Source organism: Mustela nigripes, chromosome 14 (genome assembly GCF_022355385.1).
Source record: "Mustela nigripes isolate SB6536 chromosome 14, MUSNIG.SB6536, whole genome shotgun sequence".
Lineage (NCBI taxonomy): Eukaryota > Metazoa > Chordata > Mammalia > Carnivora > Mustelidae > Mustela > Mustela nigripes.
In genome coordinates this window covers 80,163,354-80,235,442 of record NC_081570.1, presented here as the reverse complement: position 1 = coordinate 80,235,442, position 72,089 = coordinate 80,163,354, and the positions used below count along the sequence as shown (strand labels likewise).

Here is a 72,089-nt window from a genome sequence, read left to right as displayed (position 1 = left end):
CAAAGGTGCCCTGCTGGGCACTGACTGCGCTGTACACACACATGACTGCCATGTGCAAGGCCATGTCACATAGTTTGAAATTTACTCAGATTGGGTTCCTGGAGCAGTGGCTGGAGTAAGAGGTGGGGTCAGGAAGACTTGAAATGGTGCATGAGGTATGGGCTCATCTGACAGAAACGAGAACAGCAGAGCTAGACCTTAGACATTAGTTATCTATTTTTCCCCCCAACGGTCAAAACCCTTGAAATAGACAGCTTATTGTGCCTGTCTCCATTTTCCCTAACCTGGCATTTCTTTAACAGGGGGAAAAGGCTGGCAATGTCCTTGGCTGGGGTGGTTATTTAAAATTACACTCCTAGGGGTGCCTAGGTGGCTCATCATTTAAGTGGTGGACTTGATTTTGGCTCAGGTCATGGTCTCAAGGCTCTTGGGATTGAGCCCCAGGTGGGGCTCCCCACTCAGCAGGGAGTCTGTTCTCCCTCTCCCTCTCTGTCTGCACCTCCCCCCACCCATCCATCCCCCCCCAAAATAAATAAATAAACCTTAAAAAAAATTTTTTTTAATTAAAGAATAAAATACTCCTAATTCAGGAGTACTTTTCAAAATGATTTTAAGACAATTAAATACACATGTACAAGTTTCCATGGCAATAAGAATTAATGGATCTGAACATCTGGTGCTCTACACACATACTATTGAAACAAAGGTTTCAGAAAGCAATAGTTTAAGGCAACAATGTTTATCTTTGCTATGTATAATGGGCTCTGATAATTTCTATTTTCTTCTTTTTAATTCTTTAAAAAGATTTTTTATTTATGAGAGAGAGAGAGGGAGAGCACAAGCAGGGGAAGCTGTATAGGGAGAAGGAGAGAGAATCCTCAAGCAGACTCCCTGCTGAGCATGGAGCCTGATGCCAGGATCCTAAGATCATGACCTGAGCCCAAATCAAGAGCCACACCTTTAACTGACTGGGGCACCCAGATGCTCTTTTATTTTTAATTCAGTTATGGAAGTATACTAGAATATACGTTTAGGGCACCTGGGTGGCTTAGTCAGTTAAGCATCTGCCTTTGGCTCAGGTCATGATTCTAAGTTCCTGGGATCAAACCCCACATCTGACTCCCTGCTCAGTGGGGAGCCTGCTTCTCTCTCTGCCTGCCACTACCCCTGCTTGTGCTTTTTCTCTCTCTGTCAAATAAATAAAGTGTTAAAAAAATAGAATATATGTTGAATGTAATAAATTCAAACAAGGCAGAGGTAGTTCTAGTAAAAGCTAAAATACCTGCCATCTTTCCAAATTGAATTTCCCAACTTACAGGAGTACTGGGAATTAACAATTTGATGTGTATCCTTTGAAATTGTTTTCTGTGCATTTACATATGTACACACACACGCACATACACACAATTGTCTGTTTTGATATTTTTTATAAATGTGAGCATACCTTCTGTATTGCCCTAAAATTTGATTTTTTTGGACTCTGTTGGAAGGTATTTTCAAGTCAATACATTATAATACACCTCAGTTTTTTGGAAGGTTTGTAGTTTTCATATTGCATCAACATACTATGATTTATTTAAAGTATTCCTTTACAGTAGAAGAGATCATCTCCATTTTTTTATTGTTTCAAGGAACACTACAATGAACATCTTTGTGCATATGTGAATACTTTTAAAGAAGAAAATCTTGAAATGGGTAGGAACATTTTGGTAGGTATTACCAGATTGACTACCTTAAAGCTAGGTCAGTGAGAACACTGAGTGACAGTTTGTCAAAATTTTTTGTTGCTTATTTCTTGCTTTTGAATCTTGCTTTGTGAGGCCTTTCCCATTATAAAAATTATAAACACTCTTCCATATGTCTGCTTACTACTTTTATAATTTTTCTTTGTATTTAACATATAGCTTTTAAAATCTACCCATTTTTTTTTAATTGGTGAGAAGTGGAGATAAAACTTTATCTTTTCCAAATGGATAGCCAATTTTTCCAACAACATCTGTTAACTATTCTATCCTTTCCCTGTGTTTTGAAATGCTACCTTTATCTTATCTTATATTCTTATATGAGGTCTCTGGCTTCTGCCATTGGTGTATTATCTATTTCAGCAAGTCCACATGATTCAATTACAAAAGATTTCTAGTTTGTTTGATAACTGGGAGGGCCAGATTGTTCCTGTCATTTTTGTTTTTCTCATTTTCTCGCCTATCCTTCTGTATTTACTTTTTGGACAACTTTTATAACCACTTCATGTTTCCTAACAAAAGCCTTTCATGGTTTTGGTCATGATTTGCTTGTGGTTTCTGTAATGAAATCTTATCCAAAGCCATCCTCTTTCACTAAGGCATAGAGAAGTAGATCAGATGTGTGAGGAGAGTGAAGTGTGAAATAATTGTTATGGATAGCAAGGAACTAGCTTTCTAGATTGTCCTGCAGGTGAAGAAGAAGCCAAGAATTTATAATAGCACCTATGTCCAGTATGGGTGATGCTTTTCATTGGTGCTCAGCAGCTTAGGAGCAGGCAGGAGAATGATCTAGTTGTGCTCATGCTAGGATTGGGTGTGGCCAAGATAAGCCTAATGGAGGGAGGGACAAAATAAATTAAGAGATATAGATCTAGATATAGATCTCTTAATTTATTTAAAAGATTTATTTATTTGAGAGAGAGAGAGAGAGAGAGTAAACATAAGGAGGGAGGAGGGGCAGAGAGAGAGGGAGAAGCAGAACCCCCCACCCTACTGAGCAGGAAGCCTCATGATCGGCTTGATCCCAGGTTCTTGGGATCATGACCTGAGCTGAAGGCAGAGGCTTAACCAACTGAGCCACCAGGCACCCCCAGACTGAGATATTTTTATTCCTTTGTCTTGTTTCCAGTAAAGATAGAATAGAAATATGTGTTAACAAAAATGTTGACTTGTGGGCAAGAAGTCTAAATTATACTGCTCTCTGTATCGTACAAATAGTTTATACAATTAATACAGATATAATTAATAAAAAATAATTTATCACATATATGATCATGTTAAACTTGAGATTCATTTCATGTATTGATTGGAGAGCACTTTTAGTGTGAACCCTGTTTTTTGAGTGTGTATATATTTCCCTAACATTTTCTTCAGTACTAAGCATTCTCAAATGTGCTCCCAGGGGGATCTAGAAATGTTGGTGCATATCCATGTGGCTGTTTAGGGATTTGTTGGAGTGTGGGAAAATTCTGAGGCATTTTCAGGTTATGACATCTGAATATTTCTTTGCAGGTCCAAAGAACAGTTTATTTTTAAAACTGTAAAGATACTATAGTCATGGTCTTCATCGAGGGGAGAAATTGCTGCTATTTTGAAGAAATATCACTCAAAATAAAATCTTGAGTTATAAAGTTGAAGATCCAAGATCAAGATGAAATAAATGTAAAAGTCTACTCATTTTTCAGATTGTGGTTTACTATATTTTCCTTTACTTAGACAAGCAAAATTAAAGGCTTATTTAAGAAGACAGTCATAAGGAATATGACGATGGATAACACTGACAACGCATATTCATAAAATCAATTTTCTTCTATTTTCTCTCCCTGCAAACCCAGGTGATTTTCTGCTCCATCTTGGGGATATAACTCAGAGTCTCTCCTCTTGGGCTTCCCAGACTTGTGGGTTGCACCCCATTCCCATCCTGACTGCCTCGTATGTGGGGAAAGACCCAAAGTAGCTGTAACAATCCCAGCAACACCCAGGGCTCAACTCCTGTGAAACAGAAATGATGCCCTGTGGGATGGTGTGGAGATGGCCTCATCCAAAGGCATCTGGCTACTGTTTTCATAATTGACATCAGCCTTCAGAACCTTCTCCATATCTCCTTCAGCAATGCCAAAGTGAACTCATGCAATATTAAAAAAGTTATTCCTGTGTAGACTCACTGCACCAAAATGTGGTCAAATCAGGTGACCGCAGGCTTCAAGAGTTGCCAGCAGCCTCACACTCAACTGTTCTGCTCGTGTATTTTGTATGATCAACCACAACTTATGTCCTGAACTTTAAGGTAAGAAAGGGAAAACAAACATGAAACTTCCATGTATTCTTGGCACATACCCCCAATTAGAAAATCCACATTTCAGATTCTGACTCCACTTGACACTTTTCCCCCCAATTACTTCCATCCAATCATAAATCTAGTCAATTTTGCCTAAAAATTATACATTATACATTTTACATCTGCATATCACTGCCAAGTTCTTGGTTCAAGACTTTATCATCTCTCACTCAATACATTATAAAATCCTATCAACTGGTATTGCTCACCTTTTGAAAATGTACTCAGTACTGATTTTCTCTTTAACAGTTTTCCATGGATTGTCAGCCCATGTGGTTGATTTGAATTCCTTCAAGTTCTGGTTCTTACCTATGTTGCCTTCCTCATCTGTCATTCTCCCTGTGGTGCTCTGTGCTCCTACCAAATAGAACTACCTGCTCTTCCAGTGCTGGTCCCTTTACCCAGGGATGAGGTTCAAAAAAGTTAAAGAATGGGAAGCAGACAATCAGAACAAACCTCATAACCACTCGAAACTACTGCGCTAGGGCTTTCTGCTGAATATCAGCCCTGGCACTGTTTCTAGAACCTTGACCTTGATTCTTTTCCTGGGGAGCTTATGCAGATCATTTACATAGTTCACAGAGGACTAGCATTTGAGTAGGGGCGGAAGGACAGTGTCATTTAGAAACGTTTATGGGCTTGAAGATACTATGATAGCATTTCCAGTACCTATAGAGAGACTGTGGTATTTGCACAGTACACACTATTTGCAGAACCTGCAATGACCTTTTAAATTTTTTAAGATGTGCTAAAAAAAAAAAAAATGAAACAAAACAACACTGCTTTGTTGCTAGTTGCTTTGTAAATGGTTTTGCTTGCTTATGTTTCTTAGAATTTATTTATTTATTTATTTATTTATTTTTAGATTTTTTTCTTTATCTGACAGAGATCACAAGTAGGCAGAGAGGCAGGCAGAGAGAGAGGAGGAAGCAGGCTACCCGCAGAGCAGAAAGCCCGATGTGGGGCTCGATCCCAGGACCCTGGGATCATGACCTGAGCCAAAGGCAGAGGCTTAACCCACTGAGCCACCCAGGTGCCCCTGTTTCTTAGAATTTAATCAGCAAGAGACATCTACCTCTCACACAGGCCTACCAGCAGATGAACTTTTTGACCAGACTCAATCTTTTTATTTCCAAACTGAGTAGGAATCATTATGTTTTGAACTAGCCTAAAAGTACAGGGAAAAGTTCCAGTACCTTCTCTACCAAGAAAGGGTATAATACATGTTTTTCCTCAGTACAAATCATGGTTGTGTGAATTAGTCATCATTAATCATATTTCCTGCATCAGCATCATTAAGAAAATGTTACTAAGTGCTAGTACAAAACACTAAGCTAGCATTGAAGGAAATGTAAAGAAAAACCAACACAGTCCGTGCTTTCCATGAGCAGAGAGCCTGCTGTGGAAATAAGACATGAAAAGCTGAAATAAGAATTTCACTGAAATCACTACATTATGTATCGCTGTCAAATAATAAATGCTGAGGCAGGTAAGGGGAAGGAGTGACAATGTCTTTCTTTCATTTAGGTAAGGCTTTCTGGAGGTGTTGGGTCTTGACCTGAGCATGGAAAGGCGGGTAGAGTTTCACCATCGTCCCAGCAAGAGAACTAGTATATGCTATGGACATAGATAACACAGGGCAGGGTAGAGCCCGGCCTTGATCTTGAGGTGAAGCTAGAAAAATAACTGTAGTCAGACTGCAAGGAGTGCACCCAAAGAAGCATTTGGGCTTTAGATCTTTAGATCTTTAGATCTTTAGATCTACTCTAAAGATCTACTCTTTAGATCAGGGGTAGATCCCTTAAGTTTTTGTTAGGCAGGGGCTTGATGTAATCAAAGCAGCATTTTAAATATTAATCAGGCAATAGTAGCTAGGAAACAGTGTGTGGGGGAGAAATGTGGTATAATGGAAAAAACAGGACTCAGGGGTCACATACTGGTTTTGAGTCTGGCTCTGCCACTTTTGAGCTGGGTAACCTTGAACTTGCTTAACCTCCAAGTCTCCATTTAGTGATTAAAAAAAAGAGATAATAATACCTCATTCTAAGGGTTATTATGGGAATTAATGTTTCACATGTATGTCTGTTGTCTCATTTACTCTTTATATCACCATTTTATTTTGTTCTGGTAAAATATACATAACAGAAATTGATCATTTTAGCTCTTTTTAAGATTCAGTGGTGTTAAGAACATTCATACTATTGAGCAATCACTGCCACCATCCATCTCAAGAACTGTTTTCATCTTCCCAAGGTGAAAGTCCATACCCATTAAAAAGTAACTCCCTATTCCCAGCCCCCAGGCCTTTGCTTTCCACTCTCTGTCTTTATGTATTCAACTATTTTAGGTACTTCGTAAAAGTAGACTCACATAGCATTTTTCCCTTTGTGCAGGCTTATTTCTCCTGGTATAATGTCTTCAAAGTTCATCAATGTTGTGGCATGGGTCAGAATTCCCTTCACTTTCAAGGCTGGATAATATTCTTTTGAATGTCTTCTATCACTATTTCATCCTGAGAAAACTGGACTTAAGTTAATCTGCCCAAAATAACATGCCTAATAAGAGGAAGAGGTAGGGTTTAGACTGAAGCCATCTGGTTCCATAGTACATCCCCATCTCCCCTGTACATTCTGCCTCATGTATGTTAAGGTCCTCCTGCTACTGGTACAGGGTTGCTTGTGCAGGAAGACATTCTATTGTTCTTGATTATTTAGCACCACTTCCTCAACTCATCCTGGTAACATAATCCGTCTTTTCCTTAAGGAACTCTTTCTGTGATTCCAGCACTTCTCCCCTAAAAGAGCCACAAGAGTAAGCATGTTACCCAAGCCAGGACAATTGGAGTCTTGCCCCTTCCCCTAAAGGGACTGATTCAGGAGTAGTCTTATGGGTGGAGACAGAGTTCTCTCTGGTGCTCTAAGGAGATCGTGAGCCGGGGGTCATAGCTGCCCATTTTAACCTAAGCAGGAAGATGGCAAGAGAGGTGGAGTTCTGAGTAATCATCTGACCCCTAGATTAGACACATTTAAAGCCAACTGCCCCAATCAAATTCCCAGATACATGATCCAATACATTCCTAGTTTTAAGCTAACTGGAGTTGAATTTCTATAACTTGCAAGAGAAAGAAACTTGACTAGTACACTGGATTGAATGGTCCTCAGTAGAACAGGAAGGTTGAAACTAACAAGAAGTATTATAAAGCTGCGTGGTATGAGGAAAAGGGAAAAGTCAAGAGTCCTTCTGAGGTTTGGATACCTGGTAACCAAGAAAACCCTTCTGTTACTGAAAAAGTGGAAGAAGTTGCCAGGCCGGGTATGAAAGAGAAAGTTGCTGGTACTCCCAGGAACCCCGAGTGCTAGCTAGCTTCCAGAGGTAAATGCACAACATTACTTATATCTGTTAACCACTTTGTCCTCCTTCCAGAATCTCAGACTTATGAAATGTCCAAGGTCTGACCAGGATAGAGCTTTTGGACTCTGCCTTTTATCTTCCACCTCCACTTTGTAATGTAGTATGAATTCTCCTTTCAAATATAATCCATTCTGTGATTGGCTCATTCATCCACGGAACACATACTTGCTGAGTGCCTACTCTATGTCAACTACTGTGCTAGGTGCTGAGGACAGAGTGATGAGAAAAGAGATCTGGCTCCATGTCTTTAAGGAATCTATAGTCTAGTGGAGAAGACAGACAAGCATGGCCTGTCACACAAATGAATATAATTGGAGTTGTCTTACGAACTATGAAGAAAACAGAGTTTCATAAGAAGTTTATTAGGGACCCCTAATTTAGATAGAGAAGGGTGAGGGCATTAAGGGATGGCTTCTCTGGGGAGTAACGTTAAAGCTAAGGCCAGGCCAGGAGGAGAGGTCAACACCAAAAAAAATTAGTCTCAGCCACCCGGAAGAAACAAGTGAGGAGTTAGTCTCAGCCACCCCAAAGAAACAAGTGATTCAGGCATTAGGAATGTGAGGCAGGGAGGTTTGAAAATGGTTGCTTTGAAGTGGAGCTCCTTCCCGGGGCCCTAGGTGCAAAGACTGGAGAATACATTAAGTATTGTATGACCCACTGCTTGTTGCCCAGTCACTGCTCAATGCCTGCTCATTCATTCATTCCTTTATTTACTCATCTATGAAATATTTATGGAGGACCCGCAGGTGGGGAGCATTGTGCTAAACGCTGAGCATTCAGGAGAAGGAAGATCTCTAGCCTCGTGCCCAGCTGAAGGGCAGAAGCACAGGTGGGTCCTGCCTCATAGGGCTCCAAGAGACACCCAGAGTGTTCCCTCGGGAACCCATTAGACACAGGCATATGTGTATATTTGCTAAGCCTTCTTTCTCCAGGCACTCAACCTTCCCAGACCCATATACTTTTGTTTTCTCAGAGATTTAAATCTAGTCCTTCCAGCAGAAGCCGAGCCTTACCTACACGAAGCTAAGAAAGAGATCACATGGGGCCAACATGGCAGCCTGACACAGAGCCCAGCAGAGCTGCCCAGGCCCGCCAGATAAACATAAGGAAAGGTCATCCAAACACAGGAAGACAGCCGTCCCCTTGCCTTTTCCTTTACCTCCTCCCCTTCCTCCCTCTGGCTCCCTTATCCCCAGAGGGTGGACCCAGCCTTTCCCAAAGTTTATTCTGAGAGCTCCAGGCTCCCACAGTGGAACGTGCTGTGGACATGGGAATACAGCAGCCTGGCCAACGGGGAAAACCAAAAATATAAACGGAGAGATTTAAGAGATTCTGCCCCCCTCCCAAAGTTGTAGCCAAAATATCTGCTTTTACTGTTATTGCTAACATTACTGCTTTTACCGTCTCTGATTTAAGTCAGCCCATCCTGGAAGGAGACCTTCTGAAGTTTATTGCATTTGTCAGTAAACACTTTCACAGAAAAAATTAATCTTTCTTAGGACCTCAATGCCCCTGACTTGATCCACTAAATAAATGTAAAAAAATGTTAGGAAATGAAATCCAGAAAATCTTACATCTCCAATACTGGCAGTGAGTTTAACAAGAATTAAAAAAACAAAAAACAAAAAACAAAAAAAACACAAAACAAAACTCCAGGGGAGGGGAAAAAATTATCCTTGTCTTTAAATCCACTATTGGAATTTTGTAAATAGCTAAAAGCCCTGAGCCCATAAATAGGAAGTCATTTTCTCTTTTACTGACATATTCCGAACAAAACAGTGGTGAGAGCATAGGCTTTGGTTTCTATTCTCCACTTAGGAGAAAACAAGTTAATACTACAGGATTGTGTACTTCAATGATTATAAATCAGCATTTGTGATGAAATGTTCAGGACTCATTTCAAAACAGACACAGTGTTTGAAAGCAAAGCATAATGGTGACCTTTCTCATTAGCTGTTGCTCAAACAAAGATATGTTCCAGCAATATCCGATGCTTCCTTCCTGCCAGGGCCTCCACCCAGTGCAATTTAAAACACTTGTGTTACATCCAAACCAGAACCGGGGATGTGGCAGAGCAGAGTTTCAGCAGCAGTGTTTATTATGACTTTCCAAGGTTTTTTAATGTTTTGTTTTCATAAACGTATTGTCACGAGTTGGGTTTGCAAGACTGAAGATGTGAGACCCTACAAATGAATTCATTATATGCGTATCTACTCTTCTATGCCTCCATCTACTTTTGTGGCAAATAGTATTACAAGTTCTTGACTCTGAGAACGCTTATTTTGTTGCTCTTTAGTAAATGTTTTTATTAACACATTGTAGGCCAAAACCCAAAAACAATCCTTAAGAGCTATGCTGAACTTGTTTTATGTAAAGCCAATGAATGCAAATAAACACAAGGTTGGGGAGAGAATGTGAGAAAGAAACAGAAAGAGAATGAGAGACTGCTTTAGTACACATCATCCTCATTTTCATCATGACTGGTGTTCCCAAATCAGGCGTTATAAGTGGAAAATGACCAAAGTTAAGGTGATTTGTCTAAGGAGTAACAAATAAGGAAGTCTTTTTTCTTTTTTCTGGTCAAAGATCCATGCTCAATCTTTGTAGAAATGACCATAAACTCTTAGTCCCAACTGTAAATAACTTACCATTTATGTTTTCTACAGTGGACATAGTTTTATACTAGAAAGAAAATCCATGTTATTTTAAAAGTAATTTTACTTCTTCATACTTGGGCAGTATGAAGAAAGTATATGTATATGAGTTAAAAGAACTCCTAATAAATCCTCTAATAAATACTAATAAATCCCCATGAAAGCGCAGGTAGCTGGGTGACTCTGACTCGGTTTAACCAGTCAGGGACTATCACTGGACTGAGAATGGTATCTGTCATTCTTTAACAATTTTGCAAAGAATGGGAGAGCTCCTATATCCCCAAAGAAAATCTGGGTCCTACAAAGGAAAATGCAAGGGGGAATGGATACTGAAGAGGCAACCAGGGACCGTCAAGTTCAGTATTCCGTGGAAGTTGTCATGAAGTCTAAATAGTACTGTGGGTACAAGAGTGTTTATAAAGTGCCCAGGGCACTCACGGGATGGGCTGAGATGCAAGCAAGGTAATTCTCAGTCCTTTCAGAAAAATTGGTGTATAAACACTGGAAGGGCTGTTTCCTAAAGGATCATGAGATGACAGGAGGCAAGCTTAAAGCTGCTGGTAGCCATCTTTCCATATGGAGCCTGTGTCGAATGTCTGTTGCAAGAGAGAATAAGGAATAGAAACCTGTAAGAAAACTCAGAATTGAAAAAAGAGAGTCCTAGTAGTATCCCCTAATCCCATGAATTAGGTATGTTTAGAGCCCTCTCTGCCTTTGTACCCCTCAGTTAAATGAGCGATAAATTCCTTTTTATTTTAAGCTACATTGAGTTTAGTTTCTGCTACTTATAACCGAAGAGGTGCAGACTGACACAAACTTCACCGAGTTCAAGCATCACACTCTTTTGTACAACTTGTCACCTTTCCTGCAAGTTCGTTCAAGGACGCCATTTCAGGGCACCCAGTCTTCTACCAACTCCTCCACTCTCTCCATATGCCTTAGTCCCCTCCTGCATTCGCTTTCCTTCCTTTGTAACTTAGATTTATGGTTCACTATTTCAAAAACTCCCTGGCCTCCATCTGGCAAAAATTCAATCCATGGAGTCTAACTATCTGTTTTCTCCATGACTGAATATGAGCAATTAAATATCAGTAGAGAAAAAAATCACACAAAGGAAAGGTTGATTTCACCCCAATTTCATGACTAGATGTCATATGGATTCCAGGATGGTCAGCAATTCTCTGGTTGGTTTTCTCTTATGTTCTCTAATGGTATCATCTCTTCCCCACTCAATTTCAATTGACAGCCTTTGCGTCACAGGCAAAATGGAACCCATCCTCTATTAATTCTCTTCACATAATAAAAAGAGTTATCTTTCCTATTTTAAGCCCCACTCATCTATCTGAGACTTGGATCTCATCCCCACCCATCTTGCCAAAAATCTGCACTATCAATTGGCCTTTCCCTAGCCTGTATCTCTAACCTTGCTAGGCAAGATATCTCTGTTTGCCTCTCCAGAGCCCCTTCTTATCCTTCTCTAACCTGTCTTTGCTGGGGGGGTGAAGTCTGTATGAACTCTATCAGCAGGTGATTTTGCCTTTTGTCCTCTTGAGGAGTGAGGGCTGGCCAATGGAAAGTCCCAGCAGGAGATCTGAGGGTGGGAGGAACCTGAGATAGGAGCATGTATTTTTCCGACATCTTCACCTCAAAGTCTTCTTGGGTTGGCTGTTTCTTTTGAGCAAAGTTATTGTCCTCTCAAGTTAGCTGTCTCCTTCTGGGATCTGGTAATTTCTCCCTTCCCTCATCCCTTTAAATAAATCTTAGGCCATTGTTCTGCTGCTTCTTTCCCAAGGATACCTTACAATCCCTTGCAGGTTCCCTATATTGTAACTACACCATTGTACATAGTCTCTTCCTAAAATGATCCCAAAGTATTTTATCTATTTCCTGCTGACTGACACAAGCTAAATCTCACACTCTCCCTCTCTAATGAATTTTCATCAATATATAAACATGCTCAAGCAGCCTAGCCTCACAGATCTTTCATCTTTACCTCTTATCTACTTTTTCTATCTTACACTCTTGATCACATCCCAGATCTCGTCATCAACTGGAATTGCTCCATCTCTGAAATCTTAAACTCCAGTATCTGAGCATCATCTCCTAACCTTACCAATGTGTATTTCATAATTGCATCAAAAGCACTAAAGCCCTTGACTCCTACACCCCACCACCAATCTCAGTCTCCTCTTGTCCTTGTTCCCTTCTCCAGACAGTTTGAAAACAAGGATACATTTTTCTTTCAATCTCTTTCTTGCTTAATACTCTCAATTGCATGTCTTCTTGCTCTTCTACATACCAACCTGGAGTAATTCCAATCCTGGGTCAATCCAACTATGTATCCTCAAAATTCATATGTTGAAGCCGTAATCTCCACTGTCAATCTATGAGAAAATAAATGACTGTTTAAGTCACTGAGTCTATGCTAGCTTGTTATGGTAGCCCAAGCAGTTAAGACAGTGTGCCACTTGCTGTTTCTCAAAACAAGTCATGCTCTTTCAGACGATCTTGTTTTTGTGAACTGCCTGGCCTTTTCACTGGGATTTGAATTAACTTCTTCTCTTCACCAGTACACCCCCTTCCCTTCTTCATCTTGCAAAAACTCACTCATCTGTTAAGAATCAACTCAAGGATCACTTCCTCCAGAAAGTCTTCTTTAGTTCTTCCAGGCCAATTTCATACTCTTCCTCTGTACCACAGTTTCTTGAACTTGACTTTATTACAGCTGTTATTATAATTCCCTGTTAATGAATCAGTCTCTCTTACTGCTTTGTGAGATCTTTGGGATCAGTGGCTGGTCTTCTTTTTAATCTGTATCTGCAGCAGCAAACATAACACCCAACTCATTGTTTGACACTCAACATATATTTGTAGAATGAATGACTGAAATTCATGGCTGCCTGGTTCCATTCTCGGTCTGCACTCAACAACATACTCTCTCCAACCCTCTATGCATTATCTTGTGACACAGGCGGTTATGAATGTGTGACTCTCATGAGATTATGAAAAGCTAGAAGACAATTATTTTTACCTTTTATGCTATTATAACCCATAGTATCTCATTCTGTACTTGTACATGTTAGACAGACAATACATTTTTGTTTAAAAAGTGAGTATATTTGACAAAAAACAAAGCTAACACACTCTAAGCCTTACTCATAAATGTTCAGCGCAGAAAAGTAGTGTTTGTACTCCTAATGGTTCTTATGTGGATCAGGTCACATCTGAAATTTAGCATTTGATTCTGGGCAACAGCTATGTATTCCTTCCTTCAGCACATGTTTATAGAGTGCCTACTTTGTGCCAAGCACCTGGGCTTGGAAATTAAACAGACTTAGGTTTGAATCCTAATTCTGTCATTTATTATGTAAAATGGTCAGGATAGGCTAGGTTTTGGTGCAGAAACAATCAACCCCAAAATATCAGTAGCTTATCACATCCCAGGTTTGTTTTTCATTCATGCTGCATGTCCCCCACTGACTGACTATGGCTCTACTCCAGATGGTCTTCACTCCAGGACCTGCCGGCCTCCATTCGAGGCTCCATGGAACAAGAGAAGTATGGTGAATCAGGCATTGGCTCTTAAAGCTTTTTGTCAGAAGTGATATAAGTCATTTCTGCTCACATTTTATTGGTCGAAGCTTCATATGACCACATGTGGATTCATACACAGAAGACCAAAGAGGGGTGAACAGTAATATGATCTACCATAGGATCTGTCCTAACCTGTTCAAGTCTCTGTTTTGTCATTTGTAAAATCATCATCATCATCATTATCATCTCTGCATTGAAGATAGAGGTGAGAGTATAAAATGTTTGATACATTGAAGTCTGTAAGGAAATGCTAGCTATGTTGCTTTAAAAGTTTACAGGGGCACCTGGGTGGCTCTGTCAGTTAAAGATCTGGCTTCAGCTTGGGTCGTGATCTCAGGGTCCTGGGACTGAGCTCCTCCTTGGACTTCCTCCTCAGTGGGAAGCCTGCTTCCTCCTTTCCCTCTGCTGCTCCCCCTACTTGTTCCCTCTTGTTCTCTCCCTGTCAAATAAATAAAATCTTCAAAAAAAAAGTTTACAAACCCTGATATTCAGCTTAAGAAATTACTGTAAGTGAAGCTCTTCAAGTACTTCAGAATAAAGTAAATTAATTTGCTCTTCTTTTAATTTTTTTTTTTTTTAAAGACTCTGCTTAAAGTATCTGAACTATGTTTCCAGCCCTGGCTTGATGTTTTTTCCATCAAATGATTCTTGCCAGAATCAAGATGATCTGTGGAGAAATATATTGGATAAAAATTCTGTGATTTATTATTCATTTTTTCAGGTTCAAAGTCTGTTTTCCAAACAGGATCATAAGCAACTGAGATGGGGCCATGTCTCATACCTTTTATATCACTAGAAACTAGCAGAATTCCCCATCCAGGGCATTTCTTTCTGCTGATAAAAATGTTTGCAAATGAAATTAGAACTTTATATTATCATTTCCAGTATCTACTGATTTAAATTTACAGTTACATTTTGAGATATTTATTTTTTTTATTTTTTATTAACATATAATGTATTATTAGCCCCAGGGGTACAGGTCCATGAATCACCAGGTTTACATACTTCATAGCACTCACCATAGCACATACCCTCCCCAATGTCCATAAACCAACCACCCGAGATATTTATTTTTTTTAAAGCTTTTAGTTATTTATTTGACAGAGATCACAAGTAGGCAGAGAGGCAGGCAGAGAGAGAGGGGAAGGGAATCAGGCTCCCTGCTGAGCAGAGAGCTGGATGTGGGGCTCAACCCCAGAACCCTGGGATCATGACCTGAGCCTTAACCCACTGAGCCACCCAGGTGCCCCATCGAGATATTTATTTTTTAAAGCCTCTTATTTATTACATTTACACACCATTTTCTATGGAATGATGTCAGTGCAAAGAGCAGGGTGGTCCAATTTGACGTATATAGGTCGAGTTACACAAATGCTGGTAGAATCACTTTCTGGATTCACCCATTGAAAACAAGTAGAACAACAAGTTACCACTTTTTCATTACTCTTCCTAGCATGACTGAAAGAAATTCTATATAGGCAGAGTTGAAATTTCTTCCCATGAAGTAAGTGATTCTAGTTCTTTTAGAAATTTGGTAATCATGTGAACCAGCAAATGTGATTTAAAAAGTAATATGTACTTGGAGGCATTCCAAAAGGAGACTTTGAAGTAAATTCTGTATCTCCTTATTTAACCTCTTAAGAAATCTCTTTTGATGTGAGGGACAGGCTTGATGCTTGGAAGTCACATGGGTGGCACCTTTGGAGGCTTCTCTAAACTGCATGGCCCTGTGAACTGTGTGTGCTTGGCCACCAGACTATCCCTCATCCATGTCACCTTGTGAGGAATACCTTTGGGACAAGCCATTGCTTTGAAGATACGAGCAATGGTACCCAGGCTGCCATTCAAACTAATGGCTACCTATTTGGTATAACGAAGACAATTATCATATGATCTCTCTGATATGAGGAATTTGAGAGTCAGGGTGGGGGTTGTAGGGGGGTTAGGGAAGGAAAAAGTGAAACAAGATGGGATTGGGTGGGAAACAAACCATAAGAGACTTTTAATCTCACAAAACAAACTGAGGGTTGCTGGAGAGAGAAGGGGTAGGGAAAGGATTGTTGGGTTATGGACATTGGGGAGGGTGTGTGCTATGGTGAATGTGTATGTGAAATGTGTAAGAATAATGATTCACAGACCTGTACCCCTGGGGCAAATAATACATTATATGCTAATAAAATAATTTAAAAAACAAAAATAAAAATAAAACAAATACAGAGACCAGCAAGTTTGTAATCTCACCAAAATACGCTCAATAACAATAGGAATTTCATAGGGTTGGCACTGGGGATTAGAATAAGACTTTCATGCATTTTTTTTTTTTCATAAGCTTAAAGAAAGGTTGCTGACAGCTGGTCGGTGTCTTTGCCAAAGTTTTTAACTTGGTATTTCTGGAGTTCTAAATACTATGGCCTAGACTGCCAAGGAAGGGAGAAGTGAAGAACCAGGTCCACAAAAAGGGAGTGAATATATCCTCTCTTACCCACAGAGGGAGAAATACTGATTTGAACTAGACCCAAGTAATTTAGAGTCACTCAGGTGTTCCGTCTTAATTGTTGCCTGGGGACGAAACACACAATGAGGGAAATCATCCTAATCAGCTTACACATGGTCTGACCCTTTCTTATCCATCAGCATGAGGTAGTTCACAGCTCTCCAGGTTACAAGGCTTCCCCTCTCATCTTCCAGTAAAAACCTTCAGGGTGTGGACACTCCCACTGTAGAAAAGAGCATTGAAAATCCTGAGGGATGGTAAGGAGCTCTCAAACCCCATTCTGTCATCTTTCTTGTTCTCATCTCTTTATTTATTTATTTATTTTTAACCAACCATTAGCAAAAATAGACTACCACTTAAACCACTGGTTCCTTAGCCTGTTGGATCACAGGACCACCCATGGAAGTATTTTTAAAAAGATAGACTTCTGGACTCCAGCACAGATCTCCTGAATCAGGTTCTTTGGGTAGTAAAGCCTAGGAATTGTGTTTTTTAAGAGTTCTGTGATTCTGATTATCTGCCAACGTTGGGAAGTGTTGAGAGGATTGCAAGGCTGTTTCTCTGCTTCTCCCACCACCGTTCCTTCTGTAAGATGATTTGACAAATCCAACCCCCCTCGGTCTCTACCTTTGGTAAAAGAGGTTGTACCTGGGCTTGAATCATTTTGGCAATTAGAGAGATCTGGCTAGAGCCAAAGCTCTCTCACACATACGCCATGCTGTTGCAGATGCTGAGGAGCCCAAAGCTATGGACCAGAGACTATTCCATGCAGGGGCCTCCATGATTGCATGTCTGTCAACCTAACAAACAGTCTTAGGCCGTTACATCCCCAGGGGAAAAAATCCCCCAACAGAATTGCCAAGGCTGTGCTTATCACTCAGATTTGATTTTTCACCCATGTTAGCTGCTTCTCACCTACTATTCACACTGTTATATCATCTGCCCACCTGGGGGTAGCTGGTCCCTACTTGATTTTATCCAGAACCCCCTATCCCTTGAGTGTTTATAATAGAACCTACGAGAGGAACTCATTTAAAAGGAGAAGCTTAGGGGCTGCTGAGCGGCTCAGCCAGTTAAGTGGTTAAGTGTCTGCCTTTGGCTCAGGTCATGATCTTGGGGTCCTGGAATCAAGCCCTGCCTCAGGCTCCCTGCTCAGCAGAGAGTCTGTTTCTTGCTCTCCCTCTACCACTCCCCTTGCTAGTTCCTGTGCTCTCTCTCTCTCTCATATAAGTTTAAAAAAACTTAAATAAGTTAAAATAAGTTAAAAAATAAGTTTAAAAAATCTTAAAAGAAAGATGGAGGGAGGGAGGGAGGAGGAACGAAGGAAGGAAGGAAAAAAGGAAGGAAGGAAAGAAGGAAAGGGGAAGCCTAGGGGCTCCTGGGAGGCTCAGTCGGTTAAGTGTCGGACTCAGCTCGGGTTATGATCTCCAGGTCCTGGGTCAGGCTCTGCTCAGCAGGGAGTCTGCTTCTCACGCTCCTTCTCCTTCTCCCTCTAGCCCTCCTTCCTCTTGTGCTTCTCTCTCAAATAAACAAAGTCTTTAAGAAAATAAAAGGAGAAGCCCATGTGCGCATAATCCAAGTTCTACGGTTTCCAATGATAACACTATTACATGTGATCGTAATTCTCCACATTCTTTCAGCTCATTTCCTGCCACCAGAGTGACGGGTGCTCTGATACGTTCCTGAGTTTCTGTGATGCACTGCCATGAAGTCTTGTAACTTGTCTCACTGATGGTGTTGAACTCAGGGTTAGCTTTAAGTGCTGGGGTGTTTTCAAGAAAGAGCAGCTTCTAGCACACCTCCCACCTGGTGCTTGCCTAGTGAGATATGATAGCACAAGGGCTCCAATTCCTTCCTTATCATGCTGTCCCGCTTGGCAAACCTAAGGATTTAGTGTAATTTTAGAAAAGTTCAGATACTTACTTTAGAAAGGGAGTTAAAATGTGTGTATGTATATATCTATGTGAATATTTTCTAGGTTCAGAGATGCAGTTATGTGTATGCATAGGTGTGATCTTAGGGTGCATGTGTATACCAATGTACTATATGACACGTTTGCTAGTGTTTCTTGTATCTCAAAGAGCAATATTAGGACCATTTTGATATCTAATAATCATAATAGAGCACAGTTGTTATCTTGGAGATATAATATTTTTAAGGAGGCTCGTGGGGCTTGAAACTTATGACCCAGAGATAAAGAGTCTCATTCTTTATGCATTGAGCTAGCCAGGCACCCCATGTGGAGCTATAATCCTTGAATTGGTTACCCTTCTCTGTCACTGGAAGTCATTATTCAAGGTTTGGAAGTGACACCCAGAAAAAATCAAGACTGGTGGTGGATGTGGCACTGGAGAATGGGGTGGAAACACCAGTTTCTCTGCTTCTCCCATCACCGTTCCCTCTGTAAGATAATTTGACAAATCCACCCCCTCCTCCCCGTTATGGAAGAGGAATGCAATAGCTAGAAGATCGGATTGCAGTTTGCAGAAAGGAATCAGGATAAGCTATAGACATTCTTTCTTCATTCCTGAAACAAATTCCCTTCTTAATGGTGTACCTAAATTGTTGTCTTTTTTAAATTTTTTTTTAATTTTCCTAAGTCAGGGCAAAACCTTCTTCTTCGTTTTTTTTTTTTTAAACTAAGGTAACATATAAATAACATAATATTTGTCATTTTAACATTTGTAAATATACAATCCAGTTGCATTGGATTTCTCTACTTAATGGTGAATTCCGTGAGTTCACCATGCTGATTGTAGCTGGTTTATGTGGCTTCTGGGGGGAGATTAAGCAAGAGTATACAAGTAAAAACCTTAGAAGCCTCTAACCTTTCCAACTTCCTCTACAAGTTTCTCAATAGTTTGCTCACTTTTCAATGCAAGGAACTTCTACTGCAGGAGGTTTACCTGTAAAAGGCTATGCCAGGTTGGATGGGAGATACAACATTGCAGACCTCCTCCTGTTCCCCAAGGACACCTCATCTGCTGGAGAAGAAAACCAGACCGAAAAACTAATCAAACAAAATATAATGTAAACACAAAACAAAACAGCCAAGTGCTAAAAGGCAGAAGAACAAGTAGAAGAAGGATGAATTAGGACTAACTGGGGGAGAATAGGAGTCGAATAAAATTTCTAAGGGAAGAGAAGGGTGGTTCTAGCAGAACACAGGAAAGAACAGTGTTTGACATAGAGTAGGTGCTCAGTAGTTATCAAATAAATGAATGAAATGCAAATGGGAATGAATAAATGAATGAGAGCCAAATCTGAGCACAGGCTGGGAACTGAAAGCATAAGGAGACTGGGATGAATGGTGTGTAATGATAGCTGGATATGGTCAGGGTGTATGGTGGGGAGTAGTAGCAAGAGGATAGGAGACAGAAGTTTGGCTGGCTCAGTATGTAGAGCGACTATTGATCTTGGGGTTGTAAGTTTGAGCCCCATGTTGATAGGTATAAAGATTATTTTTAAAATAAAATCTTAGGGACACCTGGGTGGCTCATTCGGTTAAGCGTCTGCCTTCGGCTCAGGGCATGATCCAGGATCCTGGGATCGAGCCCTGCATTCAGGCTCCCTGATCAGCAGGAAGCCTGCTTCTCCCTCTCACTCTTCTCTTACTTGTGTTCCCTCTCTCACTGTCTTTCTCTCTGTCAAATAAATAAAATCTCTAAAACAAAATTTAAAAAATAAAATCTTTTTTTTTTTTTTTAAAGATTTTATTTATTTATTTGACAGAGAGAGATCACAAGTAGGCAGAGAGGCAGGCAGAGAGAGAGAGGAGGAAGCAGGCTCCCTGCTGAGCAGAGAGCCCGATGTGGGACTCGATCCCAGGACCCTGAGATCATGACCCGAGCCGAAGGCAGCGGCTTAACCCACTGAGCCAGCCAGGTGCCCCTAAAAAATAAAATCTTAAAAGAAAAAGATGATAGGAGAGAAAGGAAGGATTATATTAGGGAAAACCTTGGCCCCAAAGAGAAATTTTCACCAATTTCCCATCAGAATAAATGGAAAGAAAGGCCCTAAGGGAAAGACTATAGCTACAGTGAAAGTCCAAGTCAACCCCACTCTTAAGAGAAGGCCTTCAGGACGTGGGTGGGAATGTGGGTGGAAGGAGGGGGGCGTGTAGTTCAAGAATTAAGAGAAACCTCAGACCAGAGAGGAGATTCTATGAAGATACTTATTCAGTGAGTCATAAAACAATGAAGCAACAGCATGCATTTGACAAACATGAATGAAAGTCCTACTCAGGCAGTCCCTACTTCCACAGAGCTGGCTCTGATGGTCACTTCCATCCTGGCCTCCCTCCTACTTTGAAAGACCGGTAAATTTGTGATTTGGATTGGCTCTGAAAGTGTGGTAACAGAGGTTATGTGCTAAGTGAAATGGCATACAGTAAAAGGAGAGACTGGGGCCACCCCTGTGGGGTCAGGGAGAAACCTCACATACAAGTGACGTTCGAACCTCCTCTTTGAAGCATAATGTAGAAACGCATCAGTTGTAGAGGAGAGGCCCAGCGTTCCAGGCTGAGAGGCCAGCAGAGACAAAGAGGGGCATGAAATCACACGGCGTGTGAAGTATTGCTTCATACCATAAGCAGCTGCTCACTAATCTACACAGAGATATTCAGACTGCTAGAGATTAACCATCTGGAGGACCCTCACAGCTGCTCTTTGAGAACCACAGTATTAATGGGCAAAAGGAAACCATGAGAAACAGTGAGTGTGGCCAAATGGTCAAGGAAGCTGGAAAGTAGGACACTGCTGTCCGACACTCCTATGAATGCCAGCCAGATTAAAAATAAGTGGTGAGTCAACTTGGTGCATTACAAATATACATAGTAATTAGACTACGTTAGTTCCTCACAAATGCAAATTGAAATATTATTACCATCTTATCTCCTGCACATCAGAAGGTAATATTTTTGCTAATGGTCCCATTTGTGCCTTTATCCCATAAGCCTGAATAGAGTCTCATTGCTCCACTTCCTCTAGGGCCCATGGCGAGGGAAGGCAGCAGTTCTCCCAGGTGAGCAGCCTAATGCTGTGAAGGCTTGAGTTATTTGCCCCCATTTATTGACGGTCAGGCTGGTCCCAAACCCATCTTTCCAGGCTGGCATGCCTACTTAGTAATTACAGTGAGGTTTTTATATGACTTAAAATATTTTAATGTGACTGTTCCCTGAGGGTCCAGAGCAAAGTTGGGTTTAATAAATTTAATAACTAATTAAGACACCCTCAATTTCAACCTCCATTAGATTAATTTTTTAATGAGTTTCAGAATGCCTCTCAAGATGTTTCTTCCCTAGATATGGTGAGAAACACACACATGCACACATGCACCCCAAAGATGGATTTGAGGCTTTGATATACCAGGTATTAGCTGAGTAATTTATCTATAAAGGAAAAGCTCCCTCCCAATTCTTACCTTTAGTAATTCCACAGCAGAATGGCTGTTCTCCGTACTTCCCCTTTAAGGGAAGCAGAGAATCCTAAACTGTACAAAATATACTCTGTGTGTGTGTGTGTGTGTGTGTGTGTGTGTGTGTGTGTATGAATCTCAAATAAGCTTGTGGCTTTGTGCAAGTAGCAGAATTAGGAATGGGGATATTATCCATGTACAGAAAAATTCCTTTAAGGATTTTATTGGCCAATAAACATAAAATTTGGAGACAATTTGGAGTTACCAAGATGTGTTTATTTTCCTCCAAACGACTTAACCCTTCTGCTCCCAAGAGCTTGAGTTGTTCTCCCTTCATGTGCTACATCTTGGAGTTGGAGAAGAATAGCTCTAACCAACTCTCCAGTAGGGATTTTAGGGAAAAGCAAATCACCAGCCTGCTCTTTTGTCTTCCTTCTCCTCTCTGCTGTCTAGCAGATCACACTGTGGGATACTCACCTTGATGGGGGAAGGAGGAGAGAATTCCTAAGAAAGGGAAAGAGAAAAACTAAAATACTAATTATTTTATGGCTACAGTGGAATGGTCCTTCTTCGCCCATAGATTTGGAGAGTACAGTCTTACACAAACACATGCACGCACGCACAAGGTAGAATAAAATAAGAAGCCAATCTACCCAGCACCTGCAAAAATAAATTGTACTTAAAAAAAATAACTATTTTATAATTTGTTTAAAATCCTAGTCAAATGAACATTTGCTTTCACCTTGAGCAGTAATTTAGGGGAACAGGATCTGAGGAAAAACAAGGTCTGAACTGTCTCATTCAGCATAGCCAAACGTTGATTATCCAAATCCATGACAAATCTGCCTTTCAGTTTCTTTGTGACATGACTCCCTCCCCCTGCATATTTAACTCATCTTTAAGAATGAGAAGTTGGCTTGCTCTCCCATTTCTTCAGAGCTGGATCTTCCCTAAATAGCAACATTATTTTATTTAAAGTCCATTGAATTTCCAGAATTCTAGAAACACCCATATTCAAAAGTTAGAATAAAAACACATTCCAAAGCAAGATGAAAAAGTGCACTCTGCTCTAAAGCGTGGAAAATTAAGAGTTGGCTGTTTGGGAAATTTCCTGCTGCGTCAAAACCAGTTGAAAGCATTGCCTGTCTTCATTTTTAGTATTCATAAAGGCCTTACTAACAATTTTGGGGGTCATAGCTATGGGAGTTAAACCCACTGGCTGGTTAGTGACTAGACTCATAATAATCATTAAAGTTAGTTGGCCATCTATACTACTCAGGAACGAGGTGACAAATACTACAAAAAAGAAAATGAGAAATGTACAGAGTATTTTCCCCCAATATATCAATAATAGGAACTACAACAACAAAAGAAAATTGGGACTTGGGAATTTCTAATACTTATATCTTTAAAAAAAACTCTAAAGATCAATTCTATGTATGAACAGTTATAGCTTAATGGGATCATTTGATGTCTTTATCAGGTTGTCCCTATGAAATCATCTCACTCATATTTCTATAGCCTAATAAGACACCCTTTCCCCTACATGCTCTGAAGAGACACATGAAATAATATCCAGAGTGGTGTCCAGAACTATTTTTTAGGTTGAAAATCCTCTTGCTGTGCTCATGGCTCTGCTTCTACTCAAATGCCCTAAAGGTGGAATAAAAGATGAAAATCCTGGGTTTTGGTTGCCAGAGAATGAAAAACCCAATAACTGGGCTAGTTTTTTGGTTGTTTGCGGAGTTTTTTGTGTGTTTTTGTTGTTATTTGTTTTTTAAGTTTGATGTGGGGCTTGAACTCATGACCCTGAGATCAAGACCTGAGCTGAGATCAACAGTCATATGCTTAACTAAGTACCCAGGCACCCCTGGACCAATTTTTTTTTTTAAGATTTTATTTATTTGACAGAGATCACAAGTAGGTAGAAAGGCAGGCAGAAAGAGAGAGAGGAAGGGAAGCAGGCCCCCTGCTAAGCAGAGAGCCTGCTGCAGGACTCGATCCCAGGACCCTGGGATCATGACCTGAGCCAAAGGCAGAGGCTTTAACCCACTGAGCCACCCAGGGACCCCCCCTCCCCGACCAATTTTAAAGCAGAATCAGGACAATGGAAACCTTCTGCCACTCCCATATTTCTTTTCTTTCTCACTGCCTTCTAAAACTCCCTCTCTTGTATGTTTCTACTCCTTTAACTTTTTGCTTTCCCAGCTTGTAAGTTTTGCCAGCTGGCACTCAGTGACCCTACTGGACATTAGTTCAAACCAAAGCGGGGGCTGAGAAGACCGCCAACCCGTCTGCCAAGAACCTGGAGGCAGGAAGAGTCTTGCCTGTGCTTCACTAGGCTTGATTTATACACAGGTGCTTCTCTTCTGCTATGTAAAGCATGCCTGAAGAAAGCATGCAGGCATGACCCCTCCAAGATTCTCATTTTTATTCTGTTGCCTAACAAGGAGGAACTCCTGACCATTCTTCAGCATATTAGGGCAACAAAGTGGACTTCCGCACGACAGCCTATCAAACAAATCATTGGCCCTATATGGGAATGATGGGAAGGTAGTAACCATGGTAAACATCCCTAAAACCAGTTAGATTTTTCCTTCCCTCTTGGTAGGATATTTGTAAATGTAGTCATGGCAATAAACAGAATAGCTGGCTGGAAAGGTTAAAAGCAACTTCAGAAATCCTCCTTACCAGCAGTTTCTAAACATAGTTCATGCACATCAAAATCACTTGTGGTGCTTATTAAAAACCTTGGATTCTCAGATGCTTAACCAAGACCTTCTAAATTACAATCTTTAGGATCAGGGCCCTAGAATGTTATTTCAAGCAAGTATCTCATATCCAGCCAGGTTTCAGAACTACTGCTAGACGGGTCCACAGTTCCCCACGGACTCTATTTGCTGTTTTCTGGGGGAGCAGCAGCCACAGAGAAAGTAAGGTCAATATTTCTTAGGGTAAGGATTCAAAGCAAAGTCGGAGAAACTAAAATCCCTAAAAATAAACTGGTAATTTTTGGGGGAACAGACCTCCAGTTGACATCGTCAAGCCCTGGCCATGAGAAATTTCCACTGTAAAGAGCCTGAGTGTCACACAAATGGGGACTGAACAGCAAGTTCAAGCCACTCTCCAGCTGCTATTATTCAAATAACCTTTGTGCGGGCACCTGACTGGGAGAGCATGGGACGCTTGATCTCAGGGTTGTGAGTTCAAGCCCTACCTTGGGTGCAGAGATTACTTGGAAATATGATCTTTAACAACAAAAGAAAAGCAACACAACAAAAACACAAATAATCTCTGCTCCTGGACAGTAAGCTAAGTGGTAGGAGCATAGGGTTGACACTGGGTCACTGGCTCATTCTGCCAGAAGCCCCCTGATTCCTCAGGTCAGATAGTTGCCCTTCCTCTTTTTCCCCTTGAAACCCAATCGCTGCTTCTATCATATAGCCCTTATACAGTATACTCATACAATAACTAGCTATTTACATGACTTTTTTCCACTGTAAACTCTACTGCAAACTAAGGTGTCTGCTATCACTCCATTGTCGGTACCCCAGCATTAAGTACTCACCCAGTGTTTGCTGAATGAGCAAGTTTGTATTTTAGATGGCTCCAACTTCTTTAGAATTTTCTCTGCGGGATTCCAAACACAATTATTTTGAAAAGCATCCCACGTGCTTCACAATTTAAAACACCGTCCCACCTGAGAACAGCAAACAAACAACATTCACAGAGGTTAGGCCCACCTGCCAAGTCCAGGTGGCCTGATTTTGTAAATAACAGTCTTGTTGAAACACGGTTACACCCGTTCATTTACCTTATCATTTATAGCTGCTTTCACGCAGCAACTGCAGGACTGAGTAGTTGCTGCAGAGAGACAGAGGCTGTATGGTCCACAAAAAGCCCCAGATATTTATGATCTGGCTTTTTACACAAGGGTTTGCCAACTCCTGCCCTAGAGGTGGGAAGACCTGTGTGACATTGGACACAATGCTCAACTTTTCTGAATTTTGGTTTTCTCATCTGGATAATGGGGATAATAATGGTGTCTATTTTACAGGGTTTTGCTTGGAATAAATGGGATAATCCTTGTAAACCTGAACATACTAGGTGTTCAGCAAATATTAGCCATTATATTTATTACTTTGAAAACTTGCCTATGTTCCCTCTTGTCTTTTTTCAGCTATTCCTCATCAACTTTAAAAAATGTTAATAAAAATAAAACCAGAGCATTCTTTAGCTTTAAAAGCATTGCCATTTGAAAGAACTTTGGGTTCAACCACTCTAATGATAAACTGCCCCCATCCTTAGAACAAAGACTCTAAATAAGTCTTTATTTATATTAAAAAAAATTCCAAGACAAGATCTTTGGGTATTTAATAAACATGCTTTGCTATGAGATGCTTGCTTTCTCACAAGCTTCAATCATAAGAGCCAGAAGAGGGGCTTGACCTCACACCCATCTATCCCCCAGCTTGGTATCTGCTTTACATATTATTCCATTGCCTCTAAAATCAGACACCTATAGCTCTTCTATTAAATATCTTGAAAAAGTGCAGAGGTGGGGGATGGAGCACTAAATACATGGAATGGTTTTTGTAGCGAAAAGGTCTGAGTGATAGACAGGAAACCAAGCCAAGAATCTCTAAAGGCATCTTTTACTTAACTTGGAGCCCTCATTTCTGGAAAGCCAGCTGATCACTCCTGTTAAAGTTCTTTCATCAGACAGATGTCCCACTGAGTGGACTGTAGTTCATGCAAAGGAGGACAGTTCTCTGACTCACCTAACATCTTATTTATTAATTTCTTTTTCTGATTGTAGAGCTGAAGTGGAATTTCAGTTTTTCCTTTAGCATTCAAGATTGCCAAAGTCTTGGCATTGACCAAGACTCTGCCCTACAGGAATTTGCAGCAGTAGGCAACTTCTACTTTGACTTCTTTCAGACTCTTCTATCCATCTGTGGGATTTCCTGCTTGGGCATGGTGGCTAACTGCCCAGAGCAACTGGACTTTACAGTTTTTGTTAATGTACAAATCTATGCTTTGTAAGTGGGACTGTAGTGTGGATTTGTATAGTTAGGAGATTCCTGTGTTAGGTTAGAATAGATTTAGATTTCTCTTGGAATTTTACCCTGAACTCCCAGGGATAAACTCACTCAGCTCTCGTGCCAGTTCAGGTCCTCCAAAAGGCAGTCACCTCACAGTTTACTGCGAGGATATAGGGGACTAAAGAGGGGGAAGAGACAGAAGAGTCTTCCAGTTGTGATGTAGGTCTAATGTATGTGAAGAGAGAAGGGGAAGGAGAACTGCACAGTAGCACTACTCTGAGCTGAGACAGTCTACTGGAGACATCTCTTGTTTGGCAGAATTGGCTTGGCTCTAGAGTCCCCCATCTCAGGTGTTGGCTGGGACGAGCCTGGGATGACTGGTCTCAGGGTGAGCACTGGAATGTAACCAAAGGTGCAAAAGCTGGCCTTATATCTGGTTCTCTTGAAGGGAGAACTGAGCAACATACTTCTGTGGTCACCATTATCCAACCCTATTGGATAATGGGGTAGCTAATGGCATCCACTTCAGATGAGTTCAAAGAGCAGCTCATCCATGGTTCCCATAGTCCCTTCTTTCTGAGGAGAAATTTAGAAAAATTTAGAAAAAGGAGGCTAGTGAGACAAGCTATTGTCCCACCTCTGGTTAGTTTTTGAGTCAAAACTGGTATTCATCTTCTCCCTCCTCTACTATCCATTCCAAATCTCCCTCATCCTCTACCTTCACTTCCACAAGTGTTGGTGGCTCTCCTGGGTGGTTGAACCTAAACCCTCATTCCTGAGGCATCTTCATCTTCTTCCTTCACTGGGGTCACTGTATGTGCCCACTCACAGTTACAGCTGGGTAACAGATTACCAGGAGGTATGCAAGTACTTGTATTCATTCCTGCCCCCATTGTGTAAAAGCAGCCCTATCTCTCTTACGGATCAGGTTAATTGTTCCTGATTTTACTCTTTGTCAGCTGGTCTCTGGACACAAAGCTTTTGAAGTAACCAGGTGGCAGGTGTACCTTGTAATTCAGTGGGACATCCTGCTCTGTTTCAGGCATGTGGGCACTTCCTTTGGGGATGAGGACTTCTAACTGTGCACATCTCATAATTACCAGGATGTCACTGGAAATAATGGCAAGACTACTTCTGCTTCCATCCTTAATATTATTCTTCAAGGGGATATAGTCTCATAAAGGGGTCTCTAGAAGATACTGTGTCCTGAAGGATGGCCCTCCATCCTGTAGTTATTGCCACCAAATTGGCACCTCAGCTATATCTCCACTAGGCCATTCCAGTGCTTTAATAGCCATTGCCTGGAAATCTGTATTGTGATAGGCAGTTTCTACAATGGCTCCCAATGATCCCCACCTAGTTGTACAACTCTCTCCCCTGGAATGCGGCTGGACCCAGTGACTTACTTCCCACAAATCAAACACAGCAAAAGTAATGGGGTATCCCTTCATAAATTAATTTTAAAAGGATTAGATTCCATCATGCTCACCCTCTCTTAGTCTCTTACTTGCTCACTCTCATGAAAGCCAGCTGCCATGTTGGAAGTTATCCTATAGAGGCTGATGTGGCAATGAACAGAGAAACTAATAAAAACAACGCAAAACAATACAAAACGGAGGAGGCTGGGCAAGATGGTGGAGGAGTAGCCGACTGAAATGACATCAGCCTGCAGGAGTTCAGCTAGATAGTTATCAAGCCATTCTGAACACCTACAAACTCAACAGGAGATTGAAGAGAAGAAGTGCAGCAATTCTAGGAACAGAAAACTGACTACTTTCTGAAAGGTAGGACCTGCAGAGAAGTGAATCTGAAGCGACGGAAAGATAGACTGTTGGGGGAGGGGCAGGCTCCTGACAAGTGGTAGAGCAGTGGAGCACAAAATCTGAACTTTTAGAGGTCTGCTCCACTGAGGGGCATCACTCCAGATGCTAAGCCAGGGTGGAATCCTCATGGGGACAGTGTGGTCTCAGGTCCCATGGGGTCACAGAAGGATGGGGGTGTCTGAGTGTGGCAGAGCTCCCACAGAAAGCCAGCTGGAAAGATGGAGGTGAGGAGTGAGCGCTCAGCTCAGGGTTACCTTAAACTGTGATCCATAGCACAGTCAGACCACTGTTCTTTGAACAGGGATCCCACAAGTGGCAAGTCCAGGGAGACTCAGCTTCCTCCTCTGGAGGCAGGAATCTGCTGGGTTTGGAGACTCCAAACAGGGCTGTGCGCCAGAGACAGAAACACTCGGTCACAGGTCGGGTGAGCCCAGAGTGCGAGCAGAGACCAGGGAGATGGGAGTGATTGAGCGCTTTTCTCCAAGGTTGCACTGAGGAATGGGGCCCCGAGCTCTTAAATCTTCCAGGCCAGAGATTGGGAGGCTTTCATCTTCATTCCTGTCCTCTAGAGCTCTACGGAAAGCGTTCAGGGAACAAAAACTCCCGAGAGTAAACTCAAACAGATTTCTTAGCCCAGCCCTTGGCAAGAGGGGTGCAATTCTGCCTTTGGCAAAGACCTTTGAGAATCACTACAACAGGCCCTTTCCCCAGAAGGTCAGCAAGAACATCCAGCCAAGACCAAGCTCACTGATCAAGAACAGTTTAACTCCAGAGGAGGGGAAAGCAAAGCATGGAATTTATGGCTTTCTCCCCATGATCCTTTACTCTTGCAAAGTTAAATTAAATTATTTTTAATTTTTTTTTCTTTTTCTAACTTTTAAAATTTTTCCTCTTTTCTCTTTTAATGTTTTTTAAGTAGTTTATCTTAACAATACCTTTCTTTAAAAAATCTTTTTAAACCTTCATTATTATAGTTATATTTTATCCTTCCTTGTATTTAAGCTTACTTTTTTGTATACATATGGGTTTTTTTTTTCCAAAAAATTTTGGGATACAATTTCTTCTAATAGATCAAAATATACCCTAAATCTAGCACAGGGATTTGTTCTAGTCTCTAGCCTGAGCACATTCTCTACTGTCTCCTTTTTTTTTTTTTTTTTGCCTTTCTTCTTTCTTTTTCCAACCAACTTACCTTATTAATTCCATTTTTAGAATTTTTTTAAAATTTTCATCTTTACAGTCATATTCCAACCCTTCATCATGTTTACCCTTGTGTGTGTGTGTGTATGTATATGTTTTTCTCTCTTTAAAATTTTGAGAGGTAGTTTCTTCTAAGAGACCAAAATCCATCCAAAATGGGTGGCTCTGGTCTATTCACCAATCTAATACATATAGATAGATAAATAGATAGATAGATATCTATATATATACATACATACATATATGTGTGTGTGTGTGTATTTTTTTTAATTTTTACCCCCTTTCTTCTCCTCCTGGCTTGGGGTCTCTTCTGATTTGGTTAGCATACATTTTTCTGGGGTCTTTGCCACCCTTTTAGTATATTATTCTTTCATTCATATATTCTTACCTGGATAAAATGACAAGGTGGAAAAACTCACCACAAAAAAAAAAAAAAAAAAAAAAAAAAAAAAAAAAAAAAGAACAAGAGGCAGTACTGATGACTAGGGACCTAATAAATACCGACATTGATAATATGTCAGATCTAGAATTCAGAATGACAATTCTCAACGTGCTAGCTGGACTCGAAGAAGGCATGGAAGATATCAGAGAAACCCTGTCTGGAGAAATAAAAGAACTAAAATCTAACCAAGTTGAAATTTTAAAAACCTATTAATGAGGTACAATCAAGAGTGGATGTTCTTACTGTTAGGATAAATGAAGCAGAATAGAGAATTAATGATATAGAAGACTAAATGACAGGAAATAAAGAAGCTGAGCAAGAAAGACAAACAACTACTGGACCATGAGGGGAGAATTCAAGAGATAAGTGATACCACAAGATGAAACAATATTAGAATAATTGGGATCCCAGAAGAAGAAGAAAGAGAGGGGCAGAAGGTATATTGGAGCAAATTATAATAGGGAATTTCCTGAATATGGCAAAGGAAACTAACATCAAAATCCAGGAGACACAGAGAATCCCCCTCAAAATCAATAAAAATAGGTCCACACCCCATCATCTAAAAGTAAAACTTACTAGTCTTAGTGACAAAAAGAAAATCCTGAAAGCAGCTCGGGACAAGAAGTCTTGTAACATACAATGGTAGAAATATTAGACTGGCATCAGACTTATCCACAGAGAACTAGCATGCCAGAAAGAACTGGCATGATATATTCAGAGCACTAAATGAGAAAAACATGCAGCCAGGAATACTATATCCAGCTAGACTATCATTGAAAATAGAAGAAGAGATAAAAAGCTTCTAGTACAAACAAAATTTAAAAGAATTTGCAAATACCAAACCAGCCCTACAGGAAATATTGAAAGGGGTTCTCTAAGCAAAGAGAGAGCCTAAAATTAGTAGACCAGGAAGGAACAGATTCAATATACAATAATAGTCACCTTAGAGGCAATCCAATGGCACTAAATTCATATCTTTCAATAGTTACCCTGAATGTAAATGATCTAAATGCCCCAATCAAAAGACACAGGGTATCAGAATGGATAAAAAACCAAAACCCATCAATATGCGGTCTACAATAAACTCATTTTAGACCAAAATACACCTTCAGATTTAAAGTGAGGGGGTGATAAACAATTTACCAATCTAATGGACATCAAAAGAAAGCTGGGGTGGCAATCCTTACATCAGATCAATTAGATTTTAAGCCAAAGACTATAATAAGAGATGAGGAAGGACACTATATCACACTCAAAGGCTCTGTACAACAAGAAGAGCTAACAATTTTAAAAATCTATGCCCCTAACATGGGAGCAGCCAACTATATAAACCAATTAATAACAAAGTCAAAGAAACACACTGACAATAATACAATAATGGTAGGGGACTTTAACACCTGCCTCACTGAAGTGGACAGATTATCCAAGCAAAAGATTAACAAGGAAATAAAGGCCTTAAATGACACAGATGGACATCACAGATATATTCAGAACATTCCATCCCAAAGCAACAGAATACACATTCTTCTTCAGTGCACATGGAAAATTTTCCAGAATAGATCACATTCTGGGTCACAAATCAGGTCTCAACTGGTACCAAAAGGTTGGGATCATTGCCCGCACATTTTCAAACCACAATGCTGTGAAGCTAGAACTCAATCACAAGAGGAAATTTGGAAAGAATTCAAATACAGGGAGGCTAAAGAGCATCCTACTAAAGAATGAATGGGTCAACCAGGAAATTGAAGAAAAATTGAGAAAATTCATGGAAAAAAATGATAATGAAAACACAAGTGTTCAAAATCTGTGGGACACAGCAAAGGCAGTCCTGAGAGGAAAATATATAGCAATACAAACCTTTTTCAAGAAACAAGAAAGGACTCAAATGTACAACCTAACCCTACACCTAAAGGAGCTAGAGAAGAAACAGCAAAGAAGGCCTAAACCCATCATGAGAAGAGAAATAACAAAGATCAGAGCAGAAATCAATGAAACAGAAACAAACAAACAAACAAAACGATAGAACAAATCAACAAAACTAGGAGCTGATTCTTTGAAAGAATTAATAAAATTGATAAACTCCTGACCAGACTTATCAAAAAGAAAAGAAAAAGGACTCAAATAAATGAAATCATGAATGAAAGAGGAGAGATCACAACCAACACCAAAGAAATACAAACAATTATAAGAACATATTATGAGCAACTATACACCAGCAAATCTGACAATCTGGAAGAAATGGATGCATTCCTAGGGACGTATAAACTACCACAATTGAACCAGGAAGAAATAGAAAACCTGAACAGACCCATAACCAGTAAGGAGATTGAAGCACTCATCAAAGTTTCCCAACAAACAAGAGCCCAGGGCCAGATGGCTTCCCAGGGGAATTCTACCAAACATTTAAAGAAGAATTAATTCCTATTCTCCTGAAACTGTGCCAAAAAAAAAAAAAATTGAAATGTAAAGAAAACTTCTAAACTCATTTTAGGAGGCCAGCATTACCTTGATCCCAAAACAAGAAAAAGACCCCATCAAAAAGGAGAATTACAGGCCAATAGCCTGATGAACACAGATGCAAAAACTCTTACCAAAATACTAGCCAGTAGGATCCAACAGTACATTAAAAGGATTATTCACCACGACCAAGTGGGATTTATTCCTGGACTGCAAGGTCGGTTCACATCTGCAAATCAATCAATGTGATGCAATACATAAATAAAAGAAAGAACAAGAACCATATAGAAGCTGAAAAAGCATTTGACAAAGTACAGACTCCTTTCTTAATCAAAACTCTTCACAGTGTGGGCATAGAGGGTACATACCTCAATATCATCAGAGCCATCTATGAAAAACACACAGCGAGCATTTCCCCTAAGGTCAGGAACACAGTAAGGCTGTTCACTATCACCACTGCTATTCAACATAGTACTAGAAGTCCTAGCCTCAGCAATCAGACAACAAAAAGAAATTAAAGGCATCCAAATCAGCAAAGAAGTCAAACTCTTACTCTTTGCAGATGATATGATAGTTTATGTGGAAAACCCAAAAGATTCTACTCCAAAACTGCTAGAACTTGTACATGAATTCAGTAAAGTGTCAAGATATAAAACCAATGCACAGAAATCAGTTGCATTTCTATACACAAACAGCAAGACAGAAGAAAGAGAAATTAAGGAGTCAATCCCATTTACAATTGCACCCAAAACCATTAGATACCCAGGAATAAACCTAACCAAAAAAGGCAAAGAATCTATACTCAGAAAACTATAATGTACTCATGGAAGAGATTGAGGAAGACACAAAGAAGTGGAAAAGCATCCCATTCTTATGAATTGGAAGAACAAATATTGCGAAAATGTCTATGCTACCTAAGGCAATCTACACATTTAATGCAATCTTTATCAAAATACCATCAATTTTTCAAGGAAATGGAGCAAATAATCCTAAAATTTATATGGAACCAGAAAAGACCCTGAATAGCCAGACAAATGTTGAAAAATAAAGCCAAAGTTGGTGGCATTATAATTCCAGACTTCAAGCTCTATTACAAAGCTGTAATCATCAAGACAGTATGGTCCTGGCACAAAAACAGACACATAGATCAATGGAACAGAATAGAGAGCTCAGAAAGAGACCCTCAACTCTATGGTCAACTAATCCTCAACACAGCAGGAAAGAATGTCCAGTGGAAACCAGAGAGTCTCTGGGTGCCTGGGTGGCTCAGTGGGCTAAACCTCTGCCTTTGGCGCAGGTTAGGATCTCAAGGTACTGAAATCGAGCCTTGCATCAGGCTCTCTGCTCAGTGGGGAGCCCGCTTCCCCCTCACCCTCTGCCTGCCTCTCTGCCTAGTTGTGATCTCTGTCTGTCAAATAAATAAATAAATAAAATCTTTTTTTAAAAAAGAAAGAAAGAAAAAGGACAATCTCTTCAACAAATGGTGTTGGGGAAATTGGACAGCCACATGCAGAATAATGAAACTGGACCATTTCCTACACCACACACAAAAGTAGACTCAAAATTCATGAAAGACCTCATTGTGAGGCAGGACTCCATCAAAATCCTTGAGAAATCTCTTCGGCCTCAGCCACAGCAACTTCTTCTTAGAATCATCGCCAAAGGCAAGGGAAGCAAGGGCAAAATGAACTATTGGGACTTCATCAAGATCAAAAGTTTTTGCACAGCAAAGGAAACAGTTAACAAAACCAAAAGACAACTGACAGAATGGGAGAAGATATTTGCATATGACATATTAGATAAAGGGCTAGTATCCAAAATCTATAAAGAACTTATCAAACTCAACACCCAAAGAACAAATAATCCAGTCAAGAAATGGGCAGAGGACATGAACAGACATTTCTGCTAGGAAGACATCCAGATGGCCCACAGACACGAAAAAATGCTCACATCACTCGGCATCAGGGAAATACAAATCAAAACCACAATGATGTACCACCTCAGACCAGTCAGAATGAATAAAATGCGGAGAAAGGGGAACCCTCCTACACTGTTGGTGGGAATGCAAGCTGGTGCAGCCACTCTGGAAAACAGCATGGAGGTTCCTCAAAAAGTTGAAGATAGAGCTACCCTAAAACATATATATAACATATATATAACATATATATATATATATATATATATATATATATATATATAAAACACACACACAATGGAATAGTTTGCAGCCATCAAAAGAAATAAAATCTTTCCATTTGTGGTGACATGGATGGAACTAGAGGGTATTATGCTGAGCTAAATAAGTCAAGCAGAGAAAAACAACTATCATATGATCTCCCTGATACAAAGAATTTGAGAGGCAGAGTGGAGGGTTTAGTGGGTAGGGAAGGAAAAAATAAAACAAGATGGGATCAGGAGGGAGACAAACCATAAGAGACTCTTAATCTCACGAAACAAACTGAGGGTTGCTGGAGGGGTGGGTGGATATGGAGAGGGTGGTTGGGTTATGGACATTGGCGAGGGTATGTGAAATGGTGAGTGCTGTGAAATGTGTAAGCCAGACGATTCACAGACCTGCATCCCTGGGGCAAATGCATTACATGTTAATAAAAATAATTAACAAAAAATAAAATAAAATAAAATAAAAGGTAGTAAGGAGCCAAGGCCCTCAGAGTAGCATCCTGTGAGAAATCGAATCCTGAAAACAACTACGTGAGTGAGCTTGATCACAGATCCTCCCTCAGTGGAGCCTGGAGATTACTGCACTTTGACTGATGTCTTTCTTGAATCTTTGTGGGAAACCCTGAGCCAGAGGGTCCAGCCAAACCACACTCGGATTTCCAACCCACAAAGGCTGGGAGATATGTGTCATTTTAAGCTGCTAAGGTAATTTGAAATGTAGTGATAGATAAGAAATACACTTTCCTATCTTGGAATATTTCTCCTTCTTCACAAAAAAGAAGGCATGCTGCTTGCAGCTCTGTGCATTGGAAGGATTTTCTTTCTTCACTTTCTCTCAATTCCACCCTGAAAATGGCTGTCATGGAACTGCTGTCCATTTCTGGCTTGCTTCCATTTCCAAAGTCAACCCACCCAGAACTCAGACTTAGATTTTGTCCTTCTGTTTAAGCTGGTCATACAGGGACCTCCATATAGCATAACGAGATACAAATTGAATGAGAAATGCTTTTGTAATTGTTGTGGGTGACATGGGGGCCTGGACTACCTGCTCACAAAGCTATCTTGTGCCTCCTGGTGTTGCTTGGGTTCAATCCTGGATGTACTAGTTCCATCTTTTAATGGACCACTTCTGGATCTATTTGACTTTATAACTTAATGGCACCAAAATAACCCAACTAATCATAGGTAGGTTTAGGTACCTGGTCTTCCCAGGTCAAATATTCATGTCTATAGGGCTCAGTAGCATATCAAGAACTCTGTTTAGCTATAGATGGCATGACCATGATCCAAAACTCCAAAAGCCTCCCCTTATGATTCTCCCATTGAGACTGACCCTAAACTCCACTTTCCACCACTGACAACTTGACCATCACAGATCTGCTGGAGCTTATGGCCCAAGCAGCGCAGTCACTTAGATTGTACTGGGTATAAAGCTCTTTTCTATTCTGGGCCCCACTCAAAGCTGGTAGTCTTCCAGGATGCCAGCATATGGACTGGCACAGTATTTAGGTGTAGGATCTGTTGCTTCCAGAACCCCAAAGTGTTATCAATCACAGTGCTTCCTGCCTTGTAGCAGAGGATATAAGATGCAGTATTATACCTCTTTGGAGGCATATCCCAGCACCCCACCCTCTCTCCTACTACTGGGCCCTGGAAACTGTATTGAAGTGGCAGATCTCTGAATCTTTATAGGGCTTCTTTCCCATCTGCTGGGGCATGCATACATCTCATCCAGGTCTCCAGTATGCTAAATACCTCTTGTTTCTTTTGCCTGATCAGCATGATGTTATCGATGTAATAATGTTCTGAGAGAAGTCCAGCTCTCTCTTTCAGACTATATTGTGATAAGTGGGATAATTATCATAACCCTGGAGCAAAACTGTAATTTTTTTTATCCCTTGGCTTTCTCCATCTCCAACTTTCAAGTCTGTTAATCTCAATTATACACTTGAGAACAGAGAAATGACCCCCATGTGGATCCATGGGCCCAATGGACCCACTGCAATTGGACTCTATCCAGGACTCTAATTATAAGCTCATGCACCTACCTATTATTTACTCATTTTTTATGTCTCCTCTACTAGAATATAAGCTCCTTGAGAGCCACAGCTCTGTAGGTTTTCGTCTCTGCTGTACCTCCTGCACTTTCCACAGCTCTGGCACCTACTAGGTGCTCAATATTTAACAAATCGATTGCATTATTATTTTAATTTGAGTTGTTTTAGTTATGAGTAAGATTGTTTTCCTTGTTCTATAAATTCTTTCCCTCACTGTCATCATTATCATTAAGTATAATAATAATAATAATAATAATAATAATGAATTTTGCTCCCTCTTTTCCTGGCCATGAGCAATTGCTACTTCAGAGCAGTCAAAAGGGCTGATCCAATCTCAAAAATCTGGTTATCAAAGGGTGAACTTGGCAGTGGTTTGCATTACTTAGAGACCAGGAATATATACTAACCCCTTGTGTTCCTTTAACATCCTGTTGTCAGCTGTAAAGAGACATTTACATTGCATTATAATTGTCTTTTCACTTGTCCATTACTGTTCTAGATTGAATTCCTTGCAGGGAGGAACTTTGTCCTTCCACTGCATATAACCAGGACCTAGCCCAATGCCTGACAAAGAATGGGAAATAAATAAATCGATTAAATGAATGTTTGTGAACATGTATTAAGTCAGCCTGCCAGGGCTAAACAGCAAATAACAACTTAACTTTAGATAAAAACAGATTCTTTCTGAGCTTCCCTCTGAAATGATACTCCATATTCAAGCGCCAATGTGGAGAATGAGCCAGATGTCTAACTGGATCAGGGCCAAACCTGGACTCAACTCTGGGGGTTTTGAAAAGGAACCTTTTCTGGACTTTCACCCGGGCATTCACCCCAGGGGTATGTGATAAAACATCCATGTCTTTAAAAGTAAACATTCATTGCCTCAAAATAAGAAAGGATTACACTCTGTTGACAGGCTTAAAAGTTATTGATTGCACTATGCAAAAACCTGGTCTTCTTACATACGTGTATGTATGTGCATTTATATGCATATTATATATGTGCAGGTGTGTACACATATATACACATGCAGATATAGATAAATAGTTATTACTGAAGTCTAGTTTAGCTTAGCAGGAAAATAAGAAAAGACAAACAATGGCTCAGAGATTTGCCTATATTTTTACTATGGAGGATAGTCATTTGGTAGTTCTAAATAGACCTGCTTAAGGACATATATGCCAGTGTATTCATTTAACAAACATTAATATTTACCATATTCATTGGATATCTATGTCTTAGGCACTATTGTAGGCACTTGAGAACTATTAATGAGAAAGAGAGAGAGGCAGGGAGGGGGAGAGAGAGAAAGAGCAGGGGAGAGGGAAGAGAAAATAAATTCTCCCCATGTGTAAACACACATTAAACATAACAAAATTACATAGTATGTTAAGTGGTGATAAGTGCTATGGAAAAAAATTAAGCAAGATAAAATGATTCAGGAGTGCCAGTGGAGGTCGTGGAGGTGGTGGCAGGAGCGTGGGAAGGTGGAGAATTAAATGGGATGACCAGATTAAACCTCATTAACTAGGTGAGATTTGAACAAAAACTTAAATGAGAGGGAATGAGTAAAGTGGGTATCTTTGAAAATAACATATCTAAATTGTCTATAGGTCTTGCAATATATCACAGATATTTTAATTAAACTTAGAATTTCAATGGTTATAATTAAAATGACTATCTGAATTAAGATAGACATAATTCATTTAAAAATCAGAATATGAAACAGAACTATAATTAATGAAATTTACTCATCATTCTCTTCTGTTTGTCAAAAGAAGCCTATGTTTACCTAAAACTTATACAGGGTAAAAACAACTAAGAGAGCTAGAGAAAGAGAGAAAAGTCAACAGAATAAATATTAACATTGCCAGGAGGCCAAAGAAATGCAGTTACATCATCTAGTAGCTTGAGTATCAAGGTTTCCTGTTATATAGTGAAGACGGAGGTAGTTCAAAGGACTGCAATAATCATAAAATGGTCAGGATATGATCTCAGATTTGTTTGATGTCACAACCCACCATCTCACTCTTGATGGTGGCCCCTACTACATTTTATTATTATATTTGTGTCTATCATGGGAGATAAAATGTAGGTGAGTTAAATCTTCACAAGAACAGAAGAGAAATGTAAGTAGGATGTGATGATCACACTGCACTGTTACTTGGTCCCAGAACATAAGAAATGGTGAGATAAGGACCTTATAGTCATAGCCACATTCAAATCTTGTGACACTATTGCCTTTGGAAACCAAGGCTTTAGAAATATATAGAGAGGCAACTGGACTATTTCTGAGCTACAGAAGTCATTTCAACTCAAGAGACAGGGTTGCATAAGCCAAAGTGAACCAAATGCTAAGGATGGCATGATGGGATAACGGGAAGATTCCTGGACAGAAGACAGAAGATCTGAGTTTCTGTCCTGCCTCTACCATTAACTCATGTGACCTTGGGCAAGTCACTTCACCCCTATGAGCCTTGGTTTCCTCATGCATAAGAGGCCCAGTGCTGTAAAGATTAAAGAATGACAATGGGTATCTTTCCTTTAGGAGCTAATGATAGGTTGTCATAAATAATTTATTTGTATATCTGTCTTTGGAACCTGAAAATTTGATTCAGAAAGCTGAGAATAGGAAACTCCAATGCTGGGGAGATAATGAATACTGAGAAGTAAGCTATCATAAATTTAGTAAGGACGGGCTAACAGGAACTCCATGGACCTCTTTTAGAACCAGAGTTATCAGAATAAGTTTGTTCTCCCAATATTCTTCTGTGTTCTACGCTCTGTACACCACCACAGTGCAGATGAAGAGAAGCAACAGCCATAGCACTAAGGGCCCAGTTCCTGAACTAGGGAGAAGAGAGTAGGAGAGCAAAGATATTATTAGCTCTTAGATCTATACAATAAACACAACATTCAGGAAAAGTTAGTCCCTGTCTAAGTGAGAGAGATTCAGAATCCCATTCAAAGCTGATTCCTCAGCATAGTTTGGAGCTGAGGGAATATTGACTGTTGAGGGCTGTTTCTGGAGTAGCACAAGCTTTGGGAGTTCCTAGTCTTCGTTGAAGCAGGAGGGAACCTGGGAATAAGCATTACAGAAGGAGACCAATGACAGTGACCAGTGTCCATTTAGTGCCTGGCATTTGAGCCTTGGCTGACCCACTGCTCTGGCCATGTCAGTTAAGCCTGTAATCCTCTACTTTCCTGCTAGCTTTCCCTTAGAAGGGCTAGCCTTTCCTCTCATTCCATTTGCCTGAACTCTGAGGGGGTTTCAGTTTCTTTTAATCAAAAGCAGCTTGATCAGAAAGAATACCACCATGAGCCTTGCCTGCTGGCTCATTAAATAGACCAGAAACAAGAAGAGTGTTTCTTCCCAATCTCCCTACATCTGCATTCCTGGTGCCGTGCCAGGTCTGTCACAGTTGCCAGGGTGGAAAGGCACCAGACCCTTCTGGGTTTTTGGATTTTGTCTTCACAAACCAAGAGACATCTCTTCACTTTCTTGGTTTCTTGCCCCCCATTAGTGAATAGCCCCTGGCCCTGTGGCACTCACTAGGGCAACAAACCACCTCCACCCTTGAAGCAGGTGGATTTTTTTCTAAGGAAAAAGTTACCAGGGCTTCCAGGAGCAGGCAGCAACAGCAAGGAGAGGAGATCCCATTTGTGTGATGAAAGCACTGTGGGAGTTCCCAATCAATTGACGTTCTGGAATTGGCTAAGAACATCTCATAGGGAGAGGATCAGGACATTCTAGACAATAACTAATGGTTTGTTTCTTTCTGTTTTCTCCTTCAGATCTAAGTGGCTGCTCCTATTCTCCACATTCCTTCTTCCCAAAGTATGTCCCTGGAAAAGATTTGCTGGGAAGGGATGGTCTGAGCCTGAGCTACCCATATTCAACTATTATGCCTTATCTTCTCAAAAGAAAACCGCGATTGGAGGGGTTAAAATATCCTGGCTCTACAGCTTCTGGAGCAGGGCCAAGCCCAAGAGGAGGCAGGGCCCTTAGGAATGCCAGGACATCCCTGCTAGGACAGCTTATGGACACAGCTCAGAGGGAAACCAGACCAGGCCAGTAATGCCAAGGTAGGAGGAAAGAGCCAAGTGGGGAATAGAGGTATCGCATGGGGGGCCAAAGGCCAGAGGGAAGGTCAACCAAGGTGCTGATGCCAGAGATGGAGCCTAAATAAATGGGAGATAGGAAGGACCAAATGGATATTGAGCAGGGAGGGGATAAGCCTGGGGAGTAGAACAGAATTTATTAAGATGAAACTGGCAAGATGCCACAGCCCTTCAGTGTTCATTTAGTATACTCCCTTAATATCCTGAAGCAAGGCCTTGAGCTGTCAGCTTCCCACTGGACTTGTAGCACATGTGCCAGGGCATTCTGGTAACAGAGAAGCAACTCTGAACCAAAGTGAGAGGGACCGCCAGAGTCAAGGGCAAAGCTAGGACAGAGTTGGCTTCCTAGAGGAGAGGGTGGCAGTAAGAGACCAAGACCAAGCAATGGTATAGGAAATACTGGCCCATTTCATGGATGTCAAGGTCAAAGAGGCAACTAACATAGAGGAAGAGCTAAAGGAAATGGTCTCATTGAACTCTGGCAGAGACCAGGAGTGGTGGGATGGAAGATTGTTGCAATGTGGGATTGTGAAATATAAAGCTAAATTATTCAAGGAAATATATCCAATAGGGGGTGGGGAAGAGCAAGAGATAGCTCAGCCCCAGGAAATGGGGCAGGCTAAGAGATGCAGGGAAAGCAGGTACCAGCTTGATTGTGGGGTATAAGGTGGGACTCCCCTGAGTAAACTCAAAACCCCAAGAGAGGGGAACCTGGGTGGCTCAGTTGGTTATACATCAGCCTTTGGCTCAAGTCATGATCCCAGGGTGCTGGAATCAAGCCCCAAGTCAGGCTCCCTGATCAGCAGAGAGTCTGTTTTCTCCTTCTGTCCATCCCCCAGCTTGTGTGCTCGCATGTGTGTGCGCTCTCTCTCTCTCAAATAAATAATAAAATCTAAAAAAAAAAAAAAAAAAAAAAGGTGCAAGAGAAGCAAGTAGAAGAGAGCTATAGTGGGGCACCTAGGGGCATACAGGGAGAATGATTGCCTAAATATGTCGAAGCACCTGACTCTTCTTTCAGTCTGAGAACCAAAGACCATTTCCAGACTTGCACTGACCAGTAGGGCAATGTTATTCATGTTCTTGCTAACAAAAGCCTTTTCAGTCTTGGGATGGAAGAGGCAGGCTTTGAACATCTGGATGCTAATTATGAACAGTGGGGTTGAGAAGAGAGCCAGTATGGAACTTAACAAAGAAGGACTCGGGGAGGAGCCAGCAAAAACTCCAAGGCTCAGTGGGACTTAACCTACCTCCTGGGGGCAAGAAATCAAATGCTGTATTCAGATGCCATTCTCATATGCCACTGCTAAGACTGTAAAGAGGTACATTCTTTCCAGGGACCACTTTGGCCATATGTCAAAAGATCCATAAAAATATGCCTAGCCTTTGAACAAAACTTCCACCTCTAGGGATCTAATCTAAGAAAATAAGGATTGATACAAACTCAGCTCTATGTACAAGAAAGCTCACCATCTTGTTATTCATGCTAAGGAAAATTAGAAGTAATATAAACACCCTAGATGTCCATCAACAGATGAATGGATCAAGAAGATGTGGTATATATACACAATGGAATACTATGCAGCCATCAAAAGAAATGAAATCTTGCCATTTGCGACAACATGGATGGAACTAGAGCGTATCATGCTTAGCGAAATAAGTCAAGCAGAGAAAGACAACTATCATATGATCTCCCTGATATGAGGAAGTGGTGATGCAACATGGGGGCTTAAGTGGGTAGGAGAAGAATAAAGGAAACAAGATGGGATTGGGAGGGAGACAAACCATAAGTGACTCTTAATCTCACAAAACAAATTGAGGGTTGCTGGGGGGAGGGGGTTTGGGAGAAGGGGGTGGGATTATGGACATTGGGGAGGGTATGTGCTTTGGTGAGTGCTGTGAAGTGTGTAAACCTGGTGATTCACGGACATGTACCCCTGGGGATAAAAATATATGTTTATAAAAAATAAAAAATTAAAATAAAAAAATTTAAAAAAAGAAGTAATATAAACATTCAATGGTGGGCTAATGTAAGGAACTTCTGGAAAATGAACCACTATATGACCACACTAAATCACGCCTGTAAAGAACCCTAACTGGCATTGGGAAATGCTTATGTTGTAAAATGCTATGTGGGAAAGCAAAAGCAAAATAAAACAAAACAAACAGAAGTAGAAAGTGGTATACATAGGAAGATTTCAGTCTTGTGAAAAAATTTATATATATGTTCAAATGCACAAAACTAAAATGAGGAATACTAAGGCATTAATAATCATTGTCTTGAGTAGGGATGTTATAGATTGTGTTAAAATTCTCAGCAATTTTTAAAAATTAACCTGTGTTATTATAAACAGAAAACAGAAACCTACCATATAATACCTGAGCAGAATTAGGGCATGGGGAGAAATTCATTATGTTGAGGAGTTCTGCTTCCTTGTTTGACACTTCGTAATCATACCACAAAGTAACGCATGAACACACGGTCTGCAAGTCTTCTAACACCTTTAGAGCACTGTGGGTTCTGATTGCAGATAAGCTGGACACAGAGGACCCCAAATCTTTGACTTCTAAATTACTGAAATCTTTAATTCTGTTAAGATGTAGCTACATTTGACCCATTTGTAGAACACAGTAAAGACAAGTGAGACCGAACTTTGTTGAAACCAATGCAAATATTTATTACTACATTGCTGAATGGAACCAGTATTATAACCCATGTCTCTTGATTTATAAGGCATGCCAGAACTTCTACAGCAAGTTGATTGGGAAAGGGGAAAGAGCAGAACTGGGGTAAAAAGGACTAGCCAAGCTATGGTAATGAGCAGACTAAGTGTTATCCAACGGGGGACTGGATACTCGGGATCACTGTGAGGGTATCCAAGAACTCTAATCTGATGGAACTTGGCATTGGCACATGGTGGTTTCATAGACCAATTTTTTAATATTTCGAGAATCGAGAGGTATTTACCTTAGTTAATGGCAAGAGTCAGATGGATAAGATGGTGTTACAGGCATGAAAGATGTAATGGCTGTACAACTGTGCCTCACAAAGACAGAACAGCATTTAAAAACTAGAAGCTGCTTTAGAATACAATGCAACTTGAGGGGTCCAATGAGATCCTGAGCACCCATCAACCTGACTGTAATGCCCTGTCTCTTTTACACTTAGCCTGTGTTTCCACTGTTCCTGCCGTTTACTGCCAACTTCATGTGTTCTTTTTGTTTCATGGCTTCTGCTCATTAATGCCATCTGTTGCCTTCATCGTTTCTACTTCCTGTGTCTTTCCAACTTCTGTCCCTGCTACCAACAGCAGGGGCTCTCCAGAGACTTAGACTCTCTAACATAGAAGGTCTTATTTGTGCTGTTGCTTACCTTTTTCCTCATTGGGTAGGGCTCTCCTGCCTGATTACTTCATAGAACATTGATAGGCCCAAAATGGGTTGCTCTTGGATGAGACAGGCAAATGTGGTAGAATCAGCTGGGTGCAGGAGGTGGAAACTGTGGCTAGTTTTTCTCAGAATGGACAACGGGCATTCTAAGAATTGAAAGTATAAGAGATTCCTCCCTTATCACACAGAGTCCATCCAATCTGAGACAGACCCTAGCCAAAGCTTAGAGTAAGACAGGGATCTGTCCTTAGAGAAATGAAAGCTGGCGAAGTTCTGGGAATCATAGTCCCATAAGAGAAATTGAGTCAGATGCCAGACAGGGCACACATGGCAGAAAATGGGAAAAGACTATCACATAATGCACACTTCAATGTCTATGGCTCATCCCAGCCATATTGGATTTCAGACTTGGAACAGTAGATTGGTTAATGAGCTTTGTATCTCAACCAGTCTTGGTCAAGATTAGTTTAGAACTGAGCCATTTTGAATGAACACACTGGATGCCTCTGGTCTTCTGTTGAAATTCCACAGATGCTTTCCCCATATCTAGGGAGGAAATTTTGCCTCCTTGAAGAGTATATTCTTTACCTAACAGGGTGTTAGGAAATACTTTCTGAACTTTTGAGTTTGGGATCCTGAATTTAAATAGTCAATACAAATTCCTCCATTTTATTCTGAATGGGCATCACAGTATTTAAATTTTTTTCTTTAACATGAGAACTGGTTTCCTGTGGCTGCTGTAACAAATTACCACAAATTTGGATGGTTAAAAACAATAGAATTGTGGGGCAGCTGGGTGGCTCAGCCACTTGAGCATCTGCCTTTGGCTCAGATCATGATCCCAGGGTCCTGGGATTGAGCCATGCATCGAGATCCCTGTTAGGAGGGAGTCTGCTTCTCTCTCTCCCTCTGCTCCCGCTTGTGCTCTCTCTCTCTAAAATAAGTAAATGAAATCTTAAAACAACAACAACAACAATAATAGAAATTTATTCTCTTACAGTCCTAGAGGCTTGAAGTCCCAAATCAAGACATTGGTAGGACCATGCTTCCTCTGAAGGCTTTAGAAAAGAATACTCTTGCTTCTTCTTAGCTCCTGATGGTTGCCAGCAGTCCTTGGTGCTCCTTGGTTTACAGTTGCATTTCTCTAATCTACTCATCTCTTTATATGGCCATCTTCTCTCTTCTTATACAAATTCTAGTCATCAGATTAGGGCTCACCCTAATCCAGTGTGACCTCATTTTAACAAATTATATCTGCAAAGACCCCTTTTCCAATGAAAGTCATATTCTGAAGTTCCAGGCAGACATGAGTTTTGGGGCCACACAATCCAACCCAGTATAACATATGTTAAATATTCCCCAATTTTTGGTCAAGTAAATAATGGAAAGAAAATCCTATGCTTTTCTTAGTCTCCATTGGGTGAGGTCTATTTCTTATTTATATTTCTAAAATGGATACACGATGCAGAGATGACTAAGATCATGAAACCTTGAATCTTTAACCAACTGCCTATCATCACCATAGATTCTCAAGCAATCTGAGCAGAAGGGACATCTGGCAAATGGACACTGCTTATAACTAACTGAAATTTTGGCTCTAAACTTCCAAGGAACCCCCCTACCCCATTCTAAGATTTGAAACATTGAACCACTGGGCCTCTGGTCTAAAGCCCCGAATAAAAGCAACAAAATGTCTTCTTAAAGATTCCAAAGTCAAGATTATAGCTTTCCATAGTGACAAGAGATCAAAAAGGATTCATTCAAATGAAAAAGTGTCCCAAGGGGAAAAAAGTTGATCTCTCTCCCTCAGGAAGCCACAGACACTGAGGATAAAGATATGGGCTTTGGAGTCAACTTTGACATGAGTTCAGATCCTGATTTTGCCACCTACTTGTTAGAGGACATTTTTCAGGGTAGATTATCTTTTAAGTCTCAGTTTCCTCATTAGGACAACAGAGATAATTAATATCTTCCCAGAACTATGGTGAACAGTAAATGAGATCATCTATGTAATACATTTAGTACATGTGAAGTGCTAGCTATAATCATTACTAAAGGCTACAACAACTGGCCCAAATTGCTCATATTAGGCCTTTTAACTCATAAAGCCCACACCGATTTCTACTGGAACTTCCAAGAGCAAGAATGCCCTCCCACGTAGGAAGTATCCAAAGACCTTTTCTCACCAGCCACATGAAGGACAAATTCTCCACAGGGCAAACCAAAGAGCAGTCTCATATCAGCCAGACATATTAACCTAGAAGTTACAAACTGGTGGATTCCATGCCGGATTCTGTGCCTCATGAGTTTTCATTGATCTTGACAATATTTTTAAAAATTTAGAATTTGTTGTGTTAAAAATCCAAAGATGTTCTTTAAAAATCCAAATTTCTGAGTTGAAAAATCAGAATACCAGGCAATATTATGCCTTAATCTTCCCACGAATAGAGCGTCTATATACCATATTTTACAAACTGGAGCACTTTTGAGAGTGAGAGGAGGTTCTGATAATACTTGTGCCTGAACAACAGGCTTTAAGTGAAACTGCTTGAGGCAAATAGGGATAATGGTTGGTCCCCTTACCCATTACCCCAGTGTTCTGGAGCTAAGTAGGAATGAATGCCTGCCTTCTGGCTCTCTCAGTTAGCCCCCACCTCTAAGGTTTTGAATTCTCAACCTCCATTTTAATATCTTTGTATATCATACCCAGTAATAGGCCCTTTGTCACCACAATCAAACATCCCTGATCTGGGCTTCTATCATCTTCCTTCTCTAAGAAGGAAGGAGTATGGAATGAGTCATCAATCAATGCATATGCTGGACTTCATTCACGAGCTATCAGGGATTCTTATAGAATTTCCAACAGCATAGTAACACCTGTGTAATGTCATTAATACTTTGTCAACATCCAATGTCTTGTTAATTAGTCCTTCTCTGCATCTATAGGTCATATATCATTGGGTTATGTCATATATGTCACAATAATTTACAGACATTGTAAAATTCTTTTTTTTTTTTTTTTTACATTATAAGATTCTTGAAGTGCCCTCTGAATCATAAAAGGATTGGTTTAAGAGGAACACAAACTAATTCTTTGAAAATTCTGAATTTTTAAGAAGTCCCCATCCAATGACTGGATTATGTTCCAAAAGTTTGCGTGTAAGTTTAGCATAAAGAATCAAAAGACAGGGCACCTGGGTGGCTCAGTGGGTTAAGCCGCTGCCTTCGGCTCAGGTCATGATCTCAGGGTCCTGGGATCAAGTCCCGCATCGGTCTCTGCTCAGCAGGGAGCCTGCTTCCTCCTCTCTCTCTGCCTTCCTCTCTGCCTACTTGTGATCTCTCTCTGTCGAATAAATAAATAAAATCTTTAAAAAAAAAAAAAAAGAATCAAAAGACATATTCTTATAAAATAATGCTGTCACCTTTCTACACCCCAAGTAAAATGAATTATATATATTATAAAATAAATACACTGTAGTGTATCTAAAGATTAGTACTGGATACTAATCTATCCCTGGGTATTGGTAGTTTGAATTCTGTATGTAAGAGGAAGTATCTTCTAATAATTCTTCTTTTTTTTTAATTTGTAAGTACTCACTCTTTAGAAATTCTGAATCAAGGCCAGTGGTGGGAGAAATAATTTATTGAGATGGTTTCTCTTCTGCTCATTTATATGTGCAAAATGTTTATTCATGTAGCATTTGTAAAATAAGCATAATACATATAATAAATGTCAAAGTTCTCTATTACCTAGAATATTTGATGTATAGAAATAAACATAATACAGAAATATAGAAAAAATGTCATTCCTTGATCAAAGTAGATTATTTGAAACTTACGGTATGGGATAGGATTATTTAGAGCTGGTGGGTGAGTTGGAAAGCATCCTGCTTGAAGAGATAGGCAACCTTGTTTTGAGTTCAATCTCTGCTATTAACTGATTGTGCAACTTTGGGTAAAATAGCTTACCCTCACTGAGATACAGCTTTCTTATCAGAAATCTGAATAAGAATGATAAAAATAATTTATATTTCACAGACTTGTTTTGAAGATAAATTGAGGTAACCTATGTGATACAGCTTCGTACGCTGTGAAATGCTGTGAAAGAATAAATAGAAAAGTGAATGAACATCTTTTAAGCTCTTATTATGAATGAAGAAATAATTAACTAGCTACCAATACTAATTACAGTGGCAGCAGTGGTATCATTGCAATTGCCCCTCTAAATCTTCCTCTTGTTAGATACAAATGAAAAGACCAGATCATCTCTTCCACTCTAAGCAGAAACCAGTCTCCTCCTACTGAAAATACTCACTGAACAGCAGGCTTGTAAACATCCTGCCTTCTGATTTTAATGACAATATTACAATGGAGATGAGGCCACATCCTGGCCTACACCCCAGAGTAGGAGTGATATTGACTCATTGCGAATATTATGAAGGAGAAATACCTTCTTAAAGAGTTAGATAATGGCAACATTCAGCCAAACTTGGACTTCATATTTTTATGGGGCAGGGGGAGGAAATGGTCTTGGGTCGAACTAGAACCTATTAATGGTATTATTATTTGATTCCTAGAATTTACATAGTATTGTGTGTTGGTTTGCTGCAGATGCCATAACTAAGTGCCACAGACTGGGTGGTTTAACAGAAATTTATTTTTTCACAATTCTGGAAGTTAAAAGTTTAAGATTGAGGTCTTGGTGTAGACCAAGTGTAGCTGGTTTCTTCTGAGGCTTCTTTCAGCTTGTAGATAGCTGTCTTCTCCCTGTGTCTTCACATGGTCTCACTGGGTATATTTACATGGTCTGTGTGTTTCTATGTCCTAATCTTCTCTTCCTTTTTTTTTTTTTTTTTTTAAGACTTACTTATTTGAGAGAGAGAGTGAGCATGTGAGAATGGGGTGAGGGGGAGAGGGAGAGAAAGAATCCTGAGGCAGACTCCCCTCTGAGTTGGAGCCTGATGCAGGGCTTGAGCCCAGGACCCTGAGATCATGACCTGAGCTGAAATCAAGAGTTGGCCACTTAACCAACTGAGCCACCCAGACATCCTCTAATCTTCTCTTCTTCTAGGAGTATCAGTCATATTGTATTAGGGCCCACACTAATGGCCTCATTTTTAACTTAGTACATTTTTAAAGACCTTATCTCCAAATATAGTCACCTTCTGAGGTATGAGGGGTTAGAACCTCAACATATGAATTTTGAGGGAATGCAATTCTGTCCATAATACCTTATAAGATAAATCAGTGAACTTTGTTCTCAAGAAATTTTCCCTGTGCTATGTCCTTTATCTTTTCCTTCTCCCTCTAGTCTTGTCCCACCCCCACTACCAAAACCACCTAGACCCTTCAGTTTCATAGCACTTCAAACACTATTTCATGAATATAACATCGCTACTGACATTGGCAGCTCCATTTCACTGACATGGTGTTCAAAAAAAGCTTGTGTAGATTAAAATAACAGTTCTTCATGAAACATCTTCAAAAAGTCTTTCTAGAAGCCACTCTTCCTTGACCCACATTCTATGCTTCTACTTATTTTAGTATCTAAGTAATTCCAAGGTCTATATCAAGACTTCTTGTCTACTGGTCTACTCATTTCCTTAGATTCTGGTTTCTTGATAAGCTTGTTTTATCTTTTAGTCATTCTTCCAGAATGGAATTCCTCCCCCCCCCCTTGATTCTTAGTCATTACCCAGAAGGAAGTCATTAGAAGTGGGCTTGATATTGTTCTTCCAACTAAGCATATTTGTCTTCATCTATTCACACAAGAGATGCATGTTTCAAACCTTGTAGCGCGACTCAGGCTAACTCCTAAGTAAGCCAACTTACAGTCTTGATGCTTGTTTGCCACTCCATTTGTTCTCCACCCTGAATATACTAAGCTGATGGTTTCAGTGATGTTACATAACAGGGATTTCATCAGCTTTCTGGCTAGTGACATATATGGCTATGTTTGTGACCTCAGATACTCCAGGACCATGTAGCTCCCAGACAAAATTTAATTACACTGACGAGCATCCTAAAATGAATACGTCATCAAGCATAATAACAATGTCAAATCTATCATTGACAAAAAACACCAGTCCATCAGTGATAATCAATTAATATTTTCCAAGGTTTTTGAAACAAAAGGCTTTATAGACATTTCCAGACACCAATAAGAGTTAATAGGATTATTAACTCACAGGACTAGTTTTTTCCCTTGTATTTTCTTCCTTCTAATTTAAGCCCCAGCTACTAAGATAATTTCAGAATAAAATAGTTTGTTTTTTAAATTTTTTAAAAAGATTTTTATTTGTCAGAGAGAGAGAGCACAAGCAGGGGGAAGAGCAGGCAGGGGGAGAAGCAGATTTCTCACTAAGCAGGGAGCCTGATGCGGGGCTTGATCCCAGGACCCTGGGCCCATGACCTGAGCCAAAGGCAGATGCTTAGCCAACTGAGCTAGCTACACAGGTGTTTCAGAAAAAAAAAAAAATAGATTAAGTCCAGGTACCTAAATGATGAGATAATAACAGTTCTTCTGATGCTATAGAATGCAACCTCCTCTTGAATAAACTTAAAATGAGACTTTGCTGAAACAGGTTTGTAAAACTAAATATTTTTCAACTTTTACAAGCAGCCACTTCCCAATCCTCTGGCAAGCATGCCATAGGCAGCTACCCCTATATAAATATGCAGTTAGAAAGATAAACACTCATTAAAGTCCCTAGTGGTAGCATTGTTTCTCAGGGTTCAGCAATATTTGTTCAGTAAGTAGATAAAGAAAGAGATTAGCAATGTTTCCATTGGGCTTTACTCCTTCCTAAAGCCAGCCAGCCCTCTCCTTAGGAGCATGGCAGTCTTGTGTGTGTGTGTGTGTGTGTCTGTGTCTGTGTGTGTGTGTGTGGGTGTGTGTGTTCCAGAATGTCTTGGGACAACTTTCTGCTTCAAGGACAAACCAAACCCCTCATTGGGTACATGCTAAGTTATTCATTTTTTTTAGGACATTAATTTTAGTAACTTAATAAGTCAGACTTCCAAAATAATAGGAGTAAATCTGTAGAACAAATTTCTTATTTAAACATGTCAGTATAGCTTAAATATTTACACATGAAAGTAAAAATGAGTTGGGTGCGTGCTCTAATCTCATTTCATAGACTTACAGACTGTCTAAGGGCTTAATCTATCAGTTAGTGTAGAAAGAGCTCTCGTCTTGGTTCCAACTGAATTAAGCCAACGATTAACCATATGATATTTGGGAAAGCTGGGCTGGGCTTACCTTACAAAATAAAGGAGAATGGAGAAGATGAGCTCTAATATCACTCGGATTCCAAAAATTTATGATATGCTCTTGGTGAAAATAGATCTCATCTTCCTATCTCAAAATGTTTTGGTGAGATTAAATGCCAGGATGTACTCCAAAGCATCATGTTGACCATGGAATAGAATTCACAGGTGAGGAGTAACTGTATTTGCTTTCTTAAATCAGGATTTGGCAGAATAAATGAAAGAAAAACAATAGTATAAAATATTTGCCCCTCCACTTAGAGAAGGAAGGAAATAATTTTAGATTCTAGAGTTATTTGTGGCTCTTTCAGATAGAGATTGGGTGAAGTAATTAAATTTGTCATGTGTTAATATGTTGGTTCTGAGCAACTAATGTAAAATCTTTGACAAACAAAGCAATATGGTTCTCTTATCTGATTAAAATTTTCAAAATATTAACAAAATAATCTTTTCAAAAGATTAATTTAGTATTTAGGTATATGTTACTTTCTTTAAACTTGTTCATTGTTAATTAATTTCAAATACTTTTCCAGGGTCTGGGGATACAATGGTGAACATAACAGGCAGTCACTGCCACCAGGGAGCTTAACTTCCGACATTCGTAAGGGAAAATAAAAATACATACTAATAACTATACCAAATCAGTAGAGGGATAAGTGACATAGTAATATTTAAAACAAAGTAAGAAAGATAGAGGAGTATCAAAGAAGGGAAATACTGTTTTCTATGGACTGGCCAGAGAATACGTCAATGATAGGGAACAACAGGAGACTGGAGGGAACAAAGAGGAAGTCATGTGGATACAGTCCAGGTAGAGGGAACAGCAAAGGCGAAAGCTCTATGCAAGAGGGACCTTGGGGTATCTGGAAACAGCAAGAAGACCACAGTGGTTGAATAAGAATAAAAGGAATGATTCCCAAGGAAATCCAAGGAAAGAGTAACTTACCGTCACCTTAACATTGACTTTAAGTCCAGCAAAAACTTTAAGTACAGAAAAAAAAAAAAAAAAAGGACTTTATTTATTTATTTATGTATTCATTCATTCATTCATTTATTTGAGAGAAAGAGAGAGCGCATCCACAAGCCCGGGTGGGAGGTGCAGAGGGAGAGAATCTCAAGCAGATTTCCTACTGAACACATAGCCTGACTTGAGGCAGGGCTCAATCCTAGGACCCCAAGATCACGACCTGATTCAAAACCAAGAGTCGGACACTTACCTGACTGAGCCACTCAGGCACTCAAGTCCAGCAGAAACTCTTTATTGAACTTCTTTTGTTTTGTGCCTCAGTGTTTCATTTGTAAACTGGGGATGATAATGGTACCTCATAGGCTTGTGAGAACTAAATGACTTACTAAATATAAAGAATAATTAATAATTAAGATGGCATCTACCACTGGAAGACCATGGAAGGCTAGTTTTTATTACTGTTATCATCATCTCTTTATTCACAACATCAATAAATCAATTTTTTAAGCCAATAGTATTATTTTGTGTCAACCATTAATTATTGGGTGAGTTTCCTTACACATGTTCTTAGAACATTAGGTAAGGTCATGGTATGTGATGACTCAAGTGCAGAGGTTCATGTCATCAAATGTCTTACAGAGAACTTAAAATACACGGAAAAGAACTGGGGTATGAAATTTAATATGTTAATTTAGACATAAAATGAATATGTTATATGCATATACTCAATGGAGTTTTTCTTTATTTTTTTCAGTCAATCTTAGTTTACTCTCTTGATGACAACACAGAATTCTTGGATGTTTGCAATCTCTTTCACATTCATTTGCAGCATGTGGTCTGAATTGATTCCTTGTTTCTCAATTACAACCATCATGGAATCAAGATTAATAACCTGCTCGGTGAGTTTTGTACACTTTGGAATCTGGAGACTTTGTACTCATTGTGGCCTTTCTGGCTCTCTGTGGTTCTTTCTAAATGCTCCTGCAGTGAAGGTCAAGGACAACAGCAAAGACAGGGAACCTGCCTGACTTTGGGCCATCCCTACCTGCTTCCATTATTTCTTCTCTTCTCCCAGGGATTTAATCATGGTTGAGGAGAGTCTGGAAGTAGATTTAAAGTTCACTAATAAAACTCCTGTCCTTAGAACAATGCCTGGCATATTGGGGTGCTCAATAAGTATTTGAGGAATAATTAAACATATGATAGGTCCAGTGGACCATGCTGCACTCTCCTAAAGAGACTGTCACTGAAGCATGACTGAGAGGTAGAGCACCTGTCTACTGTACTATCCTGTGGAGCTGGAGTCCCATCTTCTCCTGCCACATGGAGTATCTGCCTACATTATCAGGCTCTTCAACTCAAGGCACAGGGAACCTGGGGCAGGCTTTACTTTTAAAAAGTGGCCATTGCACTTGGTTTCCCTAGTTTTAAGAGATTGAGAAGAGCTTATGGAGAGAGAAAGAAAGAAAAGAAAAGAAAGAAAGGGGAGAAGGGAAGGAAGGAAGGGAAGAAAGGGGGAGGGAGGTAGGAATAGAAGGAGGGAAGAAAGGAAGGGAGGGACGGAGGGAAAAAAGAAAGAAAAAAGGAAAGAAAGAAGGAAGGAAAAGATATCCTGGAAAGATTTTTATTTCTGGCCTCACTGGTCATTCCCTCAACATTTCTCTAGAAAATACTTAGTAGGTGTCCCTACCGTATTGAACATAGACTAAAGTAACATAACACTGTAGACCTGTATACAACCAAATAAAATACTTCATAAAAATCACAAGTGGCACAAAAATAGAATTCTATGTACCATATAATGTCAAATGGGAGGATTGATTTTCAGTGAAGAGAAACAGGAAAGCTTCAAGAGAAGAGGTGGTATTCTCTTTATCATGGAAAGAATGAAGAACATTTCAATCAGCAGAGTGATTATTTGTGATTAGTAAATACTAGAATATTAGCAGTAATAGAATAATAGCAATATTATACCACCTGTCAGAAAGTTTCATTATTAATCCAGCATCCAAATATGTCTCTGAATTTTTGTCTGTGATTCCTTGTGTCCCAAAACTGTGACTCTGAGCCCCTTGAACCAAGAAACACAGGTAAGAACAAGTCAGTTTCTAAGACCATGAGCTGGGACACTTTCATAGTCTTTGGTGGAGGTATTTTTCCTTCTTTTCTTTACTGCACACATGAGAGATCTGTCCCAGATGACAGATTTTTGATGTTCATTCTTTCTCAGTTAATAATTGTATTTATTTTATTGCAGAAATGAATTACCATCTTTCTCTAAGAATGCTTTCAAGTATCATGTTTCTCCTGAATAATGATGAAAAGTGGAGACTATGACAGGTGTATATTTGAGAAAGATTTAAAGGGAGGATGAGATTGAGACTTTTTTTTTTTTTTCAAATTCCATTCCTACAATTTTGCCCATTTATTCAGCAAGTATTCATGAACCACCTGCTTTGTGTCAGCCTAGAGGACAGAAAGAGGATTCCTGGCAGAGCTATTAAGTGTTACTAATTTATACTGTAACTATTCAATAGAAATGCCCTCCTTTTTTTTCATATATGATGTGTAATCCAACATCTAGTTAAGGCTTTAATTTTGGTTGTTCGTTTCCCCCAACAGCGTGGATGAGTCATATTACTCAAGGAGCATTTGGTGGTTAAGAAGCAAGGAGCATAGTCAGGGCACATACATTCAACTAGTATTTACTGAGCTGGGTACTATATATAAAATATAATGTTATGTGTAGTTTAGTTTTCTGAAAATGACAAACAGTAGAAGATAGAAGAAAGTAGGTGAGTTTTAAAGTTCAGCATACATTTATTTTTGTTCTGAAAAGGAGAAGGCAGGTGTGGGAAGAAGGCAGATAAAGCAAGTTGAATATCAGATTACCCACTGGGAGAAATTCAGTGCCCACCAAAGAAATGTCTACTTAAACAAGGACAGAGTATCTGCTACCTGCTGGACGATACAAAAGGTGACTCGTGCCTGAGGTTCGCTCCGCCTGTCGTGCCTCCAGCCCCACACTGTGGCTAACACGTCCTGCAATGTTGGGGACAGCCTGCCCGCTGGGGTGCCTCTAACCCGCGCTCCGCATGCAGGAGCCGGCAGCCGCCCCCCAAGTAACCCCGGCTCCTGACACCGGAGCCCCGCCCCGCTCGGGCGAGCGGGCCAATGGGCTGGGCCCCAGGGGGAGGGCCGCGGCCGGGCGGGAGGTGCGAGGCCCGGGGGGCGGAGCGAACGGGGCGGGGCGAGCGCGGCGGCGCGGTGGTGGCCGAAGCTGCTGGGGCGGCGGCGGTGGCAGCTTGGCCCGGCGTCCGCGGGTCGTGGGGGATGGGGGCGGCGAGCTCCAGCTCTCGGCGGAGGCGGCGGCGGCCGTGAGTGTTGGGCGGGCGTCCGCGTCCGGGACGCAGGATGGAGCGCCGCGGTGAGTGTGGGGCTGCGGCGCTAGGTCCGGCCGCGGCGGCTGGGGCTCGGGGCTCGCGGTTTGGGGCTCGGGGCAGGAGCGGTCCGCGGTGCGGCGGGCGGGTTACCGTCTAGGGTGTGGGTGGCCCATGCGGCGACCCCGAGCCTGGGGGGCGGCGGGCTGCGCTGGGGGTCGGACTCTTGTCCTCGGTGCTCCTGGTCGTCCGGGAGGGGTCCGACGGGGCGAACGGCGCCCGGGGTGTGGCAGGAGTGGAGGAACCGGGAAGGGCGCAAGCAGTCGCTGCGCGGACACTTCGGACCCCGGATGGGTGTCCTGAGTTACGCGAAGCTGCGCGGCCGCCGCAGAGAGGCTCGCCGGACAGACTTAAATCGCGTCCCAGGCTCCCCCACCCCCCCGCCTCGCGCCCCCCACCCAGGAGCGTCCTGCAGCCCTTCTTCCTTTCGTGCCCTTATCGCCTCCGTGCGAAGTTCGGGGTTCCTTTACTTCTTAACCTATTGGTTTTCTTCACTGCGACTTCACGTTCGTCTTCCTCGCTTGGGGATCTTTTTGGAAGTTTGGTGGCGGTTTCTGAAATTTCAGTCTGACAAATCGCAAAGGTGAGATAAAATAACAGACATCTCGTATTCCATATCTACCTTTTCTTATCACACTTATGTCACCTAGGCCCAGGCTGTTTATTATTTGGAGAGGTGGGGGAAGAACTGTAGGTAGAAAAACACTTTCTCTTTCTGAGTGCCCCTACTCCTGCTTCTCTGTCACTCTCCACACCGCTCCCTTCTCCCTACTCCTCTTTTCCCCATAGTAAATGTCCCTTCACCACCACCCCCTTCGTACAAGGTCTATCTCGCTTTTTCACCACAACCATTCTTTACAGACAAGGGTGAGGCGTTTTTTGGTTTATTTATTTATTTTTATTATTATTATTATTTTTTACCACTACCCCTTTATACATTGGGGTTTGGGAATTTTTTGATGCCCTCAGTCTTCTAATGTTGGATATTTGGGGATAGTTAAGTGTTTGGTGAAATTTCCAAGACCGTGATGGAGCCAAAATTGCCATCGAGCTTTTGTTTCTCATATCTCTTTTCCTTTCTCCTTTTAGTGAGAATTACCTTTGTATCTTCATTCCATTTGTGAAAGGGGTTTTCTCTTCAGGAAAAAGAATTCATGAGTAAAGAAGTCAGAACAACTTCTCTGACTGAGAATCTTGGAGATTTAGATTCCTTTCTTCAGAGATTTCTTTAAGCAGTTTGCCAGAAATGCATAATTAAAAAATGCTCCCTGATTGTAGGAATAGTGCAAGTGAAGAGCCCTGACGCCTAAAATTCATTAACTTTATTGTATGCATAGCTCTGGTCTCCTGATTCTGAGAGGTATTTGAGAGTGAACTTGGAGGAAAGTAAAGTAGGCCTGGGTAGAAAACGTTTCAGTCCCCAAATCTGTAGGAAATAGAACTTTGGCTGAGATGGAGACAGCACTGTTCAGCAAATCTGTGGTGGCTGGTCTTTCCCACTCTTCCCAGCTGCCTAAAATAGAACATCCACCTATATTATCGGTGCCTTCACTTCCCAGCTGTTGAAGCCCTTGACCTAGGAATGTGGGCTTCTACAACCACTGTTGGTCCCAGGAGTGAGCACTATGTTGAACAAAGCTCACACCCAGAAGTCCTGCTGGAAGGGTTTGCATTCCAGTGCCATTGGTGATTCATTCAGCAGTCACCCAAATACATCAGTTTCATCCCACTGTAGATTAGACCAGGGTCCTGTGGAAGCTTTCATAGGAAATTATAAATTGATGGGGGCCAAGGCATAATATATTGGGTTACCCAAGAAAAGTATATTCAATGTCCTATAGGAAAGTAGAGGGATGATTTATTTTCTCTGAAGGGAATGAAAAGGCTTCTTGGAAGAAATGATGTTGTGTGTGAGATTGAAATTAAGAGAATAATTTTAGTAATCACAGAAGGCAGAAAGGCCCTTCTGGACAGAATTGCTTGTTATCTGTAATGCATACCAGGATATTAGTAATCAGCTTCCGTGATTCTGCTTTGAAGGCTATTTTGTTTGTTTTTAGTTTGCTACCTCAGCTCCAGATGATGATGAGCCACAATACATAAGAACACATTAATGTGTAAAGAAACAAGGAGGTTTAAAAGGAGGGTCAGGAACACGTTTTGGTACATGAGGATTTTTGTGGAGTGTTTACCTTTCCTTCTTTGTCTTTATTATTACTCTGATAAACAAAAGAGGCATTTGCTTATACTGTCTCCTTAGATAAGAATTCTTCTTTTTCTTAGAAAATGTTTCAATATTTGTCATCGAGAAAGTTTTTAAATACCATAGTCTTCCTTCCCAAGGAGAGAGATGGAAAATAGTTTGACAAGTATTAAGGAAGGGAGTCAGTTGAGTTTGAAGGACTACTTCTGTAATTTTATAATTTATTTATTTAATACTCATTGACCACTAGCATGCTATCAGATTTTTATACACTTTGAGTGAGTTTAGACAAACGTGTACACCCATGTAATCACCTCTGTAATCAAGATCTTAAAACACTGCCATCGATCCAAAAAGTTCCATCATGCTCATTTGGAACTCCCTCACCCCAAAACTCCTGTCCCCAGGCAACGAGTCATGCTTTTTGTTACTAAAGATTAGTTTCATCATCTTCTGGAATTCATGTAAATGGAATTATATAGTATATATTCTTTTGTGCCTGGCTTCTTTCATTTAACATAATGCTTTTGAGAATCATTTATGATTTTTGCCATATCATGGATATCTTTTGTTAAATACTATTCCGTTGTAAGGCTATATCATAATTTGTTTATGCATTCATCTGTTGATAGACATGTGGTCTTTCTCCAGTTTTTGACTATCATGGAAAACAGTTGCTGTGCACATTTATGTGCAAGTTTTTGGATGAATGTATGTTTTCATTTCTGCTGGGTTGTATGGTAAATGGGTTTAATTGTATAAGAAACCGCCAGCCTGTTTTCCAAAGTGGTACCTCGTTAGCAGCACCATGTGAGAGTTTTAGTTGCTCTACCTCCTACCCAAAGTTTGGTAGTTAAGTCTAGCTAAAATTAAGAATTCTAGTAGACATTTAGTGGTATCTCATTGTGGTTTAAATTTGCATTTCCCTGATACAAATGATGTTGAACACTATTTCATGTACTTATTACCCATTTGTGTATTTTCTTTTGTGAAGTTTCTATTCAAATATTTTACTCATTAATTTATTGGGTTGTTTGTTTCTTATTGAGTTTTAACAGTTTTTTATATAATTTGGATACAATTCCTTTGTCAGGTATTTTTTCCCAATTTGTCACTTGTCTTTCACTTCTTAAATTGTTTTTCAAAGAGAAGTTCTAAATATTGATGACATCCAGCTTACCAGTGTTTTTCTTTTGTGGTTGTTGCTTATTGTGTCTGTTTGATTTTCTCCCATATTTTCTTTAAAAGAGGAATGCTCAAACATTTTCTTAAGGGACTAGAATATAAATATTTTAGGCTTATAGATTATACATCTCAACATTCAACTCTGCTGTTGTAGCTCAAAAGCAATTATTGACAGTACATAAACATTAGAAATGACCGTGTTCCCCCCAAAACTTTTATTATAAAAACAGGCAGCTGCCCTCTCTGAATACTAAATTTAAAAGGCTGATAGACTTAGGTTATATGTTTAGGTCTCTGATACATGTTGAGTTTAATTTAAGGTATGCTGTGACTTAAGCACCCAGGATCATTTGTTTCTCATATAGATATCAAGTTATTTCAGTATCATTTATTGAAGAGACTATCTTTTCTCCCATTGAATACTTTGATACCTCTTGAAAATCAATTGACTGTATATATGTAGTTCTTTTTCTGGACTCTATTCTGTTGATGTGTGTCTCTATATCAGTGTCATGCTATTTTGACTACTGTAGCTCTGTAGTTAAGTCTTGAATTCAGGCAGTGTAAGTCCTCAAACTTTGTACTTTTTCAATATCGTTCTGGCTGTTCCAGTTCTTTTATGTAATCATATACATGTTAGACCCAGCCTGTCAATTTCTATAAAAAAGCCAGGAGGATTATTGTTTGGGTTTGCTTCAAAGTATATATCAATTTGAGAGAAATAAAAGTTTTAACATTATTGAGTCTTCCAATCCATGAACATGGTATTCTTGTTGATTTATTCACTTCTTTAATTTCTTGCATTAGTGTTTTATAGTTTTAAATTTTGGATCTTGGATGTGTTTTATTAAATTTATTCCTAAAAAATCTTGGTTTTTTGATGTTACTGTAAATGCTATTAGTTTCTAAAATTTTATTGTCCAATTGTTTGTTGCTAGTATATAGAAATAAAATTGAGGTATATTGACTTTATCTTCTGTGACCTTGTAATATTAATTCATGAGTTGTAGTAGCTTATTTATAGGTTCCTTAGGATTTTCTAGGTAAACAAACATGTCAACTTAGAATAAAATGTTTTACTTTTTCCTTTTCAATCTGAATGTGTTTCATTTTTGTCTTGTTCTATTGTACTGGCAGATACCTTCAGTAACAATATGAATCCTTAAGAGGAAAACATGGTCCTTCATCACAGTGTTAGCTGTAGATTTTTTGTAGATGCCTTTTATCAGGCATCTGAAATTATTTTCTGTGCTGACTGCTTTAATCATGAATAGATGTGGAGTTTTAGCAGATGGTTTTCCTCTATTGAATATTAAAATAAGCTTGCATTCCTGGTTAAAATGTATTATCCTTTTTTTATGTATTTGATTTGACTTACTAACACCATGTTAACAAATTTGGCCTGAAGTTTTCTTGTAATGTCTTTGTCTGATTTTGTTATCAGGGTAATGTTGATCTCACAGAATGAGTTGGGAAGTGTTTCTGCCTCCTTCTGTGTCTCCTCTATTTTCTGAGAGTTTTTCTGGGATTATTTTAACTGTTAAATAGATTTCATCATTAAGCTCATCTGGGTCTGCAGTTTTCTTTGTAGACATTTTAAATTATGAATTCAATTTCTTTAATACATGTGAGGCTATTCAGATTTTCTGTTTCTTTTGTTAGATTTGGTTATTTGTGTCTTTCTAGGAATTTTCCCATTTCATCTGAGTTGTTGAACTGGCAAATTTTTGTAACATTCCTATTACCCTTTTAATATCTCTAGGGTTTGTACTCATAGTTCTTCTTTCACTCATGATTTTAGTAATTTGCATTTTCTCCCTTTATTTTTTAATTAGTCTAGCTAGATATTTATCTGTTTACTTGCTCTTTTCAATTTTTAGTTACATTGCTTTTTCTCTCTTGTCTGTTTTCGATAGATTTCTACTCTTACCAATATTCCTTTCTTTTACTTAATGTGGGTTTAGTTTGCTTTTTACTTTCTAGCTTCTTAAAGTGGAAGTTTAGATCATTGATTTTAGAAATTTTATTTTTAAAAGCATCTAACCACTGCATATTTATCTAATCACTGCCTTTAATATGTAACTTACACAGTTTGAAATGCTATGTTCTCATTTTCATTCAGTTCAAAATATTATCTAAAAGTATATTTTATAATTTCCAATTATTTGGGGATATCCCTATTATTTACTGTTATTAATTCCAAATTTAATTTTGTTTGGGTCAGAGAATATGACCTATATGATTTCAGTCCCCTTAAATTTATTGGGACTTGTCAAATGGTCCCATGTATGGTCTGACTTAGTGAATATTTTATGTGCATTTAAATAGAACATATACCCTGCTGTTGTTGGGTGGTTATTTATGTCTATCAGGTCAAGTTGGTTGATAGTATTGTTCAACTTTATATATCCTTACAGATTGTCTATCAGTTTATGAAAGAGGAATGTTGAAATCTTAACTATCAATGGGATTTCTGTTTTTCCCCACATTTCTGTCAGTTTTGCCTCATGTATTCTGGAGCTCTTTTTAGTTGCAGAAATTTGTAGGATTATGTTTTTATGATTAATTGATTTTTTTAGGTGCAAAAATTTGTAGGATTATGTCTTTATGACTAATTGATTCTTTATCATTATTATATTCTATCCTTGGTAAAACTCCTTTTCCACTATAATAGAGTTACTTCTTTCTTTTGATTTGCATGATGTATCTTTTTCTGTTGTTTTGCTTTCAATTTATTTCAAGTCTATTTCTTATAGGCAGTATGTGGTTGATTTTTATTTTTCTATTCATTTTTATAATCTCTGCCTTTTTATAGGGCTGTTTAGAGTATTTATATTTAGTGTAATTATTGCTATGATTGGGCTTAGGTTTATCCTCTCACTTTTTGTTTTTAATCTGTCTCATCTGTTTGGTTTTTTTTCCTCTATTTTTATTCTTGTCCTGCCTTCTTTTGGATTATTTCTTTAAAATTCCACTTATGTTCTCTGTTGGCTTCCTAAGTGTATATATAAGGGTTTTAACATACATTTTTAGCTTCCTCTTATTATTTTTTCTTCTTATGATAAACACCTTCAAACAATATTATGCTATTTTATATAATTTACGAACCTTATTGTATAGTTTCATTTCCCTCCTGTGTGCTATTGTCATATATTTTACTTCTGTATATGTTGTGAATGACACAACACATCATTATTACTTTTGTTTTAAGTATGAATTTTTTAAGTTCATAGGATTTAAAGATTCTTCTAAAGCTTCTTTGGGGTGAAGCCAGAATACCATATTTGTTAGGTCTGACTTAGATATGCTAATAACACATGCTGTTTTGGGACTAATTCTTCAGTGTTCATCAGGTCTCTCAACTCTGGCTGATGAAAACTCTGAAGTCTTTCAGCCCTGTGGGAGCCCTGGGAATTGTTCAGTTACAATTCTCTGGAAATTCTTTGCCTATCCCTGGTGGGATTTCTTCCACACATTTGTGGCTTTGTATTCAGCAAGAGAATTAAGGAATTGCCTGTGCAAATTTCTGGAGATCATCCTTTGCCTACCTCCTTCCTCTTTGGTACTTTGTCCTGCAGATTCCAGCTGCCCTAGTCTGCTTTGCTTGTCTTTCTACTTCCTGTGCCATGGTCTAGAATGTGCCTCCAGGCAGAAGGTTGGGGCAGTTGAAAGCCTACTTCATTTGTTTGTGTGATCCCAAACCTCAAGGATCATAGTTCTATGCTGTCTGTAGTCCAGTTCTGAAAAGAATATAGTGGAAGGGCAAGTCTGGGCTCATTTCTGTGCTTGATGTATCTAAAAATTTAAGGCTTTTTTAATCTAAAGATTTTTTTCTTTTTCCTTGGAATTTATTTAAAAAATTGTGTTATTTGCTCTACAAAATGACCCACAGTCTAGATTTTGCTGGGTGCATCCTGTGATATAATTTAGCATGTTTATATATTGCTTAGAAAGTAGTATTTAGGCCTAGAGCAGAATTTCTCAACTTTGACTTTATTTCTTAAACTTGACACTATTTGGGCCTGATAACTCTGCTAGGAATGGTGGTATTTAGGCTTAGTTGCGGGGGGGGGGGGGCAGAGGGGGGAGGTGCTCTCCTGTGCAAGTAGGATGTTTTAGCAGCATCTCTGTCCTCTACCCACTAGATGTCAGTACAACCCCCTCCCCAGTTGTGACAACCAAAAATATCTACAGAAATTTTAGAATGTTTTTAGATCCATGTTCTGTTATGGAAAGTAGCCTACCTAAACCTCAGAAACAACTTCAAGAATATGAAGGTATCTACCTAGCAAAAATAACAATGTTGGCTAGTTAACACTGCAGAGAATACATGAAAAAGATTTTTAACAAGCAGTTGGAGGCTTTATAGAACAGTTGACTCAAGAGCAACATTATAGGGGGTGTTAGTTTCTGTTTCAGAAGGAAAAAATAATGAGGATAATGTAAATTGGTAAAAAACAGTTCATTTTCAATTATATATTGCTTTCATAAATTTTTTTCTGCAACTCATTGACTATTTTAAGATGTTGGACTTCTACAATAGATACACAGATGGGTTAATTTTTTTTTCTTTTTGGTAGCATTTTACAATTTAATTATAAACTAAGAATTCTGAACTTCCAGAAAGATATTATTTATGTGATATAAAATTACTTAAAACAAAATGCAAGTTGGGAGAATTAATAACATAACCCTTTTAATTTTAAGGTGAACTACCATTTTTTCAAATGTTTCCAAATGTCATTATCCTCCTTACTAAGGAACAAGCATGGAGAAGATGAAAGGTAATTAATGTATTTTTAAAAAATGTAAAAGGATTGAGATTGAGAGACTTCTCAAAAATTTCCCTCAGATAACCTTACTTATAGTTTAACTAACATTCATCGAAGACCCACCCTCTGTCAGGTTCTATGCATGATAGTTATGTTTTGAGATGGTATAGAGGTAGATCTGGTGGGAAGGACTTGAGATTAACCCAGAACAGATCTGAGGAGCAGACTTTCCTCTTGCAAGTGCCCTGAGGATTGCCCTGCGCCTACCCTTATTGGCCTTGAGAATTCTTTCCTCTTTCCCCATTGATGTCCTTTAGTTTAGTCATCAGTGGTTTCCATGGTGAGTGTCCATGGAGTATCATTCTCCTCCAGTGGAGTTTGAAGATGTTAGGTATCTTCACCATTTCTAGTGCTTTTGAACTTGGTATGGTTATGTTTAAGATTTAATGGATATGTTTTTAAAAATTAAGTCTGCAAAAATAATTTTAGAGTTCAGTAATCAGGGAGCCTGGGGTTCTTATATTTTTCTTTTTTCATGTAACAACATAGGGGTCTGACTGACTTCACTTCCTTAGAACTGTGAGAGGTGTACCTCTTCCCTTTCTCTGTCAGTGGGTAGTCTCAATCTCTTTCTCCCTATCACTTTTTCTCTCTCTTCTCTTTACTGTCTCATCTTATTTTTGCCTGCACTTGTCTCTGCATCTTTTTCTCTCTGCCTTTCTCTCTTCTCCACAATTGCTTCTCACCTTCTCACGTCTTGGTCTCTCTTTCTCCATTTTTTCTCTCCCTCCCTCCTGTGTGCTCCTTACTGTTTCTATCATCCTACTACCTTATCCCCACATACCCTTTCTTCCCAACAGGACCTTATTCAAGACATTGTCTGTGACATTGCAAGCTCCACCTCAACAAGGAACACAATATTCCTTATTAAGGGAATGGTAGTTAAGATAGCACAAAGTAATTTATATCATTTAAAATGGATGTAAGGGGATGTTTGAGGTTGCATGGGTACCTCACATTTCTTCCTCAAAGTCTTATGATTTAATCAGGGTTGCACTGCTTCATTCAGTCCCCTTTTGGCCTGGGGACTCCTGACCTTTCCTCTTACTAGTTTGTTTCTGTGTAAGGCATCAGCTTCTGCGATGGTGCATTTTTCTTTTTAGGTATGCTTAGAAGGATAGTTTGGTTTTGACATTTCCTGAGTATCTGTGACATGTCCTTGGTACTGTTGTTTTTGGGGTTTGAAAGGGTAAATGTGTATAGGTTGAGTTTGAAAAATCCAGTTTGCAGCTAAAGTAGCCAAGTAGCTGAGCATTTTCATATTTATCTTTCCCAAGTAGCATCTGAGGGACCACATTTGTTTTATTTCACTAACATTGTTTTTCATGTAAGGATTCAAAGATGTTCCTCTTCTCTTTGTTAATTAGTTTCTCCTTTTCTCACTGCTTGTTGGCTTTATCAGGCTCATTATTTTTTTCTGTAAGTAGGTAGTGTCTCCCTTCTCTCTTTTATTTCTCATTCCTGTTTTCTCTGTCATCACCTTTTTCTGCCTTCCTTGATTTTGCCTCCTGCTATATCTGCACCCCTATTCCCTTTCTCCTTTTCCTCTTCACACTCTCCTATGTCTTTTTCTGCTTTCTCCCATGGTGATAATTTTTCTGTCTTCACCATTACCCACAGTCTCCTGCCCCATGTGCCCTCTGTTTCTCCATCAGGTTTTTCTCAGTGTTCCAACACAGACACAAAGGGCATTGCTTGTTCCAGTGTGTATGATATGGAGGCTTACGTGCTTTGGGCCCCTGATGCTTTCCTTAATTGTTCCATCCTTCTCAGACATTTTTCTCATTCTGAGTGAGTTTTGAGAGAGAAGCTTAAGAAAGTAATATAGGTCTAAGTGGGAAATACTACCCGCTACAGAGGGAAGCTGAGCCAGGCCTGTGTTACACTTTGCCGGTATGAGGTCTTGTTTTTGTTTTTGTTTTCTTAAAGGCCTTGATGAGGGAGGAACAGGTGATCAAAAGAAGTACCTTATAAGAAATGTAGATTGCTCATTTGAGAAACTCCTGTTAGCCAGATGAAGTCATCAGGTGACTCGTGCCTGAGGTTCGCTCCGCCCGTCGTGCCTCGAGCCCCACACTGTGGCTAACACGTCCTGCAATGTTGGGGACAGCCTGCCCGCTGGAGTGCCTCTGACAACCCGCGCTCCGCGTGTTGGAGCCGGCAGCCGCCCCCACCTGCGGCCTGACGCCAGAGCCCCGCCCCGCTCGGGCGCGCGGGCCAATGGGCTGGGCCCCAGGGGGCGAGCCGCGGCCGGGCGGGAGGTGCGAGGCCCGGGGGGCGGAGTAAACGGGGCGGCGCGGTGGTGGCCGAAGCTGCTGGGGCGGCGGCGGTGGTGGCGGTGGCGGCTTGGCCGGGCGTCCGCGGGTCGTGGGGGATGGGGGCGGCGAGCTCCAGCCCTCGGCGGAGGCGGCGGCGGCCGTGAGTGTTGGGCGGGCGTCCGCGTCCGGGACGCAGGATGGAGCGCCGCGGTGAGTGTGGGGCTGCGGCGGCTGGCGCTCGGGGCTGGGGTGGTCCGCGGTGCGGCGGGCGGGGTGCGGTCTAGGGTGTGGGTGGCCCATGCGGCGACCCCGAGCCGGGGCGGCGGCGGGCTGCGCTGGGGGTCGGGCTCCTGGCCTCGGTGCTCGTGGTCGTCCGGAAGGGGTCTGACGGTGCGAACGGCGCGCCTGGCGGCCGCGAGCGCCTGCCCAAAACAGATGACGATTAAAATTAAAGCAAACAAGTAACAAGTCCCATCGTCCACGTACTGTTCTAAGACTGCTCCACATTTTAACTTCTTTAACCCTCGCAACAGGTCCGTGATTATTTAAGTTATTTTTTACACGGGGAAGATGAGGTTAACCTGCTGGAGCACACGGGCTAGTAATTGTCAGAGTTCGGGTTTAAACTGAGGCTCTTGTGTGCTCCTGACCGCTAGCGAGTCCAGTCTTAGCTCTGACCCGCCCCACTCCCACCTGTCCTGACTACAGTCCTCACTTCAGCTGGGTTCCATTCCGGAGACGTTTTAGAATATCCGTGGTGCGTTGTTCTCCTCGCCTCTCTCTTTTGGGCTGAGCAGGAGCTCTTTCGTTCCGAGGCCTCAGTGTCACTGGTTTTCCCAATTCCGTTGTGGATGTGTTTGGGGCTTGACTGTTAGATTTCCTTTTAACGGGTGAGCTCAAGAACCCTAGTGACTGAGCCTCTTGTCTCCATGTTAATCTTATTCTACTCTCTTTGGCAAGAAGGAATTGGCCTCGCACCCTTTGTGGGGGCCGGCAGGACTGTTAGCTGCTAAACGCAGGAGCTGGGCGCCCGTTCCCCTTTTTCCACTTGTCTTGGTGACCACATCACTCCTCTGGCACTATCCATGTACGCTGCCCTTTTTGGTTGCTCCGTTTCCCTACTCGGTATTTAAATACGGGGATGGGGAGCGTGCTTTTTGGCATGGGGTAGTTTTGGCTGGTCAAGAGAGAGCCCTGCCTGCCAGGAATGCTAGACATTCTGGAGGCGTGGGAGGTTGGGCAGCTTCCTCTTTTTTAAACGTGCTAGGTTCTAAGTGCACAGGAATGAAGTGTATGTGCACTGCGTGCCTTTCTTTAGAAATTACAATTATTTGCATTTTATTGATAAAACTTTTTGACTTGCCCGTATGCTGTTTTTGTAGGGAGAGCTTTACGAAACTATAATCAAAGACCTCCAGGATTAATTTTTCTGATTTTTTAAAAGCGTCTTTAAGTAGATTCTTACCAAATCAGAAATTGTGCTAAAATAGATTTCTGAAATATCTGGCAATTTTTCTTGAGGTAGGAATAGTTAGATGGGAACTATTAAGTAGATATCTGGGGCAGTTTTAAAAACTTTAATTAGCCCAGTGCCTAAAATGAAAGTACTTATATAATGATGTGTTTGGGGGAGGATATGCATGCAGCATGGGACGTTTGATTAACACAGGCTGCTCAAGTCTTGGGAGAGTCACATTACAGAGTATTGGGAAGTTAGTGTTCACATTTCTAATGCACATATTACTTAGAATTAAAAACATATAGAGAAAGTAGTTTTGTGTAGTAATATTCTTTTACCTACAAAGTTCTTTGCTAAGTGGATAAAACACATTTTTAATGTTGATGGTTTGGAGTTGGAAGAGATGCATGAGATTTTGGAGAGTTTCACAAATATTTTGCTCAATGGTCTGTTTGCATGGTTCAAACTTCACTTGGAAGCCATTTAGTAGGTTTAGATGAAGTCAGCCAAGTTTCTGGAATTGTTTCCAGTGCTGTATTTCTTGCTCACAATCTACAGATATATTGTGGTGTAGCCAAATCTTGTTCATTACCTACGTGTATTTAACAAAAAACAATCTCTCACAGTAAAGCACAGCTAATAATAATGGTTAAGTTACTGAGTTTTCATAATGAACCAGGCACAATGTTAAGTGCTTTCCATATTATTACCTCATTTAATTAAATTGCCGGTTGCAATATGTTAGTAACTACATTTTACATTAATACCAACTAGAGGATATTCATTTTGGGACACAGGAAGGTAGTGTGGATGATCTGGGAAAGTGTATATCCTCCAAATTTTCCTCTATTATAGTTCAGTTTTTTGAAAACTTGGATTAATTCTGTTATTTAAAAATTTTTTTCAACTGTCGTGTTTCCTTTTTTCATTTCCAGTAGGAAAAATAGTTAAGTATATATAACAAAGTTAGTACATTACTCACAATAATGCAGACTAGAGATAGAGTATAATCCTTTCTAGTTCCTCCTCCCCCCGCCCCCCGTTCACGTTTTGTTTGCTTATAGATTTTCTTACTCTTGAGTAAAAATGTTTAGGCATTTTTGAAATACTTTTTACAACTTTGGGTTACTAATTTGACATTATGAAGATGGTAAAATAGGTGAATTGCTTAGATAAGTGAATTGTTTTATTTGAAACTTATGATACACATTTTTAATAACCATCTTTTTTCCAGTGACAGTGACCAGTGATCTAATTTACTAAACTAAAAGCTGTCAAAATTAATCAGAGTGACTTTAATTAAGTAAGCTACAAAAGTGTTAAGTTAGGAATAGTCTTCTCAATGAGTGATTTGTAAAAGAACTGCCCAAATAAGTTGAGTGTTTTGTTTTTATTGTTGGTGGGGAGACTTAGGTATAATAATTATACTAAAAAATTGTCCTGGGCTCATTTTAGAAATTATCTACATATTTAAGGATTAATGTTAGATAGGTTTGGAACTAGCTTAAAGGTAGAAATTACATTTTCAGAAATAATTTGAGATTAACAAAAATATTTAATAAAGCAGCACTGAAAGCTATTGGAGAAGTAGAGAAGCCTTGTCAGAAGTAGAGAAACAAGAACAGAAATCCAACTTTGATTCCAGTTTTATGCAGTCTTGCCTTTATCAGCTTTATAGACTTGTTTTTTTTCTTTTTCTTCTTTTATATTGTTTTATAGACAGATTTCTTGAAAACCCATATATATTTTCCATTTAAAACAGAGCAACAATCCAAAGTTAACCTTTTTTGTTTCTGTAAACATTAATTGCAACTTTACAACCTTGTAAGTTCAGTGTTCATTCTGCAGATTCATTTACTCTGCAAATAGTTTTGAGTAGTTCTTCCCTTATGTGCCAAGCACTGTGCTGTAGCAGGGAACACATGGTTAGCAAACTGACATGGTCTTGATTTCCTTGGGATTATAATCTAGATAGGAAAACATGAATCATCTATTTGAACTTTGAAAAGTGCATTGATGAAAAGTATAAGATGCTGTAATGCATCTAGCAGGAGATTCTGTTCTAGTTTGATGTTAGTTGTTACAGGGGCATGATGGTCCAGGAAGATTTCTTTGAGGAAGTAATCTTTGAGTTGAGGTCAGAATTAGTAAACAAAGGGGAAGGAGTAGTCCAGGCAAGTGGAACTGTATATAGACAGGACCCTGAATCAAATAGTCTGTTTTTCTAGTTGTAGGTCCATGACCCATTACAAGTATGAAACCATTCTGATGGGCTGCAAGCCGCATTTTAAAAAATGAAATGGTATAGGATAGAAAACATCTGGTTTATCACCTGTTTCCTTAGCCAGAATCTGTTTTATGCTTTCCAGCACACAACCACACAAAATCATAACATACTTAATGTGTATACTGTCTCATGATGTGAAATTATTTCCTACTGTGGGGCATAGTAAACAAATACTGTTGGAAAATGAGGAGGGAGTGTGTGTGGCAGGAATGTTGAGAGTGTCCAGTAGGAATTATGGCTCCAGATGACATTGCAGAGGTAAGTAGGGGCCCCTTCTCATGTTGTGCCTTAGAGTTCTCAGTAGATTCTCACTTGTCCTCTGGAGGGGTTTTGAGCAGAGAAATGACATGTTGGGATTCATGTTCTGAAAAGTGTACTCGCTACATTTGGAATAGGATAAGAATGGATGTGGAGAGATCATTAGAAAATCAGTTCCAATAGCTCATATAAGAAATGGTGGTAATTCACCTAGTGTGGTAGTACAGGCAGAAGTAGATAGATTAAAGATACTGTAGATTAGGAAGTGAAAAAAATCTAGAGAGTTGGGTGAGGTATAGGAACGAATAAATGATACAATAATATATCTTACACGTGACCTGGAAGTGAATATTATGTAAAACCTCCTACTGTAAGTTTCACAGTTCTTAGTAACTCTACCATTAGAAAGTATCAAAATATTGAAGATGAAATATTTGAAAAATGTTTAAGTGTTGTGCTAACTTAATTCCTCCAGTAATTTCCTTTTTGATTCAAGAAATGCAGACAAAATTAGGACTTTCAGTTCTGGAAGGGTAAAATGGATGAAGCAGAAACAAACTAAGATTTTCTGAGTTTCAACTGTGTGCCAGGATTAAATGTTTTCATTGTGAAGTCTTTTAATTTTCTGTCCCCTTTTAATTCTCACACAGCCTGTAAAATTATACAGGTCACACATTTAGAAAGTATTGAACCAGAAATTAAGTTTAAACCTTTCTCATTTCAAAAGATAGTATTTTTACTATACCATCTTTAAATTACTGACAATATTGCTCTGATATTCATACATTTATTTGTTCATGCAATCAGGATATATCAGATTTGTAGGCACCTTTAGAACTTCTTTTCAACAGAAAATTATTTTTGCTGAAACTTGATAACCTGGGATGTGTATGCATGTGTGTGTATGTATGCATTATTATTAAGAACTAACTGTAATTGAACTTTTATGTGTCAGACACTTCTATATTTCTGTCTCTTAATGTTTACAATAATCTCATAAAGTAGGTATTGTCAGAATGGTATTCCTATTTTATAAATGAGCATACCAAAATGAAGTGATGTAACAGCTTGTCAGGACAGACATTGTAAATGATAGAGGGGATTTTGAAAATAGGTCTTTTCTTTTGTTGGAGCTCATATTGCGTCTTTATTTTTGAAGCTGATGTCATGGAGTTAGAGTATGTTCTGCCAAGTGACTTTTCAGAACAACTTATAATTAAAAGAATTCTGTACCCTAGGAGTTAAGAGGAAGTTATTAATTAAGAGAATGGATTTTGGCAACTAGACAGATCTGGGTTTTAAGTACCAGTTCATCATCTTTTAGCAGAGAGCTTAGACAAATGATTTAACCCCCAAAGCTTAGGTTGCTTATTTGTGAAATGAAGAGACTAGTAGTTTGCCTATTATAGAATTGTCAAGATGACTGGCATTTAATAAATAAATTGGTAGGACCGTGTTTGTTGTTAATAAAATACTGAGGTGGGCTGTGGGGTGTTTGTGGAAACCTAGTCTGATGTTTCCTCTGTTTGATGTGGTATTTGTGTTTTTCTCTTGTTTTTTCTCCCTTCC

At 39.9% G+C, this 72,089-nt stretch overlaps 1 protein-coding gene and 2 long non-coding RNA genes across 8 annotated transcripts in view; 2 read left to right on the top strand and 1 right to left on the bottom strand.

Annotated features, from left to right (window-relative positions):
- The window catches only part of LOC132002181 (uncharacterized), a 10,527-nt gene extending 7,121 nt beyond the window's left edge, over nucleotides 1-3,406 (top strand). For all 4 annotated transcript variants that reach the window (XR_009399767.1, XR_009399769.1, XR_009399768.1 and 1 more), the window contains one exon: nucleotides 3,255-3,406. This is a non-coding gene — a long non-coding RNA (uncharacterized LOC132002181). The remainder of the gene's footprint in view (nucleotides 1-3,254) is intronic.
- Nucleotides 3,407-13,576: 10,170 nt separating this feature from the next.
- On the bottom strand, nucleotides 13,577-55,769 carry LOC132002180 (uncharacterized). Of its 2 annotated transcripts, XR_009399765.1 has the most exons (5): nucleotides 55,557-55,769; nucleotides 54,576-54,669; nucleotides 25,217-25,348; nucleotides 19,140-19,217; nucleotides 13,577-16,456 (listed from the first exon to the last, which is right to left on the bottom strand). It is a non-coding gene; the product is annotated as an uncharacterized LOC132002180 (long non-coding RNA). The 2 variants fall into 2 exon arrangements; XR_009399764.1 differs by lacking the exon at nucleotides 54,576-54,669 and having other exon boundaries at nucleotides 55,557-55,767.
- A 10,796-nt stretch (nucleotides 55,770-66,565) lies between these two features.
- The window catches only part of ARHGAP29 (Rho GTPase activating protein 29), a 67,710-nt gene continuing 62,186 nt past the window's right edge, over nucleotides 66,566-72,089 (top strand). For both annotated transcript variants that reach the window (XM_059375443.1, XM_059375442.1), the window contains exon 1: nucleotides 66,566-66,726. The gene's annotated coding sequence lies outside the window, so the exon portion shown is untranslated. The remainder of the gene's footprint in view (nucleotides 66,727-72,089) is intronic.